This window comes from Theropithecus gelada, chromosome 11 (genome assembly GCF_003255815.1).
Source record: "Theropithecus gelada isolate Dixy chromosome 11, Tgel_1.0, whole genome shotgun sequence".
Classification (NCBI taxonomy): domain Eukaryota; kingdom Metazoa; phylum Chordata; class Mammalia; order Primates; family Cercopithecidae; genus Theropithecus; species Theropithecus gelada.
This window is the reverse complement of record NC_037679.1, coordinates 35,166,472-35,230,142: the sequence shown is the minus strand read 5'-3', so window position 1 is coordinate 35,230,142 and position 63,671 is coordinate 35,166,472. Positions and strand designations below refer to the sequence as shown.

Sequence of the window (63,671 nt, the reverse complement as noted above, 5' to 3'; positions counted from 1 at the left end):
TTTTTTTTTTTTTTTTTTTTTTTTTTTTGAGACGGAGTCTCGCTGTGCTCCCAGGCTGGAGTGCAGTGGCGTGATCTCGGCTCACTGCAAGCTCCGCCTCCCGGGTTCACGCCATTCTCCCGCCTCAGCCTCCCAAGTAGCTGAGACTACAGGCGCCCGCCACCACGCCCGGCTAGTTTTTTGTATTTTTAGTAGAGACGGGGTTTCACCGTGTTAGCCAGGATAGTCTCGATCTCCTGACCTCGTGATCCACCCGCCTCGGCCTCCCAAAGTGCTGGGATTACAGGCTTGAGCCACCGCGCCCGGCCAAGTCAGTCACTTTCTATCCCTTTTCTCATTATATTTTCTTTATAGCTTTCACTTATCAATTATTTATTATTGATAAGTGAAATTGTTTTATTACTAATAAAATATTTTATTAGTAAAATTATTTTATTGCTAATCATTTGCCTCACCTCACTAGACCATAACTTCAATAAAATCAAGAACCTTGTCTTTCTTACTAAATGCTGTATTTCTACAGTCCAAAGTTGTGCCTGATATAAATATTTGTTGAATGAATGCATAAATGTCTGCCCTTCCTTGGACTTTAATTCAAAAGACTATATAAAAAAGGCATGCATTATTAGAAATTTTTTATTGTTTTAGTTTCTTAGATTGGCTAGGATACACTGAAAAAAGAAGAGGAAGCTGGAGAAAAGGGGGAAAGAGCATATCCACTGGTAATGATAACACCTAAGTTATAGGGGTTGGCAGGGAGTGGTGGTGAAACCTAAAAAATCAAGAGCCTTCATGGGTGAAGTGCCAAAAATTGGTGAGGCTTTCTGGTGTAGGATAAAAACCATCACAAAAGCTAACTTCTCAATTTTGTCTCAGAAATTCTGCTACCATAAAGATTTATGGAAAGAAAGTGAAAGTTTAGTTCATTTTAATATGCTAATTACCTTGCATTGTGCAAAGCTTTGATTAAAATGCAACACTCCTGAAATTCTTATTGAAATTAACGTGTCAAATTTATGTTCAAACTGAGCACTGATCTACATTGTTTATGTATAGTGGGTTCTTCCTGAAGATCCATTATTGATGCTATTACGCTCCTTGTTAGCATTACATCAGTGTTGAGAAGGGTGTATAGGAACAGGCTATGAGAACAACAAAGGAATTGTATATGAAAAACTAAAATGAATGAATAAACAGAGGCATCTGCAGTGTAGAGTGGGAAAGGCAATTAATTTCAATGAGGTTCTGGAGCGCCAAGGAAAACATCGTATCCCCTCAAATGGAAGATACAGTTGTTAAATGTGTGGATTACAACAGGGGATTCTAGGCAGTTTGAAGTTTCAAGAAATGTAAGATTTAGAGAACAGGTTCTCAAACTTTGTAGTCTTAGGATTCCTTTACACTCCTTTAAGAGTTGAGGACCCCAAAGAACTTTTATGTGCATTATTGATACTGATACTTATGTCAGAAATTAAAAGTGAGAAATTTTAAGAGTATTTCATTTAAAAACAATAAAGCAATCAAATATTAACAAAAATAATTTTTTATATGAAAAATAGGCCCGGTGAGGTGGCTCACACCTGTAATTTCAGCACTTTGGGAGGCTGAGCTGGGCGGATCACGAAGTCAGGAGATCGAGACCATCCTGGCTAACACGGTGAAACCCTGTTTCTACTAAAAATACGAAAAATTGGCCGGGCGCGGTGGCTCAAGCCTGTAATCCCAGCACTTTGGGAGGCCGAGACGGGTGGATCACGAGGTCAGGAGATCGAGACCATCCTGGCTAACACGGTGAAACCCCATCTCTACTAAGAAATACAAAAAAACTAGCCGGGCGAGGTGGCGGGCGCCTGTAGTCCCAGCTACTCGGGAGACTGAGGCCGGAGAATGGCGTGAACCCGGGAGGCGGAGCTTGCAGTGAGCTGAGATCCGGCCACTGCACTCTAGCCTGGGCTACACAGTGAGACTCCGTCTCAAAAAAAAAAAAAACAACGAAAAATTAGCCAGGCGTGGTGGCGGGTGCCTGTAGTCCCAGCTACTTGGGAGGCTGAGGCAGGAGAATGGCTTGAACCCAGGAGGCGGAGCTTGCAGCGAGCCGTGATCGTGCTACTGCACTCCAGCCTGGGCGACAGAGCGAGACTCCCTCTCAAAAAAAAAAAAAAAAAAAAGAAAAGAAAAAAGAAAAATAACTACTCCCTCTTGCCCCCAAATCGAGTTTTTGCAAATCTCTTTAACGTCTGGTTTAACCGCAGATGACTGGATTCTCCTATCTGCTTCTATTTTCAGTCTGTTTCCTTATCACATGTCACATAGCCTCCGGAAAACCCCACTGTACACTTGTGAGAGAATGAGAATGCAAAAGACAGTCTTGACATTAATATGGAAATAGTTTTGACTTTCCTCTTGAAAGGGTCTGGGGACCCTCAGACCATATTCTGAGAACAACTTTTTGAGTTAATGTTAGTCAATTCATCATCACTTGAAAATTAGTTAAGAGGTTTTACAAGCCTGAGGATTTAATGCGATTTACTTTTTCAGAAAGATGAAACAACAGACATACTGAATGTCCTCATTATAACGCATCCAGAGAATGCACAAATATGCCATTTTCATCCGTCAAAAGAACTGAAGGGACTGTACATCAGGTACAAGTATGTGGCGGGGGGATGGGGAGCTAAGGATGACGAGCACCCCCTAAAGGCACGGAGACCCGCTGGCATAGTTCGAAGCAAAACAGGCAGAAGAGGCCGCCGAAGTGGTCTAGAGGAAAAAACTGTTTTTCTTAGGCGGGGAGGGAAAATAGTTACCGGGGGCCGGCGAGTTGCAGGAATTAGGCCCTGACAGGGAGCGCCCGCCGTCTAGGCTGCGGCGACAGAGGGACTAGGCGACTAGCGCCCGCCCTCAGCATTCCCAGCACAACGCCGAAGGGGGCGGAGCGGGCCGGGCGCCGTGCACGCGGGCCAGGCCTTCCCCACAACTGATGGGGTTGAGATTTCCTTTCTGGCTCAGCGGGGAGAAAAGAGATGGTGGGGTGCTTAACAGAGAAGGTTAGACACCGGCGGGAACCAGAGGAGCCCAAGCGCGGCGCTGGGCCTCGGGCCTGCAGGAGTCCCAGGGTCTGCAGGAGTCCTCGGCTGCGGTATGGAGGTCGCCGGGGAAGAAGGACGGTTCAGTTGCTAGGCAACCCGGCCTGGACCCGCCTCTCGCTCGCGTTGCTGGGAGACTACAAGGCCGGGGGGAGGGCGGCGAGAGGGCCCTACGTGCTGACGCTAATTGTATATGAGCGCGAGCGGCGGGCTCTTGGGTCTTTTTTAGCGCCATCTGCTCGCGGCGCCGCCTCCTGCTCCTCCCGCCGCCGCTGCCGCCCTGAGTCACTGCCTGCGCAGCTCCGGCCGCCTGGCTCCCCATACTAGCCGCCGGTAACGGATGGGGGCCTGGAAGGGAAGGGGGAACGTAGTTTTCGCTGGGCGGCCTGCGCAGATGGGAGGGCCGGAGGGATAGAGGGACTGGGAGCGGGGAGTCGGGGCCGCCGGCCGCCCAGGGCCTCCGGGGTCGTCCTGTGAGGTCGGACAGGACCGCGGAGTCTGGACCCCGGAGCCTGAGAGGGGCCCTAGGGCCGACCAGCGCTTTTATCTGGGACGGCTGAGGCGACGTAGGGGTTGGCGCGGCCTGGCGGCGTGAGGTTCTCTGAGCTCCACCGTCTTCTCCGCGTGGACCGGAGCGAGGCCGCGGTGACGCCCGGGTGCCCTGAGAGTCGACTGCGCCGCGGGGACCGGGAGGCCCCCGGCGTACGGGCCGAGTGCAGAGCCGGCCGCCTTTTCGACACCCCCCTGCTTTTCCCTCAAAAATAATACCAGGAGGGAGGCCGCTGGGAGATGAAAGAACGGCGGAGGCTGCAAATTCCGACGGGAGGGAGGGGCTGTGGAGGGACGAGGCCCCGAGGCGGGGAGGGGGCGGGGGAGACTGCGGCGCTCCCGGGCTCTCCGCCCATTGGGGGCGGCCGCGCGGGGAGGGGAAACCCCCCGGCGGCTTCCCTCCACACGTGGTAATGGGCTTCGTGGCCACCGGCTGGGCCTGGTTGGAGACCCTTGCCCTCGGGCTATCCTTACTTTGAAAGTTGTAGAGGCGGTGGAACGTGAAAAGGGAGAGTAAGCTGGTAAGCCCTGTCCCTGGGTTTCAAACTGCTTCTCTTTGGTCTTAACCTTTTTATTGGTACCAGAGATTGTGGATGTTAGCTGATGATGAGGAAGGGCCTCCACTGCTAGTATTTTAAAAAGTTAACGCGTATATAGCGCTTATGTTAACTGTTACTAGCAAAAGGTTGTTGTGTTTCCCAGGTACAGTTAGATGGGTGTCTTGATCAGGATTTTTTATTTGGGGAGTATTGACCCTAATCGATCTAAACCCCTAAACCAAGCTTGTCCAACCCGCGGCCCAGGACGGCTTTAAATGTGGCCCAACACAAATTCATAAGCTTTATTATTATTATTATTTTGAAAAAGCTCATCAACTAGTTAATGTATTTTACGTGGCCCAAGACAGTTCTAATGTGGCACAGGGAAGCCAAAAGATCGGACCACCCCTGCAAACGGTTCTTAGATGAAAATAAAAAGTTTGGCCCTTTGTGACTTTAATTGTTCTTGGCTTTCTTATAAATTAGTTCGTTTATTGAAATCACTAGAATAAGATACTTAAACTGTTTCCTTTTTAAGATGGGAGGTAGGATGGAATGAGGTGTTAGTATAAACTTAGCCAAGTTTGTAGCCTGCAACCTTGTCAATGAACCCCACTCCCCTAAAGATCTCGGGGATGGCAGTGTAGGGAGGCTGGGACTGAGGTCCTATCTTGGAAGACTAGACTTTGAGAGTACAAAAAGGATGAACCAGGCACAGGATGTCCTCAAGGAGCCCCTGTTTTAGACGGTCACTGATCAGTTCTGAAACAACTACATTTTAAAAATATCACTGCTAACATTTTAAGGTATCTCACTGCTGCAATTAAAAATTTACACTGCTTCCCTGGTTTCAGAAGAGCTGTAAAATGAAATTTGGCCTTTTGAAAATAGGTGGATTCAAAACATCTTTGGAAACGGGTATCTGGGTCCTCTTTTTTTGGTCAGCTTAAATTAATACTCACTTTGGAGTTAATGGAATTAACTCACTTAAATTAATATTTACTTTGGAAGTAATACACATGACCTGTGATTGAATAAGGGAAAAACCTTTTACGTATGGGTTACCATTTAAAAATCAAAGGGAAATAAATGACATTTACAGTTATTTTCAAGGCACTCTGGTGTTTCAAGCTTGTTCGAATTGCCCAAGTTTAAATAAATGGCCTAAATCTATAGTTTAGTTCTAAGAATACTATCCTTTGGAGAATATGTGGAACTAAACCCTAGTAGGTGGACTTGGACATCTTCTATCATAAAACCTGACTTTCATAGATTCTCCTTCCAAGTCAACATTATGTTAATTAATAGAAATTTAAAAGTTTTCAGTATACTGATTTGAATATTTTTCTAAATTTTATCTGCTAGAAAGTACCTATTTTCATATTAGGCCCATTGATTTGCAGAATTATAAAGCTAATACCGAATATGGTAAATTACTGCACTTGGCCTTTAATGAGATTTTTGAAAAGAATACCTGTACCATGACGAATGTAATCCAAAGTGCCATCTCTTTTTATTCAGCTTGCTCCTGTTGGCTCCCGGTAACTGAGTTGATTCTAAGTTGCTGAAAATATGTTTAAAACTAAGGGTCTTTTTGTAGAAGGGGCTACAGAAGCAGTATCTGTTGGACTTAAAAGGTCTGAAGATGTCAAAATACAGTATTTTATTTGTTTACTTCTTGGTTGTAAATTTGAAACGAAGGATTAGAATGAAACCTCAACAATATCAAAATATTAATGATCAATGTATTCAGATCTTCAAGTTTAATCAAACCTGTAATTACTTGTGTTCTCAGTTTATTCTTTGGGTAACTATCTGGCACCTGTATGGACATGTATCTCATGAGCAAAAGAGGCAAATTGGTTGCTTAGATGTGAAATGTCAAATTGTGATGAGAGCTGTGAAGGAAGAAAAAGGTAAAGGGGGCATAGGGTAATACAACGTTTGCACGAAGGAACCTGTTATAATTGATGATTTTAAATTCCGTTTCAAACTGATTTCATCTAAATAAGTTTTTGGGCAGTATAGGGGTTAGAAGGAGACTTGTTACTTTACACCTATCCATATGTAAGTTGTTTAGCTCAATGACTGCAGAACATTAGAGTACATTACTGGGCTTGCCATAGAAATTGGCTTCTATACCTTTGGTTACCAACTCTGCCTTTTACTTCCTGCATATTTGTATACATTTTTACTTATTCAGAAGTTTTGTACATTTTGATTTTTATTGGGAAACAGGGTTATATGTATTTTTTCCTTGTGGAGACAGGCTTTTGCTGTGTTGCCCTGACTGGTCTTAAATGCCTCAAGTCAAGTGATCTTGTCTTGGCCTCCCAAAGTGCTGAGTTTACAGGTGTGAGCCACCACACCTGTCTAGAGTTGTAATTTTGGTCTTGGAATTACTTCCTGAAGAGGGTACAGAAGGGCATAACAGGGGTAAATAATGTGGTAGGCAACACTTACTGATTGATTATTCAGGTATTGTTTTAAATTCTGTGTGTATTATTAGCTCATTTAATGCACTTAGAGATAGGTAGCATCAACATTTTAACAAGGAAATAGGTATGGAGTGGTTAAATAACCCGTCCATGGTTATGTACGTGAGCAATGATAACTTATGATGAGATAATTTTTGTCCTGGTTTTGAAAGAATGTTGACTTACACTGTTCTACTGTAAATCAGCATGAATAAAGAATTTATTTCTTGAAGTTATAGAGGCTGAGAAATCCAAGATCGAGGGGCCCCATGTGGTGAGCACCTTACTTGTGGGGACTCTGAAGGTTCCTAAGGCAGTGCAGGGTATCACATGGGGAGGGGGCTGAGTGTGCTAACTGGGTAGCTCGGATCTCCAGTTCCCCTGGTGGGAAACTGTGTAATTTATAAAGAAATACGTTAATCCACTAATGGATTAATTCATTTGTGAGGGTGGAACCCTCATGATCCAATCACTTCTTAAAGACCCCACCTCTCAGTGCTGCCACATAGGGGATTAAATTTCAATATGAGTTTTAGAGGGGACAGATACTCAAACCATAGCAGCATGGAATTCAAAAGCACTCCACCTTGTATCTCGCTGTGCTCTAGGGAAAAGCTGTATAGCAGTTATGGTCATTAAGTCTTCTAACATAGAATTTGTTTACATATACAGTCATGCATGGTTAATAATGGGGATATGTTCTGGAGAAATGCATCATTAGGCCGTTTCATCCTTTTATGAATGTCATAGAATGTATTTACACAAACCTAGATGGTACAGCCTACTACACACCTAGGCTATATGGTATAGCCTGTTTGTTGTTCCTAGGCTACAAACCTGTGTAGCATGTTGCTGTGTTGAATACCATAGGCAGTTTTAACTTTTTAAAAAATAAGTTAGAGTGTACTCTAACCACCAAAAGCATAGTAAATACATAAACCAATAAGTCATTTATTGCCCTTATCAAGTATTATGTACTGTACATAATTGTAAGTGCCATACTTTTATATGAATCAGCTCCATTATAATCTTATGGGACCACCGTTGTATATGCAGTCCTGGGTTGACTAAAATGTTATGTGACTGCAGTTGGGTAATGGTTTCTTAGCCTTATGTCAGCTCTATGTATCTAGTTCAGTCAGTTGCCTCCCCGCTTCGGTGGAAGATTTTCTTTGTTTTTGGTTCAGTTTAGGAAGGAAGATTTGCTTTCGGGAGGCCAGGCGTGGTGGCTCACACTTGTAATCACAGCACTTTGGGAGGCCAAGGCGGGAGCACAGGATTTCCAGACCAGTCTAGGCAACACAGTGAGACACTCTGTCTTTACAAAAAAAATTTTTAAAAATTAGCTGAGTGTGATGGTGCATGCATACCTGTAGTCCCAGCTACTCAGGAGGCTGAGGTGAGAGAGTGAGAGGATCACTTGAGCCTGTGAGGTCAAGGCTGCAGTGAGCTGTATCACGCCTAGGCAACAGAGCAAGGCCTTGTCTCCAAAAAAAAAGAAAAAAAGAAAAAATGCCTTCAAGCATGTTTTTAGGGTCAGTTATGTCTTTTGAGATCTTATATACACCATATATGTATGAACCTTTTATTATAAAGTGACCTTTTTATCTCTTAATGTTTTTCCTTGAAGTCTATTTTTTTCCTGACAATACATACTACCTTGGTTAGTGTTGTATTCTGAAACTGTCTTTTACTTTTTTTTTTTGTAAGGAGATATGTTGAAGTGCAGCGGCATGATCATAGCTCACTGTAACCTCAAACTCCTGGGTTCAAGTGATCTTCCTGCCTCAGTCTTCCAAGTAGCTAGGACTACAACAGGCATTTTATTTTTTTGTAGAGATGATCTATATTGCCCAGGCTGGCCTTGAACTCCTGGCCTCAAGCGATCCTCCTGACCCAGCCTTCCAAAGTGCTGAGACTATAAATGTGAGCTACTGCACACGGCCTCACCTTCATTCTTAAAAGATGTTTTGGTTGGGGATAGTATTCTAAGAGCCTTAGTTATTTTCAACATATAGAGGATTCTGTTGTCTTTTGGTGTCTTATTGAAGAGAAGACAGCTGTCAGTCTTTTTGTGGCTTTGAAGTTAATCTACCTTTTCTGTGTGTGCTTTTGAGATGAATTTGTTTTTGCTATCTTGCCTTTTTACTGATATATCCTGAGCTGGATAAATAAACCATATATATATATATATATATATATATATATATATATATATAAAATAAAGAACCCATATATATATATGGGTTCTTTATTTTATGGTTTTGATTTGTAGGGCTACCTGAATCTGTGGATTAGTGTCCTTCATCACTTAAGGAAATGGAAAATTCTTGCATATTAACGTCTTCAAATATTCCATCCTCCTGCTCTTGGAACTTGTATGAAGTCTTTATTAGGCTTTTTTGGATCCTAAAATGTCTTTTCTTTTCAGTATTTTCAGTCCTTCAGATTCTGTGGCTCTACCATATTTTGAAAGTTTTCTTCTAAGCTTCATTTCAGGTCACTTAATTCTTCAGCTGTTTATCTTACTCTTAAGCCAGCCCATTTAGTTTGATTCCAGTTATTTTTATTTCTGGAAGTTCTAGTTTTACAAATTTGTTATATCACCTTTAATAGATGACTTCCTTGCAGACAGTGTATTTTCAAACTTAGATCAAAGACAGCCAGGCTTACTATGCCTATAGGTATATATTTGTTTATAGTCTGTATGACAGTATTTAAGTCTTTGTGTAGGATTGATTTCTGTTTTATTTTGTTTCTCCTGTTGGCTGTGAAAATTACTTGTATGAATTTTTTAAGGTCTAGAAGGAAGCTTTCATTTATATTTGGATGTGCAGGTGTCTAAATATACCAGGGACAGGTCATTTTAAGTACATAGGTTGGGGTTTGGAGGGCAATACAGATGAGGTAAATTGGTGCTGTTTGTCCATTAGAATGAATTTATTCTTGAGGATATAGCATTTTGGGGTTCCTGCTTAATTTGGGAGAGTTGCCATAAAGATACCCATCTTGGACAGGCCCAGAATTTTAACTTTGGTTAAAACCAAAGTTCACATTGCTGATAATTGGCAGTTGACCTTAGTGTGCAAGTGCCTTCCTTCTGCTTCCTGTTTTGCCTTCAGTTTTGGACTGGTAATTCCTTACTATCTTGTTAGTATTTCGGTGCTTTTAAGATTTTTAACAAAATGTTTTTGTTAAAAAAGTCTCCACTTTTAATTATTTTTCTTTCTTTCTTTTTTTTTTTTAATTTGAGACAGGGTCTCGCTCTCACCCAGGCTGGGGTGCAGTGGTGTGATCTCGGCTCACTGAAGCCTCCTCCTCCTGGGTTCAAGCAATTCTCCTGCCTCAGCCTCCCAAGTAGCTGGGACTACAGGTGTGCGCAATCATGCCTGGCTAATTTTTTGTGTTTTAGTAGAGACTGGGTTTCACCATGTTGCCCAGGCTGGTCTTGAACTCCTAAGCTCAGGCAATTTGCCTGCCTTGGCCTTTCAAAGTGCTAGGATTACAGGTATGAGCCACTGCGTCTAGCCGTATTTTTCATTGGTAGAATTGATCTGCATAATCTAGTTTGTTGCTTTCAGGAATGAAAGTTTTTCACAGAGATCTTGGAATGCAATTTAATGTCTAACAACTAAGATTCTCACTGATTTTATTTAATGTCAACTACAGAAAAAAATTAACACAGGTGTTAACCTAAACTTGTGTTTGTCAGTGTGGTCTACCTGAGAACCACCTCTCAGAAGCTGAGTTTTTTGTTTAGACTGCAGATTTTTGGGTCCTACTCCCTCAGATATTTTTCTACTTTATATAGGTGATGAAATAGAGCCAGAAGTTGTTTGCCTTAGTTTGTGGATTGCTACAAAGTTGATGTCAGCCCAAATGATCTGATTACAACTGACTAGAAAATTAGGTCTATCTTACAACCAAGAAATACAATGTAGCCAGAATGGGCAGGTTAGAGCAGCCTTCTCTGGAGGAGTAAATGCCTCCTGTTAATGTTCTTTAAATGTTCTGTCTTGGATCCTCTTTACTAAAGATAAAGTTTCATTTTAAGAATTTAAACTATAAATGCTGCAAATGGACATTGAGGTTAACAGTGTAGCCATTCTTCTGTGAGCACATTAAAATGTTATAAAAATTAAATTTGGAAGTTTTGGGTTTTGTTTCTATTTTTGACAATTGCTGGGTTTACTAGACACTATATATTAAACCCAGAAAATTTCAGAATACATTTGTGTATTGGAAATTATTATATAAATCTGTGTATTGGAAAACCAAATGCAGTCATGCACCACATAAATACTTAGCCATTACATTAAAGTTGCCTACTGTGTTCAGTACAGTCACATGCTGTATAGATTTGTAGCCTGGGAGCAATAGTCTGTATCATAGCCTAGGTGTGTAGTAGGCTATACCATCTCGGTTTGTGTAAGTATACTCTGATGTTTGAACAACAATAAAATCACTTAAAGACACATTTCTCAGAACATATAATCCACACATGACCGTAATAGTGAATGGGAAATTAGTTCTCATTACCCCCAGTCCCTTCTTTCTCGTTAGGTTACTCTGGTTGGGTTTTTGGTGTATGTTTTTAAAAAGGTTTTATTTATATTAAAGCATGTGCATATATGAGTGGAGATTTTATATATATATATATATATATTTCCCCCCCCCCCATATCCAAATGGGATTTTGGCATACATTCTCTACCTTGCTTTGGTGTTCCTTCATATCAACTCAGATACGTTTCATTTGTGACTGCAAAGCATTCCATTTATGCACATTCCATTATAGTACTAAGTTTATAATAAGCTTTGTGTGCTACCCCAAAGAAGACAACACTGTGATTGGCAAGATCAGATTTAATTCTTGTAATCATGAATCTTGTCAGTTGGGAGAGACAGACCATAGGTCACCCTAATTTATAATTACAAACTGAGACATCTTATGGTGGAAAGAAGGCTTTACAGGAGTGTGTGTACAACCAAGAAATCTTACTTAACCAGAATCTGCAGGTTGGAGAAAGCATCTCTGGGGAGTGAAACTTTGAACTGAGAGCCAAAGGATGTGCAAGACTTATTCAGAGCTGTGGAAGAACCTTCTAGGTGAACATGGAAAGCAAAGGCATTAGATTCTTTGTAATTTTTTCATGGTAGATCTCATAAGTGAATAAATCTGGAGATGACATATTTTGTTTTTTTAATTTTTATTTTTTAAGAGACAGCGTCTCATTGTGTTGCCAAGGTTGGCTTGAACTCCTGTCCTCAAGCGGTCCTTCTACCTTGGTCTCCCAAAGTGCTGGGATTGCAGGTGTGAGCCACGGTGCTTGGCTGAGATGGACATGTTCAAGACTTTTGATATTCCTATTGTCAGATTGCTCTCCAGAAAGAACAATAGCCAGAAATAAGGATGCATGTGCACCACAAGTTTCTTGGTATTAAAAGGAAATTATTGATGATGTGATAGACAAACTGGAATCCTACTTGCATTTCTTTGATGTCAGAGATTCAATGTTTTTCTTATTTTTGATTAGTATTCATAATTGCTAAACACTTTGTAAATGCTGAATCACTAGAAACCCAGCATCACTAGAAAAATTCATCAGTACTATTAGGAATTATTTACAACAAATACAAAATATTTACAAAGTTAAATACATTAGGAAGAAAAATTTTCTTTATAATTACTCTAAAGGATAAGTACTAGGTCAGTAATACTGTTTCCCCCAAATATTAGCACTTAACTGCTAAAATCAGGATCTTTTCCATTTGCAACTCTTTGTTCATAGGCATAATACGTTGCTGTGAAAGTAAACACATGCAGGATTTTGTGGATTAAATATGTACTAAGATTTTTTTTTACCAGATAGCTTGATTCTATTTATTTATTATCACTTTTTTAGAGATAGAGTCTTGCTGTGTTTCCCAGGCAGGCCTTGAACTCCTGTGCTCAAATGATCTTGCCTCTTGGGCTGCTGGGACTACAGGCTCGTGCCACTGTGCCTGGCTAAGAAGATAAACTTGATTTTAATGTGGATTCTATCAAAACTTGGTTTAGTTTTTTTTGTAATTTGTAGATTACCTGTGGCATTCTACCATTGTTTGCTGCCTGAATATAGCACATCTACTTTTAAGATTTTTCTAAAAGCAGTATTCTCCAGGTTCATACTAATCTTTTAGTGAGAAGGAACTTAGGATGCCCTCTGGTCAGTCTTAACAGTAAACTTACTCAGGTCTGGTAACCACAAGTCTTGACAATGTCCCCAGCATATCTAGGGGAAGCTGGAGGTTGGTGGTTATCAGTTATCTAACATGAGGTACATGTACATTTGAAGAGATAGGGAAGGCTTACCTGACATTAAGATTGGGACCCACAGCTTTTGAAATAGTCTAAATGGCTATTTGATCCAAGGATTAAATCTTCTTTAAAAAGAGATCTAGGGGGCATAGTGAGTACAGTAGCCGACAGGTTTTGGTTTTCTTAAAACATGAATTACATAAAAATGAATATTGCTAAATACAAAATGGATTTGTTTAAGATGCTAAGTAGTCTAAAAATTTAAGCAGAAATTGACCTTTCTTGGTTGTTGAAAGAATTTGAATGAAGATCCTTTGTACTGTTCCTTTCCTATGAGTCTAGCAAATGTTAGTTTTTTTTTTTTTAACCAATGGTGCTATTATCATAGTCTATATACAACAGATTCTAAAAGCTTAGTGGTAACTTTTCTTGTTTTAAATAATATCCTCTGAAAAATTACTTTTGGTACTAGTAAGGAAGAATTTGCATGTTCCGTGAGTTTTTCTTCTTAACACTGATGGTATTTTAAAGGAAATAGACATTTCTTGGGATAGTTTTCAGCATGGTATTGATTTAAAGGGTTTTGGTTTCTTTTTTTTTTTTTTTAAATAAATCATACACTTTTTTTTAACATTGATGTTTCTCTCCATAGATATTTGGAGTTCTTACAACATGGCAGACATTGACAAGTAAGTGGCAGAAAGTTGGTTCTTTTTCCGAGATTTGGCATCACTTTGTACTCTATTATTAACAGCAAGTAGCATGAATTATATATTATGAAAATGTAGTTACTAATGCTTACTACCTACTTTTACAAAAGGGTAGTGCAGTGTATTCAAGATAAAATATAGAATATATGATCATTAGTATATTTATGATCATATATTCAAAACCATCATATATACTGAACCATTTGTCACTGTTTTTAAGAAAGTGCAGAGCATGATAATGGATTATAAATACTTGCAGAATTCATTTTTATTGTATATATTTCCCAAAGATTTTACTGCTTGCATTGTAATGTACCAAACACCTAAAATATGTATAAAATGTATTTATATGTAGAGCTTAAGGAATATTAAGACAAGTTAAAAATAGAACATTACTATCAGAAGCCTTGTGTGCCCCTTCTCATTTGCACCATTCCCTTGCAGACATATAAGTGCTATCCAGGCTTTTGCTAATTCCTTTCTTTGCTTTCCTTCAGAGCTTTACCACCTATAAATTCTCAACCAGTGTTTAATTTTGAAAATCTGAATAGTGATCACCAAATTAGCTGTGTAAAGCAACATTGCCACTTTGCCACTTAATTGAAGGCTCTAAGATAGGATAACAAGGAAAAAAGACTATCTGGGTCATAGTCTGGCCTCAAGTTTTCTGAGGCTTTATAAAGACTTATGGAGAAGTATTGGGCAAGGTCATGTGTCCTGGGAAGCATAGGTTTAATCAGTTTGGCATGTGGCAGAATTCTAATGTGGATGGATGTTTTACAGAAACAGGGTCAGGAAGAATGGGATGAGGTGCACAGGATTTGTTGTGTGTAATTTTACTGTAGCCCGTGTTAAAGTAGAGCACTTGGGAGTGAGGGGTTGCTAAATGATTTTCCATAGCTGTTGTAGGCATCAGCAAATGATAGTGGGAGGGCTGGAAACTTCAGTACAAGGTCAACACATAGAAGTACAAATAAGAATTTGGGCCATTCTTATGCATTCTGTCTTCAGCATTAAACAAATCAGAAGAGTGGAAACAGCATTTTTAGTGATAGTAGTTCTCAAAATGATCGTCTCCTGTGTCACACTTCTAATTTGGATTGCTTAACCTTGGTGACATAGCTGTCATTTTATCTACTGAGTTTTCACCTTGTTTCTCCTCTTGGGTTTGTTGTTTGCCAAATCTCCCATTGCTTTCTTAGTGTGTTAGTACCTTCTTGGAATAGTACAAGGGAGGTAAATTATTTTAAGACATGTCATGACACAAAATGACTATTCTACCTTTATGCCGGATAGTTTGGGTGTAGGATAGTAAGATGGGAATCATTTTTCTTCAGAATTTTGAAGGCATTGCCCCATTGTCAACTTGCTTCCAGTGTTGCTGTGTTGAAGTTCAGAGTCATTGTAATTAACTATTTGTGTATGATAATTAAGAAATAGATACAGTTACAGTTTATATACATTTCTTTCTGGAAGCTACTATGGCTTCAGAGTTATGAAATTTTCACATTATTTTTTTTTTCTTTTAACATTACATGTTCAGTGGTGGACCCTTGCAGTGCAGCAATTCAGGGGCTTTTAGTTTCAGGGATATTCTTGATTTAACTTTGTGATTGCTTCATTTATTTTTTCTTTTTCTGGAGCTACTATTAGGTGTTGTGTGTTGGATTGGTCTTCTCATGATCTTTTGTCCTATTTTCCATCTTTGTCTCTTTGCTCTTCTTTCTGGGCAGAACTGAAGACTTTTAGCTCGTGTTGAGTTTTAAGATTTCTGTTGTTTTAGTTTCCAAGACCTGCTTTATTCTTCCTGGTTTTTTTTTTTGTTGTTGTTGTTTTGTTTTTTAAAATAGCATCCTGTCCTTGTTTCACTGATGATAATCTTGTTTGTCTGGATATTTCTTCCATCTTTATAGTCCATTTGCTCTTACATTTTCTTTCCCTCATTTGGTCTCAATCTAAGACGCTTTCCTAAAATATAAATCAATACTTGGTTGGCTGCTCATTAAGATTGGGTTGGGTGGGGTGCAGGGACAATTCAGAGATGATTAAAAAAGAAAATTGATTGGAAAATTTGAGTGTTGAAGGGGGAGGCTCGTTAATTTGGGATTTCAGTGTAGGGTCACCAGAGTGGGCATTTGTTAGAAACCCCAGTGTTAGAATGGTTTTTTTTTTTTTTTTTTTTTTTCCTCTGGGCTAGTCAGTTTAATCATTGAACAGTGTCTGGGTAAAGATCTGGCCTCTGGTGTTTCTCTAAATGTAGAGGAGGCTCTACATTTAGCATTCTAATGGGTACATAGTCCTATATCTTTGATACTGTTAACTGTGTCTGTTGTCTTCCAGTCCAAGTTCTGAATTTTACCCTTTCCGAGAGGAAACTGAATATGTCTGCTAGTGTAGAAGAGAAGATGTAATGATTTAACTGCTTATCAGTTTTTACTTTCTTGTTTTAGCCACCTTCTTTCCTGCCCCACCCCTTGCCCTAGTTCTAGAAATGTACCTGGTACCACCAGTTCTTATCCTTTTGAAGACTGTGATTGGGCTGCTTCTCAGCTTTCCCCACTGCTAATCTTAGATTTCAGTTCTCTCAATGAAATTATACCTGTCTGGTTTCCAGCTTCCAAAATGTTGCTGCCCTTGTTTCTTTGATTTCAGTGTTAGTCTGCTAACAAAACAAAACAAAAAAACCCTTTATCATAATTTTAGTGTAGATTTTAGGGATTAAGATCAGATGAGTTTGTGGTATCTGCCATCTTAACTTTGAAATTCTCATTTTAAACTTTAAAAAGAGCAAATTGGTTGTGACAGCTTGATTTCCCTCTTCCTTATTATTTAATTTTGGATGCTTGTTAGTCCTGGGAGGGTGGAAGTCAGAAGGGATTCTTGTTCTTGAAAACCAGAGTCAGTAAACCTTCCTCTGTAAAAGACTTGGTGGTAAACATTTTCAGCATTTTGGGCCACATGATTCTCTTAACTGCAGTTGGCCCTCTGTGTCTGTGGTTTCAGTTTGCATCTATGAATTCAACCAACTGCAGATAGAAAATATTAGGGTAAAAAACAATAAAATATAATAGCACAATAATAAATGCAAATAAACAGTAGAACATAACAACTATTGTTTGTTTTGTTTTTAATAGAGAATTCTCACTGTGTTGTTCAGGCTGGTCTTGAACTCCTGGCCTCCAGTGATCCTCTTGCTTTGGCTCCCAGAATGTTGGGATTGTAGGCATGAGCTACTTTGTCTGGCCCAGCATAATACAACTATTTACATAATGTTTACATTGTATGTAGTATTATTACAAGTAATCTAGAGGTGATTTAAAGTATGCAGGAGGATGTGCATAGGTTAGTTGCAGTTACTGTGCCATTTTATATAAGGGACTTGAACATCCCAGGATTTTGGTAGGGAAGTTTCCTGGAACCAGTCTACCATAGAATCTGAGGGATGACTGTACTCAACTCTGCTGATGTAGTGTGAAAGCAGATAATACATACATGTAGTACATCTGTGTTCCAATAAAATTTTATCTACAGTAGTAGGGTGGGCTGGGTTTGGCCACATGGACATAGTTTGTGGACAGCTGTTTTAAAGCCTTTGCATATAGATGTTCAATAAATGATTAAAGACACTAGAGGAGGAGTTGCTCCAATTATCTGTAACCAGTGGCCCTTAAGTGTGTATACTTATGAAACACTTAAAGTTTATACTAAATCAAAGTTCTTCCAGAAATAGGCTGGGCGTGGTAGCTCATGCCTGTAATCCCAGGATTTTGGAAGGTCGACGTGGGAGGATCACCTGAGGCCAGCCCAGCCAACGTGGTGTAACCGTGTCTCTACTAAAAATACAATACAAAAATTAGCCATGTGCAGTGGCACACTCCTGTAGTCCCAGCTATTCAGGAAGTTGAGGCGCAAGAATTGCTTGAGCTTGGGGGACAGAGGTTGCGGTGAGCCGAGATTGTGCCACTGCGCTCCATCCAGCCTGGGTGGAGCGAGACTCTGTCTCAAAAAAGAAAAAAAAAAGCTTTCAGAAATAATGTGTATCATTTCTGAAGACTGAATTCTTTCCCTCAGTTGACAGGAACTTAAATTATGCTGGCAGAGTACAGTTGATTTTTTTCTGTAGTTGTATGAAAATTAAGTCATCATTTGTCCCTATGGAAAATTAATTTTTCAAATGCTGAACACAAAAGCAACTGTGTTTCTAATCCAAACGTTAAAAAATGTTATGTTAAAAATGTTAAAAAAAAAAATTCACACAGGAATTGTACGATGACCTTTTATATTGACTTTGGAATCCTTATTTTCCTTTCTAATGCTAGATGTAATCTCATTTTCAAAAATTTGATTTTTGGTGATTTTTTTTTTTTTTAAGATGAAATGAGAAGGATGCTATCTAACTGCTTTTTAACTTTCTCTTTGAATGGTGCTGTCATCTTGGCTTTGTTCTAAACAAGAGCTAGACTCTGAAGTCTTCACTTTATTCTTTCTTAACCTCCACTATGAAGTAAAGAAAAGGAAAGTCCAAAGATAGTATAGGCTGGTATAGTTGCTCCACAGCCATAAGGGATCCAGGATTCTTCTGTTTTTCCTTACTCCTTTTTCTTTAGCTGGTGGCTTTCATTCCTTAGGATGCCTCCTAGTCCAGTGTGGCTGCTGGAGCTCGAGCCACCACATTAATATTCTAAGTGGGAGGGGGAGAAGGGATTAAGATAAAGGCTTCCCAGCTGTCTGCTTTCCTATTAAGGATACTTCCTCAAAGAAATACAGCACTTCTGTTTTTCTATCTTGCTGCCAAAATAGTCTAGCTGAAGGTAGGCTAGGAAATGTAGACTTTTAGGTTGGTGTGTTGCCATCTCATATAAAATGAGGATGTTGTTACTAAAAAGAAAAAGTAAAATCAGTAGATACTGCGTTGAATGCACATACTTGTTGACATCACATTCCCCAAAAACATACAAAACCAATTTCATAAAGCTTGAAAAGTATAAACTTCACATTTGACCAGATGCTTTTAATGAAAGTTTAAACACTTCCAGTTTGTACTTGTTTACATCTGAAGTTAGAAAATGGAATTACCTTTTGAATTTCCTATTTCATGTCTTTGAAAGAGGTACTAATTTTGAAAATGAATTTTAAGTTTTTCTGTAATTTTTTTTGGTAATTGGTACATTTGAACCTTGGTGTGATACTATGATATTATAGCAAAGAACAGTCTGAACTTGATCAAGATTTGGATGATGTTGAAGAAGTAGAAGAAGAGGAAACTGGTGAAGAAACAAAAATCAAAGGTATTACTTTAAATTACTTCAGGAGCCAATGATTGCTGGCACATGTCTACTAGAGGGTAGTTATAAGTACCAGTCTGTTTTTTTGGACCCTTCTTATTGTCCCATTTTATCTACTGGTCCATACCTCTAGAAACTTTGTGTGTGTGTGTGTGTGTGTGTGTGTGTGTATTTGTTCGAGAGAGAGAAAGGAGAGGTTAGGTATAGATACAGTGACTCAAAAGTCATTGTTTGCATCCTGCACTGTTGGAGCGACTTGGTGTACCTGTGTCAAACAGCTGCCCATGAGTTCTGTCTGAACTTAAAAATGTTACAGGTTGTGATGTGGTGCTTATAACAGTATGTTTAGTGTTTAATTTTATAGAGAACATGTAGTGTGTGTCTTCTTAAAAATCCACTCCTTCAAGCAGAAAAGCCATTTATTAAATGTAGGTAATATTCACAATTTATTTTAGCAGATACTTTTTAAAAGGAGTGGTGGTGGGGGCTTGTACTGCTTAGGGTATGTCCTGTAGATCTGGGCCAAGAATATTAAGGTACCTGATGACTCAGCTTTTCATTTTTAAGCCAGATGGAAGTTAATTGTGAAAAGACTTCAGAACTTGTATTAATAGCTTCAGCTTTCATTTTGTAACATTTTCTTAACAGATACAGAACTGTATCCTCATTGACCAATATTGATATTTAAAAATCTATATTGGTTATCCTGGGTGTACATCATCCAATAATTGAATTATTATCAGAAGTAAATTGACCTCCAAAAACATAATTGGGAAAATTAAGTTTATGGCACTTTGTGTAATAACTGTATTGATGATGAAGAGAAGATTAGTAGCGTAATTTGTTTTGTAAAAATCTAGTGTATATTTGGATTATGTTTTTAAAAAGCCATTTATAACCATATTTTGTTTGGCTTCAGTTGCAACTGTTGACTGTCTCAACTATTAACTTTATTCATACACATAGAAATACATTACACAAGCATCAAACATAAACATTCAGATCACTCACTTCACCTTTCTCCTGGGCTTAAAACTGTCAATATATTTGCAGTTTTTCTGATATGTGTTGTCTGCATTCAAAGGACTGTCAAGAGTCATAGATAGGCATCTGAATGAAGCTTTAAGCTTCCTAAAATGCAAGGTGGGTGAAACACAAGATACCAGGAAGAGGAAGGATATTGTTCATAGTAGTTGTGGCAATGACCTTGAGAAATGCCTTGACTAGGGATAGATTAGGAATCTGAATTATTCCTGAACATTGGGTTTTCCTAGAGTGTATTCTCTTTAGCTTGCCCTGCCCGTCTCTACTCATTAGATACACCAGCAATTTATGGGCCAGTTAGGAAAGCTTCATGAGATTGGATTGTCCTATTAAAAAAGCATAATACATTTTCATAAAATCCTTCTTTCGATGCCCTTTTTTTTTTTTTAAAGCACGTCAGCTAACTGTTCAGATGATGCAAAATCCTCAGATTCTTGCAGCCCTTCAAGAAAGACTTGATGGTCTGGTAGAAACACCAACAGGATACATTGAAAGGTACAAGTTCTCCTTTTCCATGGTCCTTATTTATCTTTCTATAATCAATCAACGTTGCAGGCGTATCTGTTTTTAAGACCATCTAGGATTTAGGTATGCAGTAGTGGAAACCTGTTGTCTGTTAGTATCCAGTATAGGATTATTGGAAGTTTAAAATTGTGCTTAGTACCACCTGTTTACATTGGTCTTTTAAAGTTTATTGTGGTTCAAGTTTATAGGAAGTATACTGATCTTAAGCATTTCAGAGATTTGTTTAGAGGTATGTTAGAAATGCACAGAATTAGAAGAAATACAGATTTCTTATTTCACTGGTGACATAAATCATTACTAATAGCATGAATATCTTATGCAGCTTACACGTTAAAAAAACTTTTTTGTGATTTTAAGATCCATTCAGGTTACTATCTATATGTTAATTATAGTTAGTAGCTTCTGAATGTTGCCTAGTTCTGTGTGGTGTGTGTTCGCTGTGTTTTATTATCTGCTTTTCCTACAATGGACTCCTTTATCAACACAAATTCAATTACATAGCCTGTAAAGGAACTGTGTGAGAATTTCTTTGAGATGTGTACTCAGCAGTGGGAGTGCCACTTACATAGAGTATGCAAGCCTTTAAGCATTATGCTTCTAGCATGATTTCCAGAAATACTGTACCCAGTGCAAGAAGATGGATTCATCTTCATGTCTGCCAACAATTGGCACCATCCAGCTTTGTAGTGTTTTTGTTTATATTTTTAAATCAGTCTAAGAGGTACAGACTCATTTTGTCTTATTTGTGTTTTATGATTTCAAATGAGTTTTTAGCTTTTCTTCATAATGCTTGAACCTTTTTGGTTGCCCATTGGTACCCTTTTTCCATTTTCCTGTTGGGATTGCAATTTTTTTTTTTTACTGCTTTGCAAAAGTCTTTGTATTCCAAATATTATTCCCTTATCAGTTTTTAGACATTCTAAATAATGTGTCATTTCTACTAATTTAGCCATGGAGTCCTCTGGTAAACAGTTAAGTTTTATTTTAGTAAAATATTTTGCCCTAGGGCTTGTGCTTTTGAAACTGTTTAAGAAGTCCCTCCTGGATTCTGCTACGTTTCCTATTGAATAGTTTTACCTTTTACATTTAGGTCTTAAATCCCTCTAGAGTCTACGTTTCTATTTGGTGTATGTAAACTTCCAGTTCCTTTTTTTTCTGCCTCATTTTTTAATGAGCAAGGTTTATTTATTTGTTTATTTTGGGTCTTCCTCCAGTGACATGAGCTAGTTTTTTTTTCACTATTCACTAATCAATCCATTCTTCCCCCATTTAGGTGTACCACCTACCGTCATTGCATATCAAGTTGTAAACACCTGTGTTTGTCTTTGAGCAGCACTCTTCTGTTTTATTGGTCTTTGTCTCTTGTCATTGTAACACTTAATTACTATGACTTTATAGTTGTCTTAATATTTGGCAGGGCAGGTTGCATCCTTTCACACTTTCCCCCAAACACAATCATCCACATTTTTGACAGTTATGTTTATCAGGGTTGTCAACAAGCAAAAAAAAATATTAAAACTCTGATAGGAATTGTATTGCATTTATAGATTTACAGAATTATATCTTTTAATATTGTCTCATCCACATACTTCTAATTATTCAGGTCACATTCTGTGTCTTTAGTTTCAAAGTTATCTTCATAGAGTCTGTTGGTTAAGCTAATTTCTGTGTATTTTGTGTGGCTGTTGTGAATAGCATTTTTTAAATTGTATTTTCTGTTTGGCTGTTCTTGATTTACAGAGGATTGCTGTTGTTTTTTTTTAAGTTGCCCTTGTATCCGGTAACTGTGCTAAATTTATTGTAGTAATGTGTTCTGTTTTGCCCCCTTAGTCACAAGATTTTATCTGCAAATAATGGCAGTTTTAGCTCTGTTCTTCCACATTACATTATACCACGTATTTTTCTTTACAACATTACCAGGACTTTCACTACTGTGTTAAACATTAGTATTAAAAAAGGACATCTTTGTCTTATTTCTGTTCATATTGGGAATGAATATAAAATCTCTATTAAATTCAGGCCTATTTACTGTTTTTTAATCTGACCTTTGTTTTTTTCTATCAATTAAGATGCTCTATTGAACTTTTTCCTTCAATATATTAAGTAAATAGTAAATAGATGTTTTGGAAATACTTATTTTGGATATCAAACTAGCCTTGCATTCCTGTAGTAAATTGAATCATGATGTGTTATTGATACATTGTTGAGTAATTGAATTTTACAGTTCTTACTTGTTAGTGAAATGAGCTTGTGTTGTGTGCATGCATGTAGGTATGTGCATAAAGAAACTTTCAGGAAGTGGTAATACTTAACTGGTTTTTGGAGTCAAATTTCAATTGCCTACTCTAATGAATGGCTGCTTTTTTTTAAATTTTTCCTATTTCCTGAAACAACTTGTGTAAGATAGGAATTAGCTGTTCTTAGGGTAGAACTCTTCTAAAAATTTAGTTTGTACCTTTGGAGTTTGGGAAGTAGAGGTCCTGGGAAGTTTTGGAGAATTTTTTTTTTTTCTGGTTTGACATACTAATTTATTCAAGTTCTCTCATCAGTTTTGGAGTTTCATATTTTAAACATGTACACATTTAGGTTTAAAATTGATTAGTACATAGTTGACAATAGTTTTAAAAATCTGATTTTCATATTCTGTATTTTGCATCTTAATTCTGCTAGTTGTCTTGATCTTATTAATTTTTTAGAATATTAATTTTGCTTTTGATTTTCCTTTTTTCCATACTGTCTTTCGTTATTGTGGCTGTCTGATTTCTGGCATTAATGTTATTTCTTTTTTAGGTTTGCTTTATGGTACTCTCTTTCCAGTTTTTTAAATTGAATGCTTAATTCATTTGATTTTATTTTTTAATTTGTGTTTTTTATGGCCTTAATACTCTTACTTTTGTAAATGTTGAGTGTGAAGATCTGTATGCTGAAATTAATAGCTCAAGCTTATTGTATTGTTCACAGCTTCTCTTTATTTCTGCTTATTGGTTGTCTGTTTGACCTGACAGTTTTTTCTGTCATTTGTAGATTGAAATATTTTGAAGCCATATTAGGTGTATAATATTTGTGATGAACATTTCTTCTCTTGTTTCATTTTACTGATATGTGTCTTCTTTTGTATTTTATAATTTTTTTGGGGGGGCCATAATTTTTATTTGTCTGATATTACGATAACGACCCCCAGCTTTTATGACAAGGCCTCACTCAGTGATCCACACTGGAGTGCAGTGGCACACTCATGGCTCACTGTGATCCTCCCACCCCAACCTCACAAGTAGCTGGGACCCACAGGTACATACCATCGTGCCTGGCTATTATTTTTGTAGAGATGGGGTCTCCCTGTGTTGCCCAGACTGGTCTCGAACTCTTGGGTTCAGTTTGGTGTTCCAAAGTCCTGGGAATACAGGCATAAGCCATCACCCACAGCCTCTTTTTTTTTTAGACTTTTAACCTAGTATGTCTTTTTTCATCTTTTCATCTTTGTTTCTTCCTCTAGATCAATGTTTGCTTCTTTTATTTTTTGGATATAGTGTCTCGCTTTGTCTCCAGGCTGGAGTGCCATAGCACAATGACGGCTCACTGCAGCCTTAGCCTTGGGCTCAAGCGATTCTCCTGCCTCAGCCTCCCAAGTAGCTGGGACTATAGGCACGCACCACCATGCCTGGCTAATTTTTTTATTTTTGTAGAGATGGGGTTTCACCATGTTGCCAAGCTGGTCTCAAACTTCTGAGTTAAAGCGATTCAGCCACCTGGGCTTCCCAGAGTGCTGGGATTACAGGCATGAGCCACCACACTCGGCCTCAATGTTTGCTTCTTTATTATTAGTAAGGCTGACTTTGCATTTCTTAAAAGTTATATTGTTTTTGGATTTATTGCTGCCATCTTTCTCTTTTTTAATTTATTTTACTTTGGGTCTTTCTTCTTTTCGGCTTCCCATTCGTCTTCTGCTGGTTCCAAAGTTAATGCATTGATTTTTGTTACTATGGTAGTGGCTTATAACCTAGTATCTAAGTTTATTTACCCCTATTGATATCTTAAATTTACCAATATTTATATTGTTTATAAACGTGCTTTCTCTGGCCCTCTATTTTTCCCTTCAAGGCAAGAAATTTACCAAGATATTTGACTGCACCCATACCTTACATAGAATCTGCTGGATTTTTTTTTAATTTCCTCCAAAGTTGCTTTTAGTAATATATAGTGAGTATCTGTGGCAAACCTGAAGCCTGGTATACCTGATACAATTTTTGTCTTGCTTTTATATCTGAATAATAGTTTGGCTATAAAGTAGTAAATTCAGAGTTCTTAAAAACTACAATTTATTTTTTCTTTATTTCAGCGTTTCTTTTAATGCCTGTTGTTAGTCTGATTCCTTTTTCTTTGTAGGTTATTCTTTTTCATTGGATACCTTTAGAATTTTCTTATCTTTGATATTCATAAATCTCATTAACATGTCTAGGAAGCAGAGTAAGGATTTTTATATTGCTTTAATTCTGAGAAATGTATCATTCTCATATGTTAAGATTTTGTACCCCTTCTCTGTTTGTCAGCTGTTGCTACTTCTGTCATCCATATCTCAGAGCTTTTCTATTTTCCATCTGTCTTTCATGCTGCCTTCTGGTAGAACTTTTCAACATCATGGACTTTATCTTCAGTTTAATCTATCCTGTTTCTCTTATTTGTTGCCTATTTTAGTTATTGTATTTTTCATACTTAACATTCCCTCTCTGTTTTAGATTTCTTGGTCTTGTTGCATGTTGTTAATCTTCCTCATCTCTAAGTATATTTACATTCTTGTTTAAATTCTCTAATTATGCTGCTTCAGATGATAATCATTTCACTCTTTCATAGAAATTGTACCCTTGAAGTGTCTAGTTATTCTTCAAGCTCTGGCACATTAGGCAATACCAGTTACCCTAATAATGAATATTTGGGGAGAAATGAAGGTTTGTGACAAGGAGAAGGGCACAGGGTGAGCCTAAGTAGTGCAGCACTAGTTGCCTTAGACTGAAAGTTTGCTGCCAGTCCAGGCAATTTTTATGGTGTGCTTTGTAGGGGTGGGGGACTAGTCTTCTTTGGTTGTCAATTCATTATTCCTAGATTGGAGCAAATACATGTTTGAGGGCTTTGAACCAGTGCAGCTTTCATCAGCCCTGGCATTCGGCTCTTGTGAAGGGTGAAGATGACAGACAATGATTGTTGCAAGGCAGGAGCAGAACTTAAAAAGTTTTCTTGCGGAATTGCTATCTTCCAGCCTGTCCGCATGGCTACCTACTGTGGCCATTCTCTCCCGAAGTTGTTGGTCACCCTGTACCAGTTAAACACAACCTCCAGTCTTACCTGAAATTGCTTATGGTGTGTGTGTGCCTCAGTAGTTGCTTCATTCTTGTTCTAAAGTTTCTGGGATTAGCTTTTTGGGGGAGCAAGAAAAGCCAGAAGCCCATGCTGGTTCACCACCTTGGCAGAGTAGTGCTTTTTACTTAAAATTAGCAGAAATAGAAAGTTGATATCTTCAAGAGTTTGTTTTTTATTTCTAATAATATTAAATAAACTAGTGACTAAGTGAATTATTTGATTCACAAAAGTTTGTGGCAGGAAATTTTAACCTGGATTTTGTATCTGTTGCATAGATTCCCTGAAGTTAGGTACATTTTAAGTGTGAACATTTATTATTAGAGAGGTTTAATCATTCTTTAGGAGACTCAAAACCTAGTGTGTATAACCTGTTAAAAATCAGTGCCCCCATTCACAGTAGCAGACATGGAATCAACCTAAATGCTCATCAATGACAGATCTGATACAGAAAATGTATACATCACATAATACTATGCAGCCATACAAAGAACGAGATCATGTCTTTTGTGAGAACATGGATGGAGCTAGAGGCTATTATCCTTAGCAAACTAACACATGAACAGAGAACCAAATACCGCACATTCTTACTTATAAGTAGGAGCTAAATGATGAGAACTCATGAACACAAAGAAGGAAACAACAGACACTGGGGTTACTTGAGGGTGGAGTGTGGGAGGAGGGAGAGGAGCAGAAAATTAAGTGTTGGGTACTGGGCTTAATACCTGGGTGATAAAATAATCTGTACAGCAAACCTTCACATATACCCATATTTTAGGGTATACATATATATAGGGTATACACATATATTTTAGGTTGACCTAAAATAAAAATTAAAATAGTGCTTCACAGTGCATTGTATGGTGTATGTATTTTATCTCATCAAAGCTGTTATTTATTTTTGAGACAGGGTCTCATTCTGTCAGCCAGGCTGGAGTGCAGTGGTGGTGCAATCTTGTTCAATTCGGCCTCGACATCCCAGGCTCATGTGATCCTCTCATCTTAGCCTTCCAAGTAGCTGGGACCACAGGCATGCACCACCACACCCAGCTAATTTTTGTATTTTTTGTAGAGACAGGGTTTTGCCGTGTTGCCCAGGCTGGTCTTGAACTTTTGGGCTCAAACAATCCACCCGCCTTGGCTTCCCAAGGTGCTGGGACTACAGTTGTGAGCCATAGCACCTGGCCTAAAGCTGTTATTTTAAAAATACATGTCTGCTCTTTATAGTATGTTACACTCTTATTTAATAATGTGATTACTAATTCCTAATTAAATATGGAGACTAAAATAAAATAATGGTGTGTGGAATCTTGTCCTTTTTCCTGATATACATATGCTCCCCTCCTTTTCCTAATAACTAGTATAGGTGAGATATATGTAAAAGAAAAATCTAAGTAATCATTATTCTCAGAATTAAAATGACTAGTCCATGACTTCAGCAATGACAAGTCCAGCACTTAACTTGGGTAAAGATTTAGGGTTGACAATATGATGTGCATTTTATCAATTTACCTAGTTACATTTCTACTTTTGAAATATAGCCAGTGGGTCAGTATATTTATATGTATTTGATTTTTATTTACTTTGACTCTACCTTTTGTTTCAGATAAAAAACCTATCATTCACTAACTCCAATGCTTCAGTTTCAGTATGACAAAAGAAGTGTGACTTCCGTTTTAGTGTGATGCTATGTAACTGATTTCTAACCTTTCAGCCTGCCTAGGGTAGTTAAAAGACGAGTGAATGCTCTCAAAAACCTGCAAGTTAAATGTGCACAGATAGAAGCCAAATTCTATGAGGAAGTTCACGATCTTGAAAGGAAGTATGCTGTTCTCTATCAGCCTCTGTTTGATAAGGTAATGCTTTCTCCTACTTTGTTTAATTTAACATTCTAGAAGATGAAGTCTGGAAATATAAGCAGACTTGGAAAAGGTTAGTCTTTAGAACTCTCATTGAAATTGTTATTAGAGGCACTTGGAGGAACTATCAATAATAGTTAAAGTTGTGGTATGCATTTGTTAAATTTATAAGACTTCTTAGTGAGAAACCACTGGTTTTACCTTGGATGCCAATGATTTTATACAGCCTTTTTTTTTTTTTTAAATCATTTTAGCGATTTGAGATTATTAATGCAATTTATGAACCTACGGAAGAAGAATGTGAATGGAAACCAGATGAAGAAGATGAGATTTCGGTTAGTACCAACTTTATTTTAGTATGTTTTATAGATGGTAAAATCTTAGGACTTACCAGAAATGTTAGCATTTAATGATGGAGTACAATATTATATAACTAGTTGTATTTTTTTCATTTTTTAATTTTACATCTTACATTTTTCTAATACTTTATATTTAAAAAACAGTCATTCAAGATTGTAATTTGCATGGCAATAAGCAGTGGTTTCATGGATTCTAAGTTTCTTAAAAGTGTCCACAGCATTAAAACTACAAGTCTTCTATCCAATTTGCAGCACCTGACTTAAAGTTTAAATTCATCTAATGCATCATTAAAACTGTCATTTTCTCTTGTGAGAAGACATATTTCAATTGCTATTTCCAGGACTATATATTGAGCATCGGTGTACATTATTTTTAATTGGTTAGCAGAATTTTACTCATGTGATTTATGGCCAGAATAAGAACCTCTAGCATCTCTGAATGGCCTTCCACTCAGAATGATGATGATAAATGTCTAAGATGTATCTGGTGTGCCCCCACTTGGCATTACCAAACATGTTTCCAAATAATCTTAGAAAATATGATTCTTTAAACATATATGCAAACCATATCTTTAAACATAAACATACCACACAGTGTGCACCATCAGTTCCTTAACCATTTTCCAATTGTTCATTTATAACATTTGCAATTTTTTATTATAAATCATATTGTGAAGAATACTTTCATCCATAAGTTTTATTGCAAGGCTTATTGTTTCCTCTAATGTCTTCTAATGTCAAAGAAGTAGCTTATTGGTTCAAACAGTACACATACATGGTTTTAGGGCTTTTAGTATACTTTACCAGATAATCTCCAGAATAGCTCGAACACCTCCTACCAACAGTATGTTATTGTGCCCATAGGGTGGACTTCATAACAACGAAGCAGATTCTGCCACAAATCTATTAGATTCTCACCCATCTCAAAACTATCACTTCAAAGAAGAAAGGAGACATATTGGTGAGGGAGCCAAATTCAATTTCTTTTAAAAAATCACTCAGCTTTAGGTCAATAAAATAATCAACAAAAATGTTCCCCACAAAAAGTCTGCTGGGTTTTTTCAAAAAATAAAAAGAGAAAGAGAAAGGCTAGGCACAGTGGCTCATGCCTGTAATCCCAGCACTTTGGGAGGCCGAGGGGGCCAGTCATGAGGTCAGGAGTTTGAGACCAGCCTGGCGAACACGGTGAAACCCTGTCTCTACTAAAAATACAAATTATTAGCTGGGCGTGGAGGCAGGCACCTGTAATCCCACCTACTCAGGAGGCTGAGGCAGGAGAATCACTTGAACCCGGGAGGCAGAGGTTGCAGTGAGCCAAGATCACGCCGCTGCACTACGGCCCAGGCAACAGTGTGAGACTCCGTCTCAAAAAAAAAAAAGTCAGTACCAAATGACCAAAATTTTTTATTTGACTAAATTGTATTCATGCATGAACATGATAGTCTCCCCTGTTTATTTGACTTTGGCAATAAAAACAAGCAGTCTTGTACAGAACAGTGAAAATGCCAAGGATGAGGGAGGGCAGTCTACAGTTTTACTGTAGAAAATATATATATATGTTTATAAAGGCCTCTCTCCCTTTGGCCATATCAACTCTAAGTTCAGGCCATTAACTACAGACAAATTTTCAAATTCACTTCTCCAAGATCTTCGATGCTGTCATCATGTACTTCTGGCCATTTTTCCTGAATGACATCAGTTGTGTCATCTGTAAAGTCTCCTTGAATGATAATTTCATCCTCCCCTGTTACTGGAGAATTTTTGAGCAATAAATCTTTGTGTGTTTTAAGATCAATTTCAAAAGTTACAAGGCCACACACACTTGTCACATATTTCTTTGCTCTGGGAATTTTGGCTATAGTAATCTTTTGTGGTATGGTCTTTGTTTTTTGTTTTATTTGACCCCTTCCACCTCTCTTCTGTTTTTTCTTCTCCTCTTCTTCCCCTGCTGTTCCTTGACCCTGACTAATTCCAGCTTCTTGTTTGGGTGAATTTTCTACAGTAAGTTTTGCAAATTCATTTGGAAAATTCTTCTCTAATCATTGTCTACATTTAGCAACATCAGGCATATATTCATAGTACTCTGTTGGTAATGAACAAACTCCACAATAAAATACTCGAAGTGGGTAATCGGCATCTAACTTGGCACTGTTCCTTGGGTCTCCTTTGCAGTCAGCCCTACTGGATTCACAAATGTCAGCAGCCATTTCACAAACCCAGGTGGTCTCACAGGCCCCGCCCACTCCACTCCCGCTGCTATTGCCAGCTGAACCGACAAATGCAACAAATGCAACTGTCTCCCCGGTCAGGGCTGCCCTAGAGCATCAGTTGTATTTCTATACCTAGGAATATTTTTACTTTTTGTAAGAATGAGAATACAGATCAGCTATTATTCAAGCTGGCACCACCATCTGTACTCGGAAAGTCATTATTTCCTTACATTTTATAGTTTTTTTTGTTTAAGAGACAGGGACTTGCTGTGTTGCCCAGGCTGGAGTGCACTGGCATGATCTTGGCTCACTGCAGCTCACTTCTGGGCCCAAGCTATTCTCCCACCTCAGCCTCCCAAGTTGCTAGGACTATCTGAAGCTACCATGCCTAGCTTAATCTCTACATTTTTTTGTGGAGGCAGAGTCTTCTCGCCCAGGCTGGTTTTGGACTCCTAGCTTCAAGCAACTTTGCACCTTAGCCTCCCAAACTGTTGGGATTATGGGCTTGAACCATTGAGCCACTGTGCCCAGCCTATTTTTATAGTTTTTTTGAGTCTCACGCTGGTGCCCAGGCTGGAGTGCAGTCTCGGCTCATTGTAACCTCCACCTCCTGGGTTCAAGCAATTCTCCTGCCTCCTCCTCCCAGTAACTGGATGACAGGCATGTGCCACCATGCCTGACTAATTTTTTGTACTTTTAGTAGAGGTGGGGTTTGGCCATGTTGGCCAGACTGGTCTCCAACTCCTAATGTTAAGTGATCCACACGCCTCAGCCTCCCAGAGTGCTGGGATTACAGGTGTGAGCCACCATGCCTGGCTAACAGTTTTTAGTTTGTAGATTCATTATATACTTTTTTTTTAACTTCATGATAGGCTGAGGATTGTTGCCATTTTCAAGTGAAGACATGGAGGCTTCTAAGTGACCTGCCCACAATGAATAATGGCAGAGCTGTGACACATTCAGTGCTGTGTTAAGTGATCCAACTCTCTAGCATTGCTGTTTTATGTTGTTTGGTAAAGAGAATATAATGTTTTGATTAATAACACTATGGGGTGAGGCATTGGGCCAAGTTAGTATTTCTGTTGCTTTTCTTGTTTACTATGCTTAAGTCTTCATTTTTAATTAGTTAAAAAAAATTTTTTTTTTTTTTTTAAACTAAAATGGTTTTTCCTACAGATCTTGGTCACTTTAGTGGCTCTCTTTGGAGGGGTGTGGTAGCAGTAATTTTGATGGGATTAATTAAGGTTTGTTACGGACAACGGCAGTGTTTACACAGATAGACTAGAACTTTGAAGGTAATATCTGGTGACTGTGCGTTTTGGTTTTTATACCTTTGTTACTTAATCAAGAGGTCTAATCTATGTATTACATAATGTTTGCTGTCACTTATCAAGGAGGAGTTGAAAGAAAAGGCCAAGATCGAAGATGAGAAAAAGGATGAAGAAAAAGAAGACCCCAAAGGAATTCCTGAATTTTGGTTAACTGTTTTTAAGAATGTTGACTTGCTCAGTGATATGGTTCAGGTAATTTTATTCATAAACGTGCCAGTTTACTTTGAAGGGTAAACTTTTGAAGTTTAAATGGCTGTGATGGCTGTTCTCTTCAGTGTTGATCTTTCTAGAATGATTGCTTACTTTTTAAACAGTTAATATCTGTAGAAGGGAAATTATAGCTTTAATTAATGTCATCAAATAAATTACAGTTTATTTTAAAAAATGAGATGATGAAATGGTCCCATTGATAATTGCTCATTATCGACTGGTGTTTTCTCATTACCCTGTGCCTTCTGTCTTTACATACTTAGTATGGAAGTATGATGGGAAAGTTATTCTTACAGCTGCAATTATACAATTCCCTTAACTCTTCCAGGAGAAATTTGCATTTTAAAAGAATGCTATAAAGATGTTAAACTCATTCACAGTGGTTACGTTGTCTGGCAAACCATAATAGTTGTCACCTTTGGGAAACTTTGCTTCAAGCATTTCTTGAGTGAGCCCCTACCCCTACCGTCTACATTGTAGTAGTACATGTTGCCCTGTCTTGTCGTCGTTGGAAGTTACATGGAGAAAAAGAAATGATTTCCACATAATTACTACTTAATTACAATTCTACTTTAGCAAAGTGGAAAAGGAACGACCAGGAGGAAGGAGACAAGCAGCTGGAAAAGGCAGCAGTTATAATCAGGAAACATTTTTAAAGCAGATATGCCTTATTTAGACTTGATTTTGAATTTTTCAGCCTATATAATGATTTAATTGTCTACTTGGACACTTTTTCTCTACCAGTGGCAGTAGAACTACAGTATAAATTAGCTTTAGTGTATAAGCCATAACCTGGAGAGTAAGTCTTAAGGTTCGTAATTGCTGTACAAAACTACTTTAAAATATATTATGTCTCAGTCAGCTAGTGTCTGTGTAGTAATAGAAGACAATCCTCAAATGCCATGTTACTCATTTTTATTATTATTTTTTAATTTGAAGGAACATGATGAACCTATTCTGAAACACTTGAAAGATATTAAAGTGAAGTTCTCAGATGCTGGCCAGCCTATGGTAAGAGAACTTTGAAATATTTATAATTTTGTAACATGCTTACAGGTAGATAGAAACTTACAGGTAGATAAATAGAAACTTTTAAAAAGATAACATTCAAGGGTAAGGTTGGTGCTCTTGGTTGTAGTGAATAAATATTTGGATGTTGCTAATTGTGAGGCAGTATTTTTTCCTTTTCCTCCTTCTGAACATAAACTGTGTTTGAAACACAGATAATCCTTGTTCTTGGATAAGTGGATAAAAATAATGCCAAGGGAACGTGAATAAGTACTTTTTCTGCATTAATGAACTTGGGAATTACATGAAACTGATGTTAGAGGACACCCACCCCTTAATAAGGAAAGATCAGCGAACAACCTGTCCACCAAACCACCAGTGTTAATGTCAACTATGGGCAAAACTACTAAGAATATAGGCTGTAGATGCTTAAGGTTGGGCTTTTTCTGTGTCAAGTTCACGTTTAGTATGCTATTTAAAAGCCTGATTCCTCCGGTAGTTGGGGAGTAAGGGAGACAACATGGTCACTTTATTCAGGTGTGCCTAGCCTGTTGTGTAAACATGTTAATTATTTAGTAGTTGTAAATTGAAACTAAGCTTTATTCAGTTCAATTTGTACCTCATTTTGATTTTAACATAATTTTTTTGATTTTAGCATAATTTGGGGCTTATCTGACAGTCTGTCCCATTCTTAAATATTTCAGGGCTGGGCGCGGTGGCTCACGCCTGTAATCCCAGCACTTTGGGAGGCCAAGGCAGGTGGATCACTTGAGGTCAGGAGTTCAAGACCAGCCTGTCCAACCTGGTGAAACCCTGTCTGTACTAAAAATACAAAAATTAACTGGGTGTGGTGGCACACACCTGTAATCCCAGATAATTGGGAGGATGGGGCACAAGAATTACTTGAATCTAGAAGGCACAGGTTGCAGTGAGCTGAAATTGTGCCACTGCACTCCGGCCTGGGCAACAATGCAAGACTCTTTCTCAAAAAGAAAAAGATTGTATTTCAGAGTAGAAAAAAAATTACCATTTAGAATATTATACATGTTTATTAAAAAACACAGATTAAGCTGTATTTACTAAAGTATTGAAATGTATGAGGTAGGTATTTAACTGATTTTTATGCTTCCTCTCCTCAGAGTTTTGTCTTAGAATTTCACTTTGAACCCAATGAATATTTTACAAATGAAGTGCTGACAAAGACATATAGGATGAGGTCAGAACCAGATGATTCTGATCCCTTTTCTTTTGATGGACCAGAAATTATGGGTTGTACAGGGTGAGTTTAATTTTACTACCTTAACAAAATGTTTTTTTTCTGTTTTTGTTATACTTGATTTGTATACTCGGTTATTTTCAGTTTCATATATGTACATAGTCTGTCTCTGAACATTTTGGTAATATGTTTTCTGAAAAGTGCTTATCAATTTTCCTGTAATTCTCCTTGGGCCCATGACTGTCTCACATATATTTCTGCAAAGGAATGCTTCTTTAAATTATACTATGTGTTTATGCTAGTTGTAAATATGTTTTTTTAAATATTTGATTAGAAATAAAATTTTTCCCTTTATACTGCTATAGAAAACATTTGAAGCAATTCACCCTTCTAAAATTTGAAATCTAAATAGAACATTTACTTCTAGAAGTTCAGCAGTTGAAAGATTGTCAATTGTAATAGATTTTTCTTCTTTGTTTTGCAAGGTGCCAGATAGATTGGAAAAAAGGAAAGAATGTCACTTTGAAAACCATTAAGAAGAAGCAGAAACACAAGGGACGTGGGACAGTTCGTACTGTGACTAAAACAGTTTCCAATGACTCTTTCTTTAATTTTTTTGCCCCTCCTGAAGGTAAATAATGTTTTAGCGTGAGTATTAGTGGTTATTTTATAATAAGCGTTGTTTAGCTTCTTATTCATTGTAATTTCTTTTCTGAATTTTGCAGTTCCTGAGAGTGGAGATCTGGTAAGTTGAATTGTTATTTATTTATTGAATTGTTAACTATATTTGAAATTAAAGCACCGAATTTCAAGTGGAGAGTGGGATGGTTGTTACATTGAGTTCTGAGGCCTACAATGCATGGGGCAGACGTTTTGGATCTGAAAAGTAATTCCATTCAGAATGATATCAGTGCCTCTACTGAGAAACACTGAGATAAAAAGCTTAAGGTTTTCTTTTCTTTTGAAACTTACAAAGCTGTGAGAGATTTAACTTTTTTTTTTTTTTTTTTTTGAGACATAGTCTTGCTCTGTCGCCCAGGCTCTGGAGTGCAGTGGCCGGATCTCAGCTCACTGCAAGCTCCGCCTCCCGAGTTTACACCATTCTCCTGCCTCAGTCTCCCAAGTAGCTGGGACTACAGGCGCCCGCCACCTCGCCCGGCTAGTTTTTTGTATTTTTTAGTGGAGATGGAGTTTCACCGTGTTAGCCAGGATGGTCTCGATCTGCTGACCTCGTGATCCGCCCATCTCGGCCTCCCAAAGTGCTGGGACTACAGGCTTGGGTCACCGCGCCCCGCTGAGATTTAACTTTTCAAAACTATTGTCTTCCTTAGTAAAACCAGAATGTATTAAGTCATTTATACTGTTATATTCCTAACTACATTATGGTTAGAATGCATTCCTGAATTTGTTACCCCAATGTAAATATGATTTCATATTGTGACTATGTATGTTCATATATATGGCATATGGCAGAGAACCATGAAATGTTCCTGCCATATAGCCTGAACTGAGGAACAACCTTAAAGAAAGTCTATACACGCAAGGTATGGCAGGTATGTTTTGAATTTGGTTTTCTTTTGGGCATGTTTTTGAATTTAAATTAACTGAGATAGTTTAAATAGTTTGTCCATATATGGAATTAGAAATTAACCTTAACTGAATACTTTTGAATTGGAATACTCTTGGCAAAGGCTTAGAACAAATCTGTAAAAGGCAAAAGTAAGTATTTCTGGCTTGGCTTATAGGACAAAAAAAGAGAACATAAAGCAGTGTTGAGTTTCAGGTGAGAAAAACTACTTTAGTAAGATAGAGCATCACACTATTTTCGTATCAGTGGATGTGTTGGAGTTTGTATTCAAGTTCTATTTTTTTTTTTGTTACTAAATATTGATGATGACAAAACAGTCTAGTTAAGGATAGAAAACCTCCACCTGTGGTTTGAATTCCTCCCCACCCCCTTTTTGGACTTTTTTATTTATTAGATTATGTTGTTGACTCAAACATTCATGGAATTCACAGAGGGCGTGCTCATTGTTTAGTATCATAGAACTTAAAGTGAGATTATTTATTTATTTTTTATTATTATTGAGATGGAATATGGCTCTGTCGTCCAGGCTGGAGTGCAGTGGCATAATCTCCACTCACCGGAACCTCTGTCTCCTGGGTTCAGGCAGTTCTCCTGTCTCAGCCTCCCGAGTAGCTGGGATTACAGGCGCGCACCACTGAACCTGCTAATTTTTTGTATTTTTAGTAGAGATGGGGTTTCACTATGTTGGCCAGGCTAGTCTTGAACTCCTGACCTCAGGTAATCCGCCTGCCTTGGCCTCCCAAAGTGCTAGGATTACAGGCGCTAGCCACCACGCCCTGCCAAAGTGGAATTATTTTATTTGTAAATAATGCCAGACCCACTTTTACCCTGTGCTTTGCCATTAAATAGAAATCCTAAGCCAGGTACAGCTTCAGGCACCTGTAGTCCCAGCGGCTCTGGTGGCGGAGGTGGAAGGATCACATGAGACCAGCCTGGGCAACATAGCGAGACCCTGTCTCTAAAAAAGCAAAGTGCTAGGGGCAAAGGAAAATTGCAGACATATGTAACAATTGCTTTTGTGTATTTCTGTTTAAACCAGCAAAAACTAAGTAAACAGTTCTAATTTTTATTCTTCACAGTTTCTTAGTATGCATACTGGCCTGCTAGCTTATTTTCTTTTTGTTAAAAACTTGGAAAAGTTATTAAGGAAATTTAAAAATGACAAATTGTTTGTTAACATGGTGTGAGAAAAATCATGGAAAGTAAAGAGTAAAGTTGAGCATTTCTTCCCTTCATCATGTAATTTAAACTGAAGAGGTTTTTTTTTTTTTTTTTTCCCGGTTGCCCAGGCTAGAGTGCAGTGGTGCGATCACAGCTCATTTCGGCCTCAAGCTGCTGGGCTCCAGCAATCCTCCCACCTCAGCCTCTCAAGTAGCTGAGACTACAGGCATGTGCCACCCTGCCCAGCTAATTGTTTATTTTTTGTAGAGACGTGGGGGTCTCACTGTGTTGCCTAGGCTGCTCTCGAACTTCTGGGCTCAAGTGATCCTCCTACTTTGGCCTCCTGAAGTGTTGGGACTACCGGTGTGAGCCATAACACCCAGCCTCTAAGAGTCTTACATTGCCACGTTAAGTAACACAGTTATTCCTAAATTTTCTGCTTTTGTTTTCCTTTAAAAATAGGATGATGATGCTGAAGCTATCCTTGCTGCAGACTTTGAAATTGGTCACTTTTTACGTGAGCGTATAATCCCGAGATCAGTGTTATATTTTACTGGAGAAGCTATTGAAGATGATGATGATGATGTAAGTGAATTTGAATCCTGCAGAGAAATAATTGGGTGAGGGTATAGTGGTCAGAATTGGTAATAGATGAGTTTAGTTTTTAAGAAACAGGACATAATATAATTCAAAATTAGGCTAATTACTGATGTTCTGGATATAGCTTTTCTGGGTTTTAAGTATGTCTCCTTAGGATTTTTGGATTCATTTAGCTTTTGATTCTCTGCTAATAAGATTGTTCTGAGTTTGTGAAACTTTTTTATGTTTGGTTAGTGCTATAGATGTATTATGCCCTTGCCTTGACTTCAGAGAACTAGGACTTTTCTTAGTGCACAAGAAAACATTTACTGGGAGGCATAGAATTTCTATTCAAGGTAGTATTGAGTGATGATTAGGTTAAGATTAGGCTGCATATAGATGTTTTGGATATGTTTATTGCTAAACGGCCATTGTTAGAGTAGGCTTTAGGTCCTTTTCGTACAGTGCATTCCACACTTAAGTGTGGGTGAGTAATATTTACAGTAATACTTGTCTGATCACCCATTTTATCCACATGATTGTACTCTGTTCTTTATTATAAATTGGCAGTGAGCTGAGTGATTATTGCAGCCACTATGTGTTAATTTATAATCAGCCTCTTGATAGGGAAGTAGGTTTTCTCTTTTAAGACACTAGTTTTACAGTGATGAATGTTACTAATGCTACTCTGAAATGTGTGTTACATTCACTCAACACTTATGCTGTTTTTCCTTTTCAGTATGATGAAGAAGGTGAAGAAGCGGATGAGGTAATGTTTACCAAATGAGCAAATAATTCTCTGTGGTTAACACATTGAAAAGCAAATTGAATGACTTATGTATTCCTTTGCTATAATCATTCTGTGATTTGGGATAAAAACATTTTGGAAAACATGATTTTAGAATTCTACAGCCAAACAATGTATGTATAAGGTTTCAATAAATAAATTGCAAAACTCAGCAACATTTTTTTATTTCAAATAATTTTGTTCTGCTGCAGGGTTATCAGCTCTTTGAAGAAGTCAAAAGCTGCAGTAAACTTTTCCAACGTTGGCTGCAGTAACTATTTTCAATAAAAGCTGTCTGGATGTCTCAAGTTGTGTTGGGAAATTTTTCATATTAGAAGCTTTCAGATTAAATTGTATTATCGTCAAACTCTGTAATCATGAAAATCTGTTGACCCGTAGAGTAACTTGTATTAAATTTTCCCTACATTATGAGCCAATTTGCCTACTATGTACATACTTCATGGATGCATTTTGAACTTTAATATAGGAAGGGGAAGAAGAAGGAGATGAGGAAAATGATCCAGACTATGACCCAAAGGTGAGCAAAATTAGTGCTGCTTTCTATTAAATTTAAGACAGCTAAAGTAAGAGTTGGTGTTTCTGAATATCAAGTTTCTCTCCGTTAAAGTCTTTAATCAGTAAAGCCTACTGACTGGATAACTTTCTTTTTTCAGTCCCACTGGCATTTTGAACAGTACACATAATTTCAGTGGACCTTTTTCTAAGAAACGTTGTTTTTTGTTTGGACTTTGTACTTTTTATAGTTTCAGGTACAGTGAACCCTAGGATTCTATTTTAATGGGATAAATTATAACAGTTCTTAAGCATTAGAAAATAAACAAAGGTTTTTAAAAGATCTGGTGGTAGGAGTGTTCGGGAACTGGAGAGCAGTGCAGTTTGTTAGATCCTTCCAACTACTCTTACTCAGTCACTGAGAGTCCTAGTCTATTATTCCTTAAAATTTGTTATATTAGGATTAGCAAAAGCAAAGCTGATTGGTAATATAACTAACATAAATTGCTTGGTAACTTTATTTTTTAAGATTATGGTTTAGTGTGTGTCATTTTATGGAATTAATTCTACAGTGTAAAGTTTGAGCTTGATTTTAGCATTTCAGTGACTTGCTAATAAAATAATTTACCATCATTGTCCTATACCATTTCTTTTGACAACAGTGAGCTACTGTTATAATTAAGGCAGTAATTACTATTGAGAAATTCACTGAAGTAGGTAGAAGAAGATAGATTGACTTCTTGTTTTCCTTTAACAGAAGGATCAAAACCCAGCAGAGTGCAAGCAGCAGTGAAGCAGGATGTATGTGGCCTTGAGGATAACCTGCACTGTAATAGCCTAAACACAACTCTTATTTACTTACAGCCTTATGTTTTTGTATTTTCTTGGTAGACTAGGTAATTTTTTTTTAAAGGACAGGAAACTGATATTTTAAAGACCAATTTGTTCTACCTAGCATTTTAGCTAGTTTTTCTGCCAGATATGTTGAATGCACAAATTCTGTCACGCATGTTCATTCATTGCTACATAATTTGGTTCTTCTGGAATATTTTTATGTAGCTCTTGGAGTACAGCTATGAAAATTAACAACTGTTAAAGGAAATACCTTTTTTTTTTTTTTTTTTTTTTTCATGATTTTTTCCTTGAAGAACCAAAGTATTTTTTCAGCTGGTTGTTGAATAGGGTTAAGTCCGCTTGGATTAGCTGTGCCTTTCATTACTTTGTTACAGAAATGCAGTGACTTATACTAAGATAATGTATTGTTAAAAAAAAAATTGGCAAGACAACGATATGGTTAAGAATTTCCAGTATGACCACACCCAATAACTGTATTAGATTGTTAGTGGATTATTGTGTTTTAGGTGACATAGTTAACTGTAAAGTAACCTGACTCAGTGTAGTTACTGGTACCACAGTGAGGTGAATAAAACGGGATTTTCAGAAGTTAGCCTGAATTTACCTGTACTTTTAAATTTAACCTCTATTAACTAAGCATCTTTTCTTTGTGGTAGGGTCTACCTTCTGCTTCCCTGGAAAGGATGAATTTACATCATTTGACAAGCCTATTTTCAAGTTATTTGTTGTTTGTTTGCTTGTTTCTGTTTTTGCAGCCTAAAATAAAAATTTCAAATACAATTTTAGTTCTTACAAGATAATGTCTTAATTTTGTACCAATTCAGGTAGAAGCAGAGACCTTCCTTGAATTAAGGGTTATACTCAGTTTTTACCACATTATTGAAGAAAAGGGTAACAGCTTTGGCATGAGATACTATACTAATAAGCAAGTGTAAAAAGAGAAAAAAGAAAATCAGTGATTTGATGCTTTTTTTTTTTTTTTAATTCATTTTCTTTGGGTTAGAGCTAGAGAGAAGGCCCCAAGCTTCTGTGGTTTCTTCTAATTCTTACTGCTTAAAGTATGAATATGTCACTTAAACCCATGCTTCTGTTTACTGTGTATTAAAATGGGTAGTACTGTTTACCTAACTACCTCATGGATGTGTTAAGGCATATTGAGTTAAATCTCATATAATGTTTCTCAATCTTGTTAAAAGCTCAAAATTTTGGGCCTATTTGTAACGCCAGTGTGACACTCAGCATTTTGTTCACACCACGCTTTGATAACTAAACTGGAAAACAAAGGTTAAGTACCTCTGTTCTGGATCTGGGCAGTCAGCACTCTTTTAGATCTTTGCGTGGCTCCTATTTTTATAGAAGTGGATGGATGCACTATTTCACAAGGTCCAAGATTTTTTTTCAGATATTTTTGATGACTGTATTGTAGTAAATACTACAGGGATAGCACTATAGTATTGTCATGAGACTTAAAGTGGAAATAAGACTATTTTTGACAAAAGATGCCATTAAATTTCAGACTGTAGAGCCACATTTATAATACCTCAGGCTAATTACTGTTAATTTGGGGGTTGAACTTTTGATGACAGCGAGGGTGGATTATTGGATTGTCATTAGAGGAAGGTCTAGATTTCCTGCTTTTAATAAAATTACATTGAATTCATTTTTAGAGGTAGTGAAAACTTCCTTTTTGAGATGTTAGTGTTAAGGTCTTGGAATGTGAACACATTGTTTGTAGTGCTATCCATTCCTCTCCTGAGATTTTAACTTACTACTGGAAATCCTTAACCAATTGTAATAGCTTTTTTCTCTTTATTTTCAAAATGATTTCCTTTGCTTTGATTAGACACTATGTGCTTTTTTTTTTTTTTAACCTATAGTTCATCGAAATGCAGCTTTTTCTGAACTTTAAAGATAGAATCCCATTTTTAATGAACTGAAGTAGCAAAATCATCTTTTTCATTCTTTAGGAAATAGCTATTGCCAAAGTGAAGGTGTAGATAATACCTAGTCTTGTTACATAATGGGGATGTGGTTTGCAGAAGAATTTTCTTAAGGGATGTCAGTGTTTATGCCATTTTTCCAGTTCCAAAATGATTCCATTCCATTCTAGAAATTTGAAGTATGTAACTTGAAATCCTTAATAAAATTTGGATTTAATTTTATAAAATGTACTGGTGATATTTTGGGTGTTTTTTTTTTTAATGAATATATATACTTTTTTTTGAAGAGTGGAGAGTAGTGATGTCTAGAGTGAGCTATTTTGTGCTGAGGCCACTGTGTTCTGTAAATCCATAATTTTAAGAGCAATCTCACAATCCCTGCTAAGTGGAGTTTATTATTTGAAGACTAAAATGGAATTCCATAGTTCCCGATAGATTATATTCTGAGTTACTATTCTGAGTTATCTACAAACATTTTTGAGACACTTGAAGATTTGTCTTTACACTAGTTTCCAGCAGCCCATGCAGACTGCCAAGTAAGTCTCATTTTTTTTCCTGTTAGAAATGGTGAAATATCATATAGTCACTTAACAAAGAACACTGATTAGAAAAAATTTTAGCGTTGTTTGCTTTATGGTCACTCAAATATGGTAAGTGTTCCACATATTCCACAAATTGATTAGTTGATAGTTTAACATGGATGTCTGAAAGCCACATATATAATTTCTTAGGATTCTTAAATTAGCAAATCTAGCTTACTGAAGCAGTATTAGCATCACTATTTTAGGTTGCAAAAATACTTTAATTGTGTGGAATTGGCTAATAGAGTGGTACTTAAGAAAAATGGGATTCTACCTCTATTTCTGTTTCGGCACACTTAAACATGAAAGGATATATTAACTTTCATAGAAATATTTTTGTTGTGTGAATAGGTTAATGATATGGTAAGGCCCCTAAGATAACTGAATTAACTGTTTATTGTAATTGTAGGCCATTCCCATTATTAAAAATAAAGACAAAACTTTGAGTAACTGTGAAAATCTTATCGTGCTATGTAGAAACATTGAACTAATATTCAAATAGTTGAATGCTTTGGTTTCAGGGATTGGTCTAAAATTTGCGTCCTTTTTCATGGGTTAGTCTTATAAAAATTTAAGCCTTTATATTTTTGACTTTAAATCAAAACAAATGTTATTTTAAATGTACAGAATAGATTGATAGTGCAGAAGAGCGTAAGTTCTTCATAGGAGCTTTAGAAAAGAGAAATATATGCCAATTCAGTTTTTTTTTTAATCTTCTGCACTGTACATATACACTTGGTAATTATGAGCTCAATTTTGTTTTTGGAAATAGTGTTCATAATTTAGGTAATTTGCTACTTAAAGCACTAAGTCTCTGATACCTGAAAAGTAAATGTAAATGGTGATGGTGAAATAATACTGCAATTAACTTAATAGATGTATACTGCTGATTTTTGTATGCTGGATTAAAACTCCAGATATTAAAATATAACCTGGATAAAAAAGTTCTTGGACTGATTGAGGATCACTTACATGACTTTACATAAATGGAAACATTCTTGTTGGTATATGATATTATTTTACTCAAGGATAAGTGTTTATTCATAAGAAATTTTGTTTGATGTATTACATTTTCAAAAATACAGTGTGCTTTGTATCTTGTGTTTCTTCCTTTTGACCTCATGTTGTCAGGTTTTCCAGTTTACAAAAATTAAGCTATTTACTAAAATCTTAGTACAGATAGTCCCTGACTTATAATGGTTTGACTTAAGACTTTATATTAAACGCATCTTCGACTTATGATATTTTTGACTTACAGTGGGTATATTGAGGCCTGACCACATCATCATCAACAGTCTGAATAAAAGAATAAATGGGGTATTTAGAAATAATAGATTGCTGACGGGAAATAAGTCAGTCTCGTTGTTTAATTTTTGTATGGGAAATTGGGCGTTTTAAGTTTTGTGGATCCTAGAACAAATTGAGTTTTATTATTTTGAAACTCAGGATAAAATATTGCATAAAATAAAAGCATTGCTTTTTAGTTTCTTACATGTTTTATTTATTTTTATTTTTGAGATAGAGTCTCGCTTTGTTGCCCAGGCTGCAGTGCAGTGGCATAATCTCGGCTCACTGCAGCCGCTGCCTCCCGGGTTCAAGCCTCCCAAGTAGTTGGGATTACAGGCGTGCGCCACTGAGCCCAGCTGATTTTTGTATTTTTAGTAGAGATGGGGTTTCACCACTTTGGCCAGGCTGGTCTCGAACTCGTGACCTCCTGTGATCTTCCCACCTCAGTCTCTCAAAGTGCTGGGATTATAAGCGTGAGCCACCACGCCCAGCCAGTTTCTTACATGTTTTAAATTTAAAGCCGAAAAGAAGGAACTGGGAATGTGTGATAAACATGTGAGTGCCAGAAGTTCGACAGCAACTTGGAGATCAACAGCCCAGCGTATTTAACCTGCATTTGTACTGTTTCAGCTCTGCTTGGCTACCTTTTCTTTTACTTCTGCCACTGGACTTTTTTGTGCATGTGTTTTACTAGATTCAGCGTAGAATCTCCTTTTCATTCATACCTACTCTGTTTCTATAAGTCTGAACTGTTCCATACCAGTTCAAAATGTACTCTAGAAATACTTGCTCATTAATGAGTTTCCTCATTTCCAGCACTGGGCTTGGAACATGGTAAGTGTACAGTAAAGTTTTGTATGTGTAGGTCTGTTAGGATTTATCTAGACCTATTCTATGTACCAACCATAATCCCGTATGGGACTGTGTAGCAAGTCAAATGATTGGTTCTCAGTAGTTCAGTCTCCTAAGGTCTTTTGTAGTTGTTACATTCGTGCAGATTGAGAAAACCAATGAAACAAAGCTGGATTGTGTATACAGTTGGCCCTTTAATAATGCAGGGACTAGGGGCCCCAGCTTCCCTCAATTGAATCTGTGTATAAACTGTTTCCCCAAAAACTTGATTGATAGCCTACTGTGGAAACCTTACCAATAAGACATTTAACACCCACTTTGTATGTTATGTGTATTATATACTGTAAAAAGTTAGCTAGAGAAAATGTTAAGGAATCGAAAATATGTTATCATGGCCAGGTGCGGTGGCTCATGCCTGTAATCCCAACACTTAGGGAGGCTGAGGTGTGCCAGTCACTTGAGGTTAGGAGTTCGAGACCAGCCTGACCAACATGACGAAACCCTGTCTCTACTAAAAATACAAAACTTAGCTGTACGTGGTGGTGGTGCGCGCCTGTAGTCTGAGATACTTCGGAGGTTGAGGCACAAGAATTGACTGAACTTGGGAGGTTGGAGGTTGCAGTGAGCTGAGATGGTGCCACTGCACTCTAGCCTGGGCAACAGAATCTGTATCTGTGTGTGTGTGTGTGTGTGTGTGTGTGTGTGTGTGTGTGTGTGTTTGTGTGTATTTACTCTCAGGTGGAACTGGATTATAAAGGTCTCAATCCTCATTGCCTTCATGAGTAGCTGAGGAGGGGAGTCTTGCTGTCTGAGGGGTGGTAGAGACAGAAGTAAACCTGTGTGTAAGTGGACCCTTTTAGTTCAAGTTTGATATTCAAGAGTCAGCTGTTCAGGGGAAGGCATATCAATAGTTGCAGTTACCTAGTACTGCATAACAAAACCTCCAAAACTTATTACATATTGTAATAAATTACATATTGTATGCCTCCTTTAAGGAAAAAAAACGTAAACTTTTTCCCATCATTTTGGAATCTTTTACTTGAATTATAGCTGGACGATTGAGATTTCCAGATAAATACATAGTGAACTCACTCAGACAAAAATGTCAAGCTTGATTGGTAAAGGAACCTCAAGTGGTATGTATAAGGTGACCATTAAGTACACATGTTTACAAAAGTTGGGTATAATGTAACTAGACTGAGAGGTTTTGAGAAAAAAAACTTCATTGCTATTCCATGTATAGTTTAAACTAGTGAGATTTCAGTTGACAGTATTAGCAATTTTGGGAGAACTAAATGTTCATTTAACATTAAGATAATAAAAATAATGCCTTAATCATACTTGATTGAGGATATTCCCTTTTTATGCGTAAGGATAGAAGTTAGGTAACTTTAACAAGAATACAATTGATTTGTGTTGGAGCCAGCATTTGGATGAACACTGCACTGCCTTGTAGATATTTCTATCACACAACTAGTGGTTAAATAAGCATGTTCTTTAGGCTAGAGCTTTCAGAATATGAAATATTTTAGAGACCCGAGTTAATCTACATTTAAACAACATTCAGATATTTTTTCCTTTTTCTCTCCCCTGCCCTGAAGAGTTTGTATTTATTATAATGTTGTATAACACAGCCCCAATACAATGTGGCTTATATAGGTTTTTCTGTTAGGCTTAGACATAGACTCTGGGACTGATATGGGAGCTTCATGGTTCTCAGACTGACTTTCATTATTTTTGTTGCAAGTTGGTTTATTATCAAGTGATTGCTGGGGCTCTATACATCTTGTACCAGGTTCAAGGTACAAGATGAGCTGAAGGAGGCTAAAGGCTACTGGCATCCAACCTCTCCTGTAAAAAGAAGAACCTATGGTTTATGTTCACAGTGCCAAAAGTAGGGTAGTAAATAAAGGAGAGCTGGGTGTGAATGCCAGGAGAGGTTAGGATGACAGCCACATTGGCCACATATGTTGAAATAAGTTGATTTAGAAAAGGATTATTTGATCAAGGATATCCTGGAACATAAGGCAAATGACTGCATTTCAGAAATAAGTGAACAGGGCTGAGAAAAGTAATTTTCTTTAAATACGGCCCAAAAGGATTAATTATGATTAGAGTCCTACTTTGCCCAAGGCTTTTTATTTCATTTTGCATGATAACCTTTCTCAGAACCATGCATGCACAAATGAGGTTGAGACAATGCCTTAATAGTAAATGAAATCTCATTAGAAATAAAAACTTATGTGTTTTCTGGTTTCTGACCTGTTTAAGGGGTGCTCATTGTTACTCAACAGTGATTTACTTAAATCAGATAGTTATAAATTGTGATGGGGGTTTCTAATGGGATTTTCTTTTTCTGGTAGGTTTAGTGGCAACATACAAGCTTGCCATAAACGTTTCCTGGGTTTTATCTTTTGTAAAAGTGTTATTCCACCTTTCTGAGTCTGGCTACCCCACAGAATTCTTTTATCGCTTTTACTCTTAGATTACCTTGTCTGTAATGAAACCTACCCTCTCTGAAGCCTGAGTTCCTCTTCTAAGGTAACACCACTACCACCTTTTTTCTTTATTCTCATATTTCTTGGGAGAATTGTCTACACTCACTGCTATATGTCCTCTATCACCTAAGAAAGGTATTTGCCCATTACAGGATATATATATATTTTTTTCTTACAGAGGTAATAGTGATCAAATTGAACAGCCTATGACCTCAGGCTGTGTGTTCTGTGGCAATGGAAAAATGATAGCAAAAGAGGGAAATATCCTTGGAATCTAGTTCCTTAAATGGAAGTATTTGCCCAAGTGACTGTCAATTAGATATTTGAGTTGCAAACAACGGGTGCATTTACCTGGTTTCAGAGTAGAAACAGACTTAGGAAAGGTGATAGGTGTTCTTGGGCTCTTAAGAGGGGACCGAGGATTGCTATTCAGCCAGAGCAATGCTTCCACTGTTAGTTACTGGGGTATCTTGTCACCCCAAAGACCCAGAGCCAGAATATCAACACTTTTGAGTGATTGCAGTTTTGTGACAATGTAATACTGGGTCTCAGCCTCCTTCATTGTATTACCTTCCTCTCTGCTCCACTTCATTCAGTTCCTTATTTTCGTTTGTCATTTCAAAGCTAATATTACCATAACAAGTTTACAAATCATCAGACTCCCTGGTTACTTGTTAATAATATTCAATAAGATAGCCTGCTTGCCCGTTTTGAATAATAACAATACATTTCCAGACAAAACATTAGTCATTTCCCCTCATAAGTGCTGTCAATCAGCTCTCCGTTAGGTACAATGGTGAAAACACTTATCCAGGATCTTAGATACTTAGGGAAGTAGACATGTGCTTTGGGAGGCCGAGGCGGGTGGATCACAAGGTTAGGAGATCAAGACCATCCTGGCTAACACGGTGAAACCCCGTTTTGTAATTTTTGTAAAAATACAAAAAAATTAGCTGGGTGTGGTGGTGGGTGCCTGTAGTCCTAGCTACTCTGGCTGAGGCCGGAGAATGGCGTGAACCCGGGAGGCGGAGCTTGCAGTGAGCCAAGATAGTACCACTGCACTCCAGCCTGGGCGACAGAGCGAGACTCCGTCTCAAAAAAAAAAAAAAAAAAAGATGTGAAAATCTGGTAACTACTCATCAGAGTTTGAAGTGATTAGAAAGGAATTAACTCAGCCAGAAGAAATCTAAGAGGTAGGAGTTGAACTGGGCTTTGAAGAATGAAAGCTTACAGAGGATTCGGGAAAGCAAATTGGAGGCAGTGAGGACAAGTTGAGCCGAAAGAGAGTCGAAATAAGGCAAGCAGGACCCATTCTGTGGAGGACTTGCCATGCAAGGGTAAGGAATTGGAATGTTATATACAATGGGAGGTGAATAGAAGTTTTCTGTCATATTTTAGGAGTAAAACTGAAGACCGTGTATATGAGAGTATGGATCAGGTGGTTGGGCCACCCAAAAACTTGAGAAAATGAGAACTGAAATGAGAACTGAATTAGGCTGCTGGCAGAACAGAAAGGATGGAGACAGCTGATGGACGGTGCTTGGATCCACAAGTAGGTTGTACTACGGTTAAAAAAGCACAAAGCACTCATAAAGCACTTTAAGCTGTTACACAGATTGATCACTAGGAGGCATCCGTTCATCAACTAGTAAGGCGAAAAGGAAGGCAGCTCTGGACACCCACCTAAGAAGTCTGGATAGTTCCGTGTTAATGTTTAACCTTTTCAACTCAAGGACTTCTGAAAACTAGAATCTAGAATATTTCTTCTGAATAGTACTTCAAAGATTAAATAAGGCCGAGAAGTCTAAACTGCACTCTGAATGTGGGACTATTTGATTATTTATTTTGAGACAGAGTCTCGCTCTGTTGCCCAGGCTGGAGTGCAGTGGCACGATCTTGGCTCACTGTAACCTTCACCTCCCTGATTCAAGCAATTCCCTTGCCTCAGCCTCCCGAGTAGCTGGGATTACAGGCGCATTTTTTTTGCGTTTTTAGCAGAGATGGGGTTTCACTATGTTGGCCAGACGTCTCGAACATCTGACCTCAGGCAATCTGCCTGCCTCAGCCTCCCGAAGTGCTGGGATTGCAGGCGTGAGCCACTACGCCCAGCCTTCTTTATCTTTTATACACTGATGAGGGCAATGTGACATGTTCATAATTTACTGGGTTTTAACTATTTTTTGAAAGATGTTTGACTTTTGGACTATCCAAATCTTTAATAATGATCATTGTCAGGAGTTTCTACTGTATATTGCAAATTAGTTTACATATCAGAATTTTGTAATCATTATGAATTAAACACTTCATAACTTTCCAAGTTCTGTTACATGTCTTTAAGCTAGTATTGATTAATGGACTTTTAATCAAGTGTTTGACTATGTAACTGCCAAGTAAGAAACTTACCAACTCAGTTCCATTACTGTGTTTGTCGTGCTTCTAAATACTCTTACTAGAAAACAGTAGGATGCTAGTTTATATAAATACCTCTCACAATATTAAATTGCATGTTGCTTGGGAAAAGATTTGTGGGATTTATTTTATATGATGTCTGGACTATGAAAGCATTTAAGATTCAGAGAGACCTAGCATGTAGTTATCCATTTAAAAATTATAGCAGAGATATATTTGTAGGGCACATTTCAAGTCCTTACATTTCAAATTTTAGGATGCATCATGAAAAATCTGTCAGAAGCATTTGAAAAAATTGATATTCTTTTAATGATGGGTATGGACTTCTGACTCAAGTCAAGATTTCTACCTATGTTGAGCATCTACTTTGTATCAGTACTTTTTCTAGGTGATTGGGACACATCAGAAATAATGGTCCTTGCCCTCTTGAATAGCTTGCATACTATTCTAGTAGGAAGGGGAACAGAAATAAGCAATAGGTACAATAAATTGAGTAGCATGTTAGAATATATGCTATGGGAAAAATTAAGGGGAATTGGGTGGCTACCATTTGAGAGTGATCAGGATAGGCCTGTTGAGCCAAGACTTGAAGAAAGTGATGACCCTGGGTGCTATGCTGAAAATAGATAATAAGGATAGAATCAGGGAGACAAGTTAGGAGGCCATTGTAGTAATCCAGCGGGGGGATATGATGGTGATTTGGATCAGGGTGGTAATTAAGGAAGTAGACAGAATCCAGATGTAGTTGAAGGCATAACCAATGGGATTTCCTGCCTAAATGTGTAGATTGAATATTGGGAAAGAAAAAAATCAGAAGGCAGGCATGCTTCTATGCCCTTGAAGGCCTGGGGCAAGAGTACAATGGAGATACCATATGTTTAAATATTTAAAAGTTCTGTTTAATGAAAATATGCCCAATGTGCCTGTCTTGACAAACTTTCATTAGAACTGGGAAGCCAGGTTTGTATTTATGCCAGAACATAACTTGGGGACAGAGCTGACCCTCAGCCCATGTCCCACCTTCCTTTTCTTCCCACTCCGGCTCTGAACTGTATGGCAAGGGGCCTCCTGCATATTTACTTGGATGCCATAACAAGTATATTCAAACCGTGCCATCCCCCTAACACATCAGTGCATGCAATGATGATGTAATGCATTTCCTGGAACAGCCGGGGCTATTCTGGGCAGGGTATTTGGGGTCCTGAGTACCTAGAGTGTAGTGCAGAGTGAGTATGCCCTATAGATGACATGTCATTTTGACTCTAAAGCACTCAATCGTAAAGCTCAGGGCCTTGGTAAGGGCCTTTCCTGGCCTGGTGTAAGGGCAGTACTGATTTAGGGTTTTTAGTTCGAGCATCTGTACAGAGGATTGCTGTCAACTGAGAAAGGGGGCTGCAGATAGAATAGGTTAGGGTGAGGAAGATAGTTTGGGAGCTCATTCACATGTTTTATCTTAGATTACACAGGCAGTACTGTAGAGAAGTGTAAATGGAGAATTTTCAACTTATGGTAGCACTCACTGGCCTAGAATATATAAAAACCGAGGGCTGTTTTTCACTGGAGTTAATTCTAACCTATAAACTGGAGCAGTTCCATGTAGGAATTTGTTATAACCTATTGTGTATGAATTATAGATGACTCTGACCTATCCGGAGTGTTGTTTTTCAGTTTTGTTTTGTTTTTTTTCCTATGACCTAAAATCCCCTCAGACTTAAGCCTCTAGTGAACTACTCAGTAAATGGCTTTACTAGTAAGTGTTCCCTTGCCTGGTATGTCTATTATTTTTTAACTTCAGTGGTTTATTCTTCAGCAGTAAGCAGTTGGATATAAGTTGGGGGTATAAATTTGGGACTCTGGCATATGAATGTTATTAAAAGTGATGAGACTGGATATCAACAAGGGAATGAGTGCAGATAAAGAAGAGAGCCAAAGACTAAGACTTGGGGTTGGAGAGAAGAGAAAGAACCTCGTAGAGGAGATACCAGAGATGTAAAGGAAAACTGAGTGATGTCCTTGAAGCCAAGTGATAAACTTTATCCAAGAGAAAAAAATGAACTGTCCAATGTTGCTGATAGACAACTTGATATTGCCAACTGTAAAATGTACTTTGAATTAGCCATTTCGAATTTGTTTACCAAAGCAATGATTTTGTTGGCTAGTTTTCTAAACTTCAGTAACTTTTAAGTGACTTGTAGGTTTTCATTGCATACACAGCTGAATTTTTTTTTTTTTTTAAACAGGGTCTTGCTGTCGCCCAGGCTTGTTATAGTGGTGCGATCCTAGTTCCTGCAACCTTGAACTTCTGGGCTCAAACAGTCTTCCACCTCAGCCTCCCAAGTAGTTGGGACTACAGGTGCATGCCACCACACCTGGCTAATTTTTGTTTACTTTTGTAGAGGGAGGCCTTGCCATGTAGCCCAGGTTGGTTTCAAACTCCTGGGCTCAAGGGATCCTCTTGCCTCAGCCTCCTAGAGTGTGTATTACAGGTATGTGCCACCATGCCTGGCCCAAAGCTTTTTTTTTTTTAAGTTCTGTAATGCATTTTCTGTGAATTTATTGTCTTAAAAAATTGGCAAATATGGCCATTTTGACATATTTGCCAAATATTAGCATATGGAAACTATGCTCTTAATTTGTTAAGTCACCAACTGTTGGTGATGACTGTTAAAATAACAAGAGCACAGCTGTCACCAATCCTTACACTATTGGATCCTTACACTATTGTTATTTTCAATAATGCCCCATAGTCAGACGTAGACTTAACGACTGAGCTGCTCACAAAATTACTAAATCATTGTGAAATACATAACTGGAAATTCTGGGCTTTAAAGTCTCCAGTTATAATTAAATGGGTGATTTTGAAAATTGTGGTGGCTGTTCAGACATTTTCAAATGAGACTAGAACGCATTTGTTTCAGACCGATAAGCTGCAGAAGGTTAGATAACACCAAATACATTTGGGTTTCTCCTTAGAAAATGATTTGGGCCTCCAGATTACATCTCATTTTTTTTTTTTACCCTATCAAGTTTGTTTTTCCATATGAAATGTCTTTTCCAACTACACCTGCCCTTGGAGACTGTGAATAACAGACTTAAAGGAAGTATTCTTTCCAGATGAGCTGAAGAATGTCATCCTCTTAAAAGAATGAACAGCTGGTCATGTAGAAATTCTCTGGAATGCTCACTTGTCCTACAAAGGCAGGGGGCAGAAAGCATGTTTGTAGTTTTTTTGTTATTGGTATACATAATTGTAAATCTTTGAGACATAATTTTACTAGAAATCCACATAATTTTAATAATTGCCTTTCTCCTGGAAAGATGGCTAATCAGTTAACAATGTGAAGGTTAGAAAGCTGGCCAAACATAATTTAGTGGGATTCAGGATTGCTGGCTGGATTGTCCCGTTTGATCAGACCATGTTTCTTAGATGAAGATTCAGGACGCCCTCGTGTATAAAAGTTATCCTTTCTTCTGATTAGGTTGGTATTAAGTTCGAATTTCTTACCATGACACACAAAGGATTCGACTCTTGCTTAGCTGTCTAAGCTCCTCTCACTTTCTCTTCCCCTCTTGAATTCTTTGCTCTTGCCACACAACTAGCAGATGAGCTAATCTATCTGTTCCAATGTGGGCACAGTAGCAGCCCTTCCTCTTACCTTGGCCCACTCTGACTTGTCCAGCCCTGGTTTAAGTCTTCGTGAGGGTCCGCACATAGTTGGGGCTGTTTACTAAACGGATGAATTTCCCTACCGGGAGGCTAGGTCTCCGTTATGCTTTAATTCCCAGGAAGCGGCTTCTATAGGCATTGTTTAAATGTAAGGACTAGGAGGGAGCTGGGGGTATTGCATTCCCCAGGTCACAGATAAATGAGATTCCAAAACCAACATCTGGCTAGGCGCTTGGAAAGAGGGACCCGCGAGGTCGACCAGGCGTTTAGAACTGTGCCTTGCAGTGTGGGATCTCAGTACCGGATATTACCCCGGTTTGTAGAGAGTTACTGTTTAAGAGACGATGAACACCGTAAGGACGGGTCAAGAAGAAAGCCGAAGACGGGTTAGCGCCTCCGGTCGGGGTAGAGAAAAGGCAGGCGAAATGCGACCTGACGTGGGTCCGCCTTTCTCCACCCGTGGCAAACCCGACAGTCGCACCATTGCTTTAACAGTCGCCCTCTTTCCAAGAAGAGCTAATTAGTGACCGTGAGCGAATATGCCTGGGAAGACGATGTCCTCTCGGCCTCTGTGCGCTCACTTGTTTACCTAGGCGTCCGGGGGAGGCACACTCGCGGGACTCGCGAGCCTCGGCCCCGGCCTCCCGGCTCACCCAGGCTACTACGCTGGTTCTGCCGGCTCTCGGAGCCAAGCGCGAATCCCCAGGGCTAATTCCCAAGAACGCAGAGAGCACAGCCTGGAGGCTGCCCCCGCCTCCGCGCCCCTGTCCTCACTTTCTGAGGCTGTTAGCAGAGAGCCCCGCGGGCCGGGGAGAGGCGGGACGCGGGGGATGGCTTCGCAGCGCCCTGTGAGCGTCGACATTAGTCGTCAGGCAGCCAGGACTCCTTGGGCGATCGCCCTGGGTGGAGGAGAGGAGTTTCCGGGGCTCGGGTCCGGGTCGCCTTCCAGGGGAACAAGCGCGGAAGCAAGTGGGCGGCGAGAGGCGGAGCGAGGGACGCGGGGGGCGTGGACGCAGCCGGCTTTGGAAAGGCCCCAAGTTAATGAGGCGTGCGCCGGTTGCCGAGCGCCTTTCGGAGCTGGGCTTTCCCCCGTGGTGCGGGCGCCAGGAGCCGCCTTTTCCGCTGGGTGTCACTCGGGGGTGGGGAAGATGGCCCATTCAAAAGCGCCGCGAGGGGGCCCGGCCAGTGCCCTTCAGTGAGCGCTCGCAAGAGGACGGCAGAGGCCCGGCAGCTCGCGGCTCTGGGACCTTGTGGCGCATCAGGACGCGGCTGTCCCTCTGTCGGGACCCACAGCCGCCGCCGCCGCTCTGCCTCCTGCGTGTTAGCCTCCTCTGCGCGCTCCGCGCAGGCGGCCGTGGGAGCCGCTGGGGCGAGGACGGCGCACGGTTGCTGCTGCTGCCCCCGGCCCGCGTGGCTGGAAACGGAGAGGCCGAGCCAAGCGGCGGCCCCTCTTATGCTGGGAGGATGCTGGAGAGCAGCGGCTGCAAAGCGCTGAAGGAGGGCGTGCTGGAGAAGCGCAGCGACGGGTTGTTGCAGCTCTGGAAGAAAAAGTGCTGCATCCTCACCGAGGAGGGGCTGCTGCTCATCCCCCCCAAGCAGCTGCAACACCAGCAGCAGCAACAGCAGCAGCAGCAGCAGCAGCAGCAACAACAGCCCGGGCAGGGGCCGGCCGAGCCGTCCCTACCCAGTGGCCCCGCTGTCGCCAGCCTCGAGCCCCCGGTCAAGCTCAAGGAACTGCACTTCTCCAACATGAAGACCGTGGACTGTGTAGAGCGCAAGGGCAAGTACATGTACTTCACTGTGGTGATGGCAGAGGGCAAGGAAATCGACTTTCGGTGCCCGCAAGACCAGGGCTGGAACGCCGAGATCACGCTGCAGATGGTGCAGTACAAGAATCGTCAGGCCATCCTGGCGGTCAAGTCCACGCGGCAGAAGCAGCAGCACCTGGTCCAGCAGCAGCCCCCCTCGCAGCCGCAGCCGCAGCCGCAGCCGCAGCTCCAGCCCCAACCCCAACCCCAACCCCAGCCTCAGCCTCAGCCGCAACCCCAGCCCCAGTCACAACCCCAGCCTCAGCCCCAACCCAAGCCTCAGCCCCAGCAGCTCCACCCGTATCCGCATCCACATCCACATCCACATCCACACTCTCATCCGCACTCGCACCCACACCCTCACCCGCACCCGCACCCGCACCAAATACCACACCCGCACCCACAGTCGCACTCGCAGCCGCACGGACACCGGCTTCTCCGCAGCACCTCCAACTCTGCCTGAAGGGGGCAGCTCCCGGGCCAGACAAGGTAAGGTCCCGGCCCTCGCGCTCCAGAGGAGTGGGTCTCGGGAGTGTGTTGGGAGGAGTAGGAATCTCGCTCATAGGTTCGGCTCCTGTATGGAGAAATCAGAACTCATTCCGAGTTTCTGGGGCGATGGAAGGAACAGAAACAAACTGGAGCCAGGAGGCCCTGGGCAGAGAGGGAAGGCTGGGGAGGCCCGGGCCAGGCAGGGGGCCTCGCAGACCGCGCCCGCGCCCATCACGACCGTCCCTGTCCGGTGGTGCGCCCCCCAGCCACACTTGACTGTGTGTTTGGGCACTTGAGGGAAACACCGCGGTGCCTTTCTGAGCCCGCTTTGTCAACCGAACTGGCCGGAACAGAACTGGTCTGGGAGGGTTCCTAGCCACCTACTTCACTTGGTGTCATTTCTTTCCAGGTTTTGAGGACTTGAGGAAGTGGGACGAGCACATTTCTATTGTCTTCACTTGGATCAAAAGCAAAACAGTCTCTCCGCGCCGCACCAGATCAAGTAGTTTGGACATCACCCTACTGAAAACTTGTGATTCGTCTTAGTTTTCTGCATACTTTTCATCACGATGCAGGAAACGATTTCGACTCAAGAAGACTTTTATTTATGAACCTTTGAAAGGATCGTCTAGTATGGTGAATTTTCTAGGAGCGATGATGTACTGTAATTTTATTCTAATGTATTTTGATTTATGATTATTTATTAGTTTTTTTTTTTAAATGCTTGTTCTAAGACATTTCTGAATGTAGGCCATTTTCCAAAAAGGAAATTTTATTTTCAAAAACCTATTCCATAGTAAGTCCTAGTCTTGGAAAATAAAAAAGGGCGGTGGAGGGGAAAACATTAAGAATCTAGTCATTATTCCTGGAGTACTTTCAGAAGGTATGACACTTTCATTGTTATGCCAAGTGATTGAAATTAAAACTCCGATACTACTATTTTTGAGGATTTTTGTTTTTGTTTTTGCTTAGACATATAGTTTGTCTAGAAGTTTAAAAAAGCTAAAAGTTCAAAATGGTGTAATTATGAATATCTAATGCTCAAGATAGTTTCTAAAAGGAAATCAGTAGTAGGGATACCTGATTTCAAAATATTTAAAACATAACCTAACTGATGATGGTAGGATGATTGTATCTTGAATATGTGGTAGGGCCACATCTACTGTAGGAAAACCTCTTATCATCTGTGTGTAAAGGGCTTAACAAGGAGAAGAGGTCTTTTGATTGATTTATGAGTATAAATGCATTTGCTGTTTCATTTCAAAAATGTTGTGGAGGAAAATAGTATATTTAACTTGTATAAGAGAATATTTGTGCTCCTGTCCAGGCTGCAGGACCTTTCTCCGAGAGCTTTGCACACTTGAACCACATTTTCTGATCCCTTTACTTTGTTTTAGAAGCACACTGAAAAATCTCGTTGTTTAAAGTACAATTTGTAAATATTTCAAAGGTCTAGGCGTCATAACTTCTTGTTTTCATACTGAAAATGATGTTGATCAGAGAAACCAACTGTTTTGCTTTTCATTGCTCTGTGAGAAATTTGAGGATTCTGTTTTGTTGTTAGGTTAGCTAAATCAGAAATCGAAAAGGAAAAGACTGGATAAACACAGGATTTTCAGTAAGAAAACAACCCCAGTCTTGTCTTAGAAGCCACTTGTTGAGGAGTCTGTGGGGGGAAAAAAGAGGATGTGCTTTTAAAGGTAGAACAAACCTTCTTCTGTGTTAAATCAAAAGGATGTTCAAAATCCACCAGGGCAGATGCTACTTAAGTTTAAATGGAGCCATAGATGATACAAAGTCCTCTTGGGGCTGAAAATCACTTCCTATCTGCATGGCTTTACTAACTGGTTTCTGTTTTCCATTATCTTTTTCACAGAAAGTCTTGGTCAGTATTTTTCCAGCATTTAAATTGAAACGGTCAGTATCAGACCACTGCTAGGTTATGTAGTCAAGAAATAAAAATAGAATTACATGCTACAGATGTCTTTATTCTCCTTCCATCTAGAAAGGAGTTCCAAGGTCAAAGTACTTTTTAGTGCAATAGTTAAATGACATTTTGAGATCATAACTCTTATCCAAAAAGTTGCAGGGAAAATTAAATAGTTTTCCCCTATTAAGCAAATGGCAAACAAAACTTAAGTGGACCCCCACTTCCAGTGATTATTTAGGTTGCAGTTGTGAAAATATGCTGCCAACATTTAAAAACTCATTTCATATGTATATATGTATATACATATATGAATATGCATGTACATATACATATATGAGAACATGTATGTACACATATATGCACATGTATGAATATGTATATGTGTGTATATATGTATATGAAATGAGAGCCGGATCTAAAGATTTCTTAAATCAAGTTTGGTTCAGCTTCCTTAGAAGTACGGCTGTACTTTTTGAGGAGTGCCTCATAGTACTATACTTTTAATGCATGCAAATCATAACAACTCCAAATGAACCACAATTTTTTTCCCAATGGAGGATTTTTCTTTTAAATTCTTGTACTAAAAATTAAAAAATCCATACCAAATACTTTACAAATTAAGATTGGTGTAGGTTTTAAAAAAGGCATTTGTATGTTGTTAGCTTACATATGGGGCTAGGTAATTTCATTGCTTAAAAAAATATGCCCAGGCTCCCTCTTGGTGGCTGGATTTCCTTTTTTTCCCCCCATGGTGGCCATGGTTCTTAATAGGGCCACCAGAATCATGGTTTCTTTTCTTTTCTTTTTTTTTTTTTTGAGATGGAGTCTCACTCTGTCGCGCAGGCTAGAGTGCAGTGACATGATCTCGGCTCACTGCAACCTCTGCCTCCTGGGTTCAAGCAATTCTCCTGTCTCAGCCTTCTAAATAGCTGGGACTACAGGCGCATGCCACTATGTCCAGCTAATTTTTTGTATTTTTAGTAGAGATGGGGTTTCACCATATTGGTCAGGCTGGTCTCGAACTCCTGACCTCAGGTGATCTACCTGCCTTGGCCTCCCAAAGTGCTAGGATTACAGGCGTGAGCCACCATGGCCTGCCCCAGAATAACGGTTTCTTGACTTTCCATAGCCCTTGTTCCTTAGTCTTTTGTGATATTTATGTTGACCTTTATCACTTTCTATTCTGAACCCCTCTTAGCATTTAATGTGAAATCTAAGAAATCAGAGAGAAGTAGAATGGCTTTTATTGTTTTGACACCTTTGAAATTATTATTAATAATTTTTCCAGAGCAAAAAAGCAAACACGCTCAGTAAGTCTAACCAAAACAAAATATAAATGTACATCATTTAATGTCTCAGTGCCTCTATCTACCTGTAAGAAAATGATACAAACCACCTAAGGTATTTTGAAGCCTGACAAATCAACTTCATGGAAAAAGGTAAAAAATGCATTTTTCAACCCAAGGAAAAGATGACCGAAAGGGCAGATCCAATAGAAGACCCACTCCTTAAATAAACATAAAATGTAAAAAGTTGGAAAATTAGGAGTAATGTTCCATCTGGAAACTGAACTTTTTATCCTTGAACTTGTGTTGGCACCAAGCCTCATACACAGTGAGCTCAATAACTGTCTGTTGGGACAAAGGAAGGAAGGACAAAATGTGTAACTCCCCAGCATCTGGGAGATGCTGTCTCTTGCCTCGCTGAGAGTTCCTTTTATTTGCTCTCATGTCATTCCCTGAGAACAATGAATTCTGGGACAGGCTAAACATCATGACGAAATTTCTTAAACAGACTTTCTGAGTGGAAATCCATTTAGATCTGTGTATGCTCTATGGGGAGTGCTGACGTCAAAGAGTAAACGTCTATAAGGGGCCCTTTTAAAATGAACATTTTCCTCATTGGGATTCTCTAATCATGTAGAAATCAAACCATCTTTATAATTTCACTTCAGATGTTTATGGTTTTGTGTTTTTGTCTCCAATGATGGTAAAAATAAAAAACACACATTACTTAAAGGAGTTTCCCTCACATGTAAACATTGTTAGGAAGTCTGGATTAAGTTGAAAGTCTTGTTTTAACTATTCTTTTCTCTCATATACCAAACACTCTGTATTTCTCTTAAAGAAGCTCTTTAAGAGAAAGCTCTAATTTGAAATCTGACAGTAAAGTTTGCTGCAAGTGTATGAGTTCAAACACATCCCTTGTTTTCTGTCCCTAGGGGAAAAGTCATCTGGTGTTAGCTTGGCTCCTGTGTTAATATTATATTCAGTAGCAGGCTTAGAAGAGTGGTCTAAGACTTGAACCTGGAGCAGTTTTATAGCACAGAATCCTATGAAGATAGGACTGTGAGCATTTGTTTTCTGTTTTTGTGTGTCAAACTAATTGGCTTTTGCTTTAGCAATAAAATGTCCTCAACAGAATAAATTTTAAATGTGAAAATTATAGATCTTGGTATTGAATCCATCAGTGATTCAAGAGATACACCTATTTGCCTAAAACAACATAAGATGTATTAGTTATGGAATTACGTGTTGGATAGGTTCTTAAGACCTGTTTCCTCAATTCTTGACACAGTTTTCAAGGGTGGCTTTTTGACTTGCATGGTTGGGCAGATAATCCAGATTTACCTAAGATTGGGTAAAAAAATGATCTGTGACTTTGCTGGCAGGGCATTTGCTAAATGGAGTACAGGATCTAACAGGGTTTTCTTAGAAAGGGCAATATTGTCCAATGAAGGAAGCAGAAGGACTCTGGGTTAGAAGCATCTGCACAAAAGCTGGTGAGACCTACTCTCCACTGCTCTGCAGCTGGTCAGCTGATGGCAGGCTGAGCAGTGGGGAAGCAGGTTTTAACAATAGGTAGTCCTTCCAGGTCACTGTATATTGAGAAGAAACATAAAACTATTTTCTGTTACATTCCAAGGTCAGCCGCCTTCTTAACGTTTTATAGTATACAAACGCCAGCTTCTGGAAAGCAAGTGTCATCATGTACCAAATGCTTTATACACCATCACATTCATGAATTTTTTAGCATGGTCAGAACTTGTGTAAATATGTCTCTTAGATGATTTTGGGGAGATGTGATTTATTTTTCATATTTTCAAAATGCATTCCATTTCAAATAAAGTATCTATTGAGACAACCGACCTGTGGACCTTTTGAAGGCCTTATTCAACTGGCACATGCTCTGTGTGTTCCTGTGAAACAGAGATACTGAATTGCCTAGGCATTCTGGGGGGGAAAAAAAGACGATTTTTGAGGTTGGGAATTCAATTTTTAAAAAATTCACTGGGAATTTGGAATATGAAAATTCACTCAGGTCTGTTGGTGAAAAAATTAGCTTTCAGAATGCTAATGAACCTTAGTGGAATTTTCCATAGTTTCCCAGAGGACCAGAAACAGTCCCTAGTGAATCAGCTCAACAGCAATTCCCTCTTGAGTCCCAGAGGTAGTCTAGTTCTCTTATGTCTCTTGGGAGGGTAAAGCTTTGTCTCTGAGTCATCCTTCAAACAGGTATTCATAAACCTTCCTATTTTGTGTTGAAAGCAGAAGAAGGACTTGATTCTTTAAAGAAAAACAGCATAACTTTATTCTTACAATCTCCACTGGCATCTAAAGGCCTTTAAATCTCGAAAGACGGTAAATTAGGAAACTTGAAGTCTTTTTTTTTTTTTTTATCCCTTAGGATAGTCTTGCATTGACAGCTTTACTACTCTAGGTTTTTTGTTTGTTTGTTTGTTTAAAGAAAAAGTGTGAGAAGACAAATTACTGTCATGCTAAGGGAACTTCAGGGACACTGTGCGAAATAAATGTATATAGTAGGTGGTAGCCCAGGATTGGTAAGAGCCAGGATTTGAGAGTCGTAGTACACGGGTTCAAGTCCCAGTTTCACAATTATTAGCTGTATAGATCTTGAATTACTTAAACTCTTGGAAACTCAATTTCCTTTTCTGTAAAATGAAGTTTATAAAGGTACTTATTTTAGGGTGGTTGAGGAGATTTAATAAGTTAGGATACATAAAAGTACTTAGAGCAGTGCCTGGCATCACTGTGAAAGGAAGCTCCTTGCATTAGGGCAGATAAACAGGTGGGGAATCATTATAGCCATATGAATATATAATATATGGTATTCTGAAGCTAGGCATTGTATTTTCTGAGATCTCAGCACTTATTTATTTATTTATTTAAAACAGAGTCTTGCTTTGTTGCCCAGGCTGGAGTACAGTAGCGCCATCTTGGCTCACTGCAGTCTCCACCTCCAGGGTTCAATTCTCCCACATCAGCCTCCTGAGTAGCTGGGATTACAGGCGTGTGCCACCACAATGGCTAATTTTTGTATTTATAGTAGAGACAGGGTTTCACCATGTCGCCCAATCTGGTCTTGAACTCCTGACCACAAGTGATCCAGCTGCCTTGGCATCCCAAAGTGCTGGGATTACAGGCGTGAGCCACCATGCCTGGCCTCAGCACTTCTTTTTCAACGGTAAGAACAGTATGGTTGACCACATCCTTGTATTCAACTTTGAAAAAAGAGAAAAATACATTATAGAAATACTATTTAAAATTTTGTTATTATTATTATTATTATTGTTTCTTTGGAAATGGAGTTTCTCTATGTAGCCCAGACTCTGAGATGCAGTGGCACAATCTCGACTCACTGCAACCTCCGCCTCCCGGGTTCAAGCTGTTCTCCTGCCTCAGCCTCCTGAGTAGTTGGAATTACAGGCACGCACCACTATGCCTGGCTAATTTTTATATTTTTAGTAGAGACGGGGTTTCACCATATTGGCCAGGCTGATCTTGATCTCCTGACCTCAGGTGATCCGCCTGCCTCAGCCTCCCAAAATGCTGGTTTTACAAGTGTGAACCACCACACCTGGCCAATTTTTATTATTATTTAGAGACATGATCTTGCTCTATTGCCCAGACTGGAGTTCAGTGGTGTGATCATAGCTCACTGCAGCCTGGAACTCCTGGGCTCAAGCATCCTCCCACCTCAACCTCCCAAAGTCCCAGGATTACAGGCATCAGCCACCATGCCTGCAAACACTACCATTTTAATGACAATTTTCATATGCTTATTACTTTCCAGTCTTGGTCCACATGCTCATGTATTTTAAGTTACTTATAAATTAGTCTATCAAAAAAGTCATATAGGTAGCTGTGGTGCTCTGCCCAGATTGCCACTTCAGGACAGAGAGGGCATTCAGTCACCATATGTGGAAGTGTTGGTGACTATCATGTTCGCAGCAAGTCCTTTCCCTGGGGACCCACCTTGTCCTAGAACATACCCCCGCCTTGGGGGTAGCCCACATCCAGTGATGGGTCTATGGGGAGTGGATGAAGGTCAGGCCAACTGTAAAGGATCATCCCAGCTGCAGAGCTGCCTGTGGAATTGGCAGAGGCCTATCACAACCAGTGTGCATTGTATTCCAACTCTCACTCTGCTCAATTCTGTTTCCCTTGCTTCCTCACAGGTGAGGTTCCCAAAAACACTCCTTGGGGTGGGAACACTCGCTCTCCCCCAACCTCCTGCCATCAAATCTCAGAGTCTCAGAACCTGTATCTCAAGGAATCCTGTCTATGACCATGTCTGTTTCTGTATGTGAATATATGTATGTTCCCACCACCAGGTTCTAGAGGAAGGCTGGTAGTGTAGGGAGGGGAATAAACAGCATAATGGTGAAGCATAGGCTTTAGGGTAGTGGCTCTCAACCTAGAGCAATTTTGTCCCTCAGAAGACATTTAGCAACGTTTGGAGTGATTTTTGGTTATCACAAGTGGTGAGCAGAGGCCAAGGATGCTGCTAAATATCCTACTATGCACAGGAGAGCCCCACCCACAACAAAGAATTACCCCGCCCAAAATGTCAACCATACCAAGGTTGAGAAACCCTGCTTTGGAATCAGATAGTCTCATTCTTATTAGCTGAGTTGCTTTGGGCAAGTAATTTAATTTATTTTAGCCTCTGTTTTCAGCATGTGTAATGCAGAAAATGATAGTACCTGTCTCATGGAGTTATGAAACCAAAATTAGTTAGTTCACATAAAGGACTGTGGCTGTTCCTGTCACAAAGTAAGCATTCAATAAGTGGTAACTATCATCCTTATTATTGTTGTTTAAAGTCATAATGTTAATGACAGCATAATATGCCATTTAGTTGGTATATTATTACACTTATTTGCCTGTGGCCATCTGGTGATTTTCTGTTGTTATGCCGTTAACAATACAGCTGCAATAAACATCATCATGCATACATTATATTGAATAAAAAGCATGAACTGGGATTCTAGTTCTGACTCTTAGTCTTCTGACATTAGCAGCTCATTAAATCTCTATGAGCCTTAGTCTGCTCATTTGTAAGTGGGAATAATAGCCCTGCCTGAGAGAAGCTATTATGAAGATACTATGAAGTGGCAGTAAAATCTGCATGAGTTCAAGTCCCAGAGGCACCACTTAGCCACTTTACTTACAGTAAAGCATCATGAAAAATGCAAACATTATTATCTGGATTCCATTTTAAGGGGAATTAGATATTATATATTCATATACATATGTATATTTCAATCAAAATAATCTGGTTTTAAGAAATAGGATGGGCTGGGCATGGTGGCTCATGACTGTAATCCCAGCACTTTGGGAGGCCAAGGCAAGAGGATCATTTGAGG

General features: G+C 38.9%; 2 protein-coding genes and 1 pseudogene across 7 annotated transcripts; 2 read left to right on the top strand and 1 right to left on the bottom strand.

Moving 5' to 3' along the window:
• The first annotated feature begins 2,929 nt into the window (after positions 1-2,929).
• On the top strand, positions 2,930-41,711 carry NAP1L1 (nucleosome assembly protein 1 like 1). 6 transcript variants are annotated; one of them, XM_025402525.1, is made up of 16 exons: positions 2,930-3,047; positions 13,604-13,640; positions 18,864-18,949; positions 20,383-20,485; positions 27,579-27,720; positions 27,978-28,058; positions 31,687-31,815; positions 32,773-32,844; positions 33,981-34,120; positions 34,543-34,688; positions 34,783-34,802; positions 37,269-37,391; positions 38,125-38,154; positions 38,660-38,710; positions 39,443-39,514; positions 40,197-41,711. In XM_025402525.1, exons 1-15 carry the CDS (start codon positions 2,981-2,983, stop codon positions 39,476-39,478), a joined length of 1,263 nt encoding a protein of 420 aa, XP_025258310.1. In that variant the 5' UTR covers positions 2,930-2,980; the 3' UTR covers positions 39,479-39,514; positions 40,197-41,711. The 6 variants fall into 6 exon arrangements, 5 of the variants coding, with proteins under 5 accessions (XP_025258310.1, XP_025258312.1, XP_025258311.1 ...); XM_025402527.1 differs by having other exon boundaries at positions 2,942-3,419; positions 39,443-39,486; XM_025402526.1 differs by having other exon boundaries at positions 2,942-3,419.
• Positions 29,696-30,357, bottom strand: LOC112634168 (annotated as a pseudogene).
• An 11,290-nt stretch (positions 41,712-53,001) lies between the features above and the next one.
• PHLDA1 (pleckstrin homology like domain family A member 1) lies at positions 53,002-60,149 on the top strand. Its single transcript, XM_025402462.1, has 2 exons — positions 53,002-55,071; positions 55,481-60,149. The coding sequence occupies exon 1, from the start codon at positions 53,816-53,818 to the stop codon at positions 55,043-55,045; it is 1,230 nt and encodes a 409-aa protein (XP_025258247.1). The 5' UTR covers positions 53,002-53,815; the 3' UTR covers positions 55,046-55,071; positions 55,481-60,149.
• The last annotated feature ends 3,522 nt before the right edge of the window (positions 60,150-63,671 follow it).

Bases quoted from the DNA above. Each gene is read 5' to 3' on its own strand.
- NAP1L1 (XM_025402525.1), top strand. From the start codon at position 2,981: ATGGGGTTGAGATTTCCTTTCTGGCTCAGCGGGGAGAAAAGAGATGGT. The intron at 3,048-13,603 runs GTTAGACACCGG...TTCTCTCCATAG, and splicing joins TGGGGTGCTTAACAGAGAAG to ATATTTGGAGTTCTTACAAC. The intron at 32,845-33,980 runs GTAAGAGAACTT...TCCTCTCCTCAG, and splicing joins CAGATGCTGGCCAGCCTATG to AGTTTTGTCTTAGAATTTCA.
- PHLDA1 (XM_025402462.1), top strand. From the start codon at position 53,816: ATGAGGCGTGCGCCGGTTGCCGAGCGCCTTTCGGAGCTGGGCTTTCCC.